General features: G+C 47.4%; 1 protein-coding gene across 2 annotated transcripts; it reads left to right on the top strand.

Annotated features, from left to right (window-relative positions):
• Window positions 1–26,399: 26,399 nt before the first annotated feature.
• On the top strand, window positions 26,400–61,441 carry Qsox1 (quiescin sulfhydryl oxidase 1). Of its 2 annotated transcripts, XM_042674465.1 has the most exons (13): window positions 26,400–26,738; window positions 35,946–36,046; window positions 43,422–43,467; window positions 44,006–44,108; window positions 46,764–46,854; window positions 48,316–48,461; window positions 50,239–50,373; window positions 52,432–52,561; window positions 56,986–57,108; window positions 57,931–58,078; window positions 59,055–59,234; window positions 59,692–59,999; window positions 60,680–61,441. In XM_042674465.1, the coding sequence occupies exons 1-13, from the start codon at window positions 26,453–26,455 to the stop codon at window positions 60,686–60,688; spliced, it is 1,806 nt and encodes a 601-aa protein (XP_042530399.1). In that variant the 5' UTR covers window positions 26,400–26,452; the 3' UTR covers window positions 60,689–61,441. The 2 variants fall into 2 exon arrangements, with proteins under 2 accessions (XP_042530399.1, XP_042530398.1); XM_042674464.1 differs by having other exon boundaries at window positions 59,692–61,441.
• Window positions 61,442–63,784: the final 2,343 nt, after the last annotated feature.

Raw genomic sequence — 63,784 nt, 5'->3', positions numbered from 1 at the left:
GGGGCTGGGAAGGTGGCTCAGTGGTAGAGTGCTTGCCTTGCATACCTGAGGCCCTGGGTTCGATTCCTCAGCACCACATAAGAAAAAAAGCTGGAAGTGGCGCTGTGGCTCAAGTGGTAGAGCGCTAGCCTTGAGCTGAAGAGCTGAGGGACAGCGCCCAGGCCCAGAGTTCAGGCCCCACGACTGGACCCCAAAAAAAAAAAAGAATGGGGAGAACAATTGTGGCGTTTGCTGCAGAGAAGCAAGGCAGGGGCTTACAACATCCCAGAGAAGCTCAGAACTGGAAGTGCTGTATGTCTAGAAAGAGCATAAGGCATGGGGATCTTTTTCTCTTTCTCACTGGGTAGAGCGGTATGCAGATAAGGTCAAGTAGGCAGATGCACGTGTACCAGGGGAAAGCAGTGCATGATTCAAGGTCACGCAAAACATACAACACTACTCCTGGCTTAAGTTGCACAATGTTTACTTACAGCTAGAGACTGCTAGATTCAGTGCCTCGCAGTGCCTCTGCCCCCCATGGCAGATCTACCCCACAACCACTGTGGACAAGATGCCCACTAGGGCTGTGGTGCCAGACCTCCTTGCCCCTCTTCCTTGGGGCATGCCCAGAGCAAGTCACAGCACTGAGCCTGGACTAAGAAGAGACCATTCCCTCATGGAGTTAAGCCCGGCCTAGGCCATAGGAGTCTTGGTCAGGAAGAGCACCTGGACCAGGTTCCATGCTCAAGTGACACAGGAAGCTGCAAGATTACCTTTGCTAACCACCCCCTTCCCTTCCCCTCCCTCTCTCCTGAAGGAGCACATAAATCCAGTAGGACCATATTTCCTTTCCAGTATGGAGGCAGTGCTGAGTCTGATAGACCCTAAACAAATACACTTTGCTCGCAGAGTCTCTGTCATTCTGAGATAGCATTTTACTGAAGTCACCAGAACCAGACCAAGAGGATCATGAAACCCCCGCTAGAGGATGACCCTCAAGTGGAAACCCCGCATGCCTGGAATTAGCCAGCTGACGTTTAAAAAAAAAAGTTTCAGGTGGAGTCCATCGTATACTCATCCTGCCTGCGCATGACTCTCACCCAGCTCCATTTCTTCCTTCCCGAACTGTTGATTCATATACATCCTGTTCTGCCAACAGATCGTTGAAGATTATTATCCTTTGCCATCTTGGCTAGTGCGTTTTAGTGAGTATTGTTGGTCTGGAGGAAATGCCAAGTCATTGGGAAAGGGCCAGGCTATTGCAAGGGAGTGGGATGAGGAAATTTCTTTGGGGGACAACAAAGCTGGCATTGTTGGAGTTCGCCTCCTCTTGTCAAGGAGATGGGTGTTGTTGCCAAGCACAACATAGGCTTCCCAGGAATGACAGATAGTAGATGAATGTTCCCAGCACCCTCCCTGTCCATGGACCTTCCAGGCCTGGGCTGCAGAGACTCTTCCTTGAAGATCCACTGCTCCTGGTGGTTGATCCAAACCTTTCTGCCCTGCTCACCTTATGCATGATCAAGGGAGTGGTAGTGTTCCAGTGTTCTGTCGGCCTTTCCCCTATATTGCCTCCAGATTTGAACTGGGAGGTCTTATTGGTTTGTAACTTCAGCCCAGACCACAAAACCCCTGCATTCTGATGGGAGAAATGAAGAGACTGTTCCGATGTGCTGAGATGGAGATTCCACAGCAGAGCCTAATTGGGTGCCCACTGGCTCCTCTGTTCCATCCAAAGTTCAAGACTATTTAACGCTCATTGTTTTCCTGTCCCTCCTTTCCGCAAGCCCCCACATACATTGCAGTATCATGTGTAATAAGATCAGACCATGGCTCCTGGATGATATCAGCCTTGTACTACTTTTGTAAAGACCTGGGATTATCTTACTATCTGTAAGTGGAGCTCAAGTATAAGTACTGCACAAGTGGAAGAGTGGTAGCCTTGCACAAAGAAGTTAAGGGATAGTGCCCAAGCCCTGAGTTTAAACCCTGGTACCAATACAAAAAGTTAAAAAAATAAACTCATTGTCTGGGAAGGTGGCTTAGCGGTAGAGTGCTTGCCTAGCATGCATGAAGCCCTGGGTTCAATTCCTCAGTACCACATACACAGAAAAAAAACAGAAGTGGCGCTGTGGCTCAAGTGGCAGAATGCTAGCCTTGAGCAAAAGAAGCTCAGGGACAGTGCCTGGGCCCTGAGTTCAAGCCCCAAGACTGGCAAAAAAAAAATGTTTTGGGAAGTCAGGCACCAGTGGCTCATGCCTGTAATCTTAGCTACTCAGGAGGCTGAGATCTGAGGGTCTCAGTTTGAAGCCAGCCTGGTCAGGAAAGTCTGTGAGACTCTTATCTCCAATTAAACACCAGAAAACCAGAAGTGACACTGTGACTAAGTGGTAGAGCACTAGTGAACTGAAGAGCTGAGGGACAGCACCGACAAAAAACAAAAATCTTTTGGGAAAGGAGAAAGAAAAATGATAGAGAGGGTGAAATTCTTCAGAATGTATTATAAACATGCATGGAAATGTAACAATAAAATACCCCACTATATAAAATGTAAGCTAACAGTAAACAAGTAAAAATTTTAAGACCTTGGCAGAGCTTGGGTTTTAGCTGAGTGGTAGAGGGCTTGCTTAACATGCACAAGGCCCAGGGATCCCAAGTAGTACAAAAAAGTAAATACTCTCTGGCAAACTTTCCCTCCTGTGTCCTTTGCCCATTTGGGAACCACATGCCTTCCTCCAGTGTTATAGGACACTAAGAATGCGATTATCCAGAATTATCAACTTCTGAAGGTAGTTTGACGGGTAAGAAGGAAGGGGAGGCAGCGGTACTGATTTCACAGCCAGCAATGCCTGCCCGCCTGTAAAGGTATCCTAAGCTGCTGGCTTTCTTTGCAAAATTCTGCGTTGGTAAATACAACAAGGTTTAACAGAAATAATTGCTGACCTGTTGCAGCATTGCACCAATGCTCTTCCATGTGTTCTTGAGCCCTCCTCTTTCTCTCCCCTTGACACTTTAGGCACAGCCATATGTCAAACAACCCCCAAATGGAGCAATTTCCCCGGCCCTAAGAGCACAAGAGGAGATGGCATTGTTCTTGAACTCGTTCATTAGCAGAAGGTGCTTTCATTTCCCAGGAGGACAGTTCATGCCCTTCCTTGCATGACTTATGGGGTGTGGAGAAAAAATAAATAAAACATAGGTGTTGCTAAGTAAAAGACATCATTAGGTAATATCCCTCCTGAGCCAGGTTCATTCCTTCCTTCCATAAATAGCACCTATTTCCCGGCACCCTTCTATGCTACAGTGGATCACAACACAAAATCATTCATCAAGGCCTCCTTTCTAAGAGCTTACATTCTAGCACGATGAAACAGTGGGTGAGCAAGCCACAGAGTAAATGGGAGAGTGTTAGATCAGTGGAGACCAAAAGAGAGGATGTAAAACAGACAGCAGAAAAGGCAGCCCTCGTACAAGAGGGTAGCAGAGGCCTTTAAGAGACTGTTACACTAGAGCTGAGCCCTGAGTGATGAGAAGAAGCCAGTCATGAGCAGATCTGAGGGGAAAATGTTCAAGGCAGAAAGAACAGCCGTGAAAAGGCTTAACCAGGAACAGGAAGAATAGAAAAAGGACTCATGTAGCTACAGGCTTAGTAACTGACGGCCAGAAGTGGAAGTCAAGATTGGTCCATGTCAGATGGGCCTCGTGGGTAAGGGGACAGTTTGAGATTTGAGGTACACCTTGGAGAGCTGAAAAGGGACATGCTCAAGCTGGGAACAGAACAAACCTAAAGGGGTCAAATGTCTAAGCAGAAGAATGAAGAACCTATTATAAGTTGGGTGTGGGGACTCATGCCTATAATCCTAGCTACTTTGGAGGCTAAGGTTGGGAGAGTTGTAATTTGAGGCTTGCTGGGCAGAAAAGTTTGTGAGACCCCTTCTTAACAGATAAGCTGGCCCCAGTGGCGTGTATCTGTCATCATGGCTTAGATGGGAAGCCTCAAATAGGCAGACCTTGGTATGATCAGGTAACTGTTCTCTCAGAGATGAATAGGCACTTTAGGCTAAGGAAACCAGAAAAGTAATAAAAATTGGAACAAACCAGAAAGTCACTTTACTAGTTTATAGTGGAGAATAGAATTTTCCAGAGACCCAAATGTCTCCACTCTCTATGCATGGCCAGCCACACCCCATTCACTTTCCCACTACAAGATGTTATAGCATGGATTATTAGTAAGCACAGACACTTCACCTAGACATGGTGAGCCCCCAGGTTCTCTGTCTTCCCTTCTGGGTCACTCAGCCTCTCCTGGACAACTGAGCCTCAGCAGTGGCAGCTAGGATTCTTTATTAAGCCAAGCACTTAATATCCACCACTGGATTCAGTCTTCACACCAAGCCCCATTTCCCAGATGAGGAAACTAAGGTCTAGAAGGTTATAGATCTTGTCTGAGAACTCAGAACTCTTGAGTGATACAATTTGGACACCTAGAGTCTAAGTCCCAGGGCCAGGCTCTTCCTAAGAAGACTTTTTTCCCTGTAGTTACTTTTTTTTTTAATTTTTATTTTCTTGTAAAGAGAGGTTGCAGTTGCATTAGTAAGGTAATGAGTACACGTCTTGTCGGGCACTGTTACTCTCCTTTGTTTTTCTCCTATTATCCCTTCCCTCCCTACCTTCCCCACTCCCTTTCTCTATAGTTATTAGTGGTTCTTGTCCCTTTTCTTGGATCTGGCCCTCAGAACCGGCTCCAGCTTCTCCTGTGTAACTCTGAGAAGCAACTTCGGCTCCCAGCTCACTAAATACAAGATAAGACCCTAAGAACACTCCACTGCAAGACGGAAATCTTTGTGTTACTCCTCATTTGTTCAGAATATAACCTAACCCCTTAGCACTGGCTGCTGGGCTCTCCACATCCCAGGCCAATGTTCTTATCACACGCCTGTGCTCAGGTGAGCGTCTTACTCATTTGGTGGTTATTCATATGACCATGTGGTGGCACCATTTCCCCCAGCCCATGGCCTAGTTCCTTTGGAATGATTAAGAGTGATGAAGAGCAACCTGACTACTTACTCTTGCTAGTCATGATCCTAAGGTTTTTACATGTATTCATTCACTTAACCCACAAATTACCATATGAAACAGATACTATTAGTAAATGAGATGATCAGGGTTTAGGAAGGGTAATTAACTTGCCCAGTATCACAGATGGTAAGTGGTGGTGCTGGATTTGATCCAGATAACCAGCTCAAGAACTTTGCATTGTGTCTATCCCAAGACACTACAGCTTACAAGCATTAGATCTCAGATCCTGAACTTGAATTCTTTATTTCTTCTGAAAACAGGTTGTTGGAAGTCTGACCTCCAGGTATTAAAGCAGAGAAGAGAAAGCCAGCTGAGTCTACAGGTGATAACTGGACTCACACTTCAGAGAGCCACTAGGCCTAGGTTAGAAATGCACAGGTTCAATTTTACCACAAGAGCTCTGACCCCACATCTGCCCAAACATAGCAACGGAAGGAATATCAACTTCCACATCAGGTTCTTTACAAAGTCCTGCTGCTTTCTCAATGCCACCGACTGTAACACCTTGCTCCAGATATCTTTCATAATAAGTTGAAAGACAACCTTCATTTCTTAATGTGAGAAATTTAACTCTTAAGGCATGGACTATATTTAGCCATTACAAAGAACCTAACCAGCTGGGCGCTGGTAGCTCATGTCTGTAATCCTAGCTCCTCAGGAGGCTAAGATCTGAGGATCGTGGTTCAAACCCAGCTCTAGCAGAAAAGTCTGTGAGACTCTTATCCCAACCACCAGAAAACCAGAAGTAGAGCTATGGCTCAAAGTGGTAGAGCACTAGCCTTGAGCACAAAAGCTCAGGGACAGCACTCAGATCCTGAATTCAAGCCCCATGACAGACAAAAAAGGAAGGAAGCAAGGAAGCAAGGAAGGAAGGAAGGAAAGAAGGGAGGGAAAGAGGGAAGGAAGGAAGGGAAAGAAAAAGAAAAAGAACCTAACTAGTCAGATTCATGCCTATAATCCTAGCTATTCAGGGGGCTGAGACTTGAGGATCATGGTTCAAAGCCAGCTCGAGAACAAAGTCTTATCTTCAATTAACCACTAAAAAGTCAGAAGTGAAGCTGTGGCTCAAGTGGTAGAGTGCTAGCCTTGAGCACAAAAGCTCAAAGACAGGAGGTTGGAAGCATGGCTCAGATGGTAGTCAGCCAATAGCAAAGGCAAGTATCAGATCTGAGTTTTAGTCCCAGTCTCAGGAAAAAAAAAAAAGTTCAGGGATAGGGCTCAGGTCCTAAATTCAAGCACCAGAACAGGACTGGCACCTAATAATAATAATAATAATAATAAGAAGAAGAAGAAGAAGAAGAAGAAGAAGAAGAAGAAACAGAATCTAACCCCAAATGCTATGCTCAGGACACAGAACTCCATCAGGGAGTCTCTGTCACTATTTTCATACCGATTCCTGCTAGCTCTGTGTTATGTCTACCTTAGGCAGGTTTCCTGAGAGACAGATGAGACATAGGGCATTGTCCCCAGGCAAATGTAGAGGGTATGATGACTGTATATGTATTAATTGATTTATTGGGTGTTTAGAATTTCCTCTTAATCCCTGAAGTTAGGACACAAAGCAAGGTAAGAAATAATTCACCCACCTCACACAGCTAAAAATGTCTTAAGCTTATCAGACAAAGTCTACCTTGACACGTAAACTTCCTTGACTGCTAGATTTGAATTGAGTTCTGGGTGTGAATGTAGAAACGTGGGCTACCTGCAGAGCCTGCCCTTTCTCTTCCCACCCTGTTCTTGGTAGATTTGCTTCTCTTAAGGAGTTCTGCATAGTCAGGCTCCATCCAAGCTTTTCATAAAAGCTGCCTATGTGGCCAAATGAGTGCCACTCCAGTGGTGCCGTTCAACCCACAGGAAGTCAGAGCCAGAGCAAAAATCCTGCAGGCAGACTCCAGGCTTTCTGATTTTGGAATTCCATAGCTCCCGGTTCCCATAGTTTAGAGTAGGGCACAGGCTGCCCTTTGGCTCTGAGGTTAGAGGTACCAGCAGAGAATGGCTGAAGCAGGGTCTTTCACAGCTCGGGGCCTGGGTAGGGACCCCTCCAGTGTGGATCTAAGAGGCTGTTGCTGCCACTTCCTTATTGTGAAACTTCGAGTATGTTAATTAATCTGTCTATACATTGCTCTCCTCATCTGTTAAATTGAGATAATTACAGTCGGGAATAACAGAAGAATAAGTGCACTTATTCAGTATGGGTAAAGTGCTTAGAACAGTACTTGGCAAATAGTAGGTGTTGCTAACAATTAAGTGTGACTATGATTTGGACTTACTCAGCCATCTTCAAAGTTGTTAACAGATTGAGTGCTGAAAAGAATCTTACTTCCTGACTGGCAAGAGGCAAGGGCTTTTCCTAGAGGCCTAGAAAATTCTGTCCTGACAGCTTGTGAGGGGAGCAGGAGTAGGAGGATAGAAGGCAGGTGAAATGTTCACTGTTGAACCACTCAAAGCACATTCGCTGGGCAGGTACTTTCTAAGGTCCTTGATAATGAGAGTCAGCAAGACACACAAGACAAGGTTCCTTACAGTCTTTTTTTTTTTTTTGGTCAGTCAAAGGGCCTGAACTCTGGGCCTGGGCGCTGCCCCTCAGCTCTTCAGCTCAAGGCTAGCGCTCTACCACTTGAGCCACTGCACCACTTCCGGATTTTCTTTTTGCTTATGTGGTGCTGAGGAATTGAACCCAGGGCTTCATGCATGCAAGGCAAGCGCTCTACCACTGAGCCATCTTCCCAGCCCCCCCACTTTTTTTTTTTTTTTTTTTGGTCAGTCAGAGGGCTTCAACTCTGGGCCTGGGCGCTGTCCCTCAGCTCTTCAGCTCAAGGCTAGCACTCTACCACTTGAGCGCCACTTCCGGTTTTCTGGTGGCAAATTGGAGATAAGAGTCTCACAAACTTTCCTACCCAGGCTGGCTTTGAACCACAATCCTCAGATCTCAGCCTCCTGAGTAGCTACCTGGCCCTTCCTGTCTTCTTTCATCTCATGTGTCTTTGTGAGGAAGAGGAGGTAAAGAAAATATTTAGAAAGAAAGTGAAGAAAAAAAAAGATCATTATTAATAGTGATAAGGGCATTGAAACAAATCTGAGGGTAAATTACAAGAAAATAACCAGTGTAGGGAGATGGGAGCAGATGAAGAGTTAATTTCAACAGCATGCTCACAGAGACCTCTCTGAGGAGGGACATTAAGACTGAGGTCCGAGGAAGAACTGACTTGGTGAAGAATCAAGAAAAGAGCTGGGTGCTGGTGGCTCAAACGTAGAATTCTAGCGACTCGGGAGGCTAAGATCTAAGGATCAAGGTTCCACATCAGCCCACAGACAAATCTGAGATTTTTGTCTCCACTTAGCCAGCAAAAGAGCAGGACATGGACGTATGGCTCAAATGATAGAGTGCCAGCTCTGAATAAAAAAATCTAAGTGAGAAAGCAAAGCTTTGAGTTCAAGCTCCAGTACTTACACACACACACACACACACACACACACACACACACACACATACACACACACACGAAAGAAAATTTAAAAATAGGCTAGAAAGGGATCAAAGCAAACACTTATCAAAACTCACTATTTTGCCTACATGGGGATCCTGTTAAAATTCTGATTCTGACTCCGTAGGTCCAAGGTGGGGTGGGGTGAGGGGCTGAGAGTCTACTGTCTTGGAGGCAGGCAGTACTGGTGTTGGAACTCAACACTTGCTGGGCAAGCACTCTACCACCTGAGCCATGTTCCAACCCTTTTCACTTTGTTTTTCTCAGGTCTGTTGATTCCTGGGTTGTTCTGGACAGCCATCCTTCTATTTAGACCTCCCACATAGCTAGGATGACAGGACTAAGCCCAGATATTGGTTAAGAGGAGACCTTGCTAACTTTTTTGCCTTGGCTGGCCTTGAACTGTGATCCTCTTGATTTTTTTGTCTCCTGAACAAGGATTTCAAAAATAAGCCATAGACACTGGCCTACATTCTACATTCCTAATTTCTATGTTCCAAAATTAGGATAATGTTACTGGTCCACAGACAACACTTTGAATAGTAAGAATTTAGACAAAAGTTTAAAAAGAAAACTTATACTGAGAAGACTTTGGAGGATATAAGGACAAGCCTTGATCTGCTTATATATTTAAAAACTTGTTCTGCAAGAGGGAGTAGAAGAAACACCAGTACTTGTAGGCATAGGCAAAAACTTTTGGACACAGCATATAGGAGAGAGACTTGACAATGGGGTTACATCAAAATAAAAAGATCCTGCACAGCAAAGGACATAATTACTAAACTAGAAAGACAGCCAACCGACTGGGAGAAGATTTGTACCAGCATAAGACAAAGGCCTAATATCCAAAAGATACAAGAAGCGCAAGAAATGAACCCCTCCCAAAGCTAACAAACTACTTACTAAATGGGTAAAGGAGATAAGAAGGTAAGAATGGCCAAGAAACACATGAGGAAATGCTCAGCACCCCTGTCCATAAAGAAAATATGAGTCAGAACAACTCTAAGATTCCATCTCATCCCAGTTGGATTGGCCAGTATTGTGAATTTGACCAACAAATGTTGGTGGGGATGTGGGGGGAAAGGAACCTTGCTGCACTGGTGCACTGGTGAGAATGTAAACCAGTACAGTCACCCTGGATAGCGATCTGGAGGTTCCTCAGAAAACTAAACATAGATCTTCCCTACCACTCAGCCATACCACTCCTGGACATCTACCTAGAACATCACGGGTCAGGATACCGTAAAGACACTTGCACATCCATGTTCACAATAGCCAAGTTATGGAAACAGCCCAAATGTCCTACAATAGATGCGGGGATCCAAAAATGTGATACCTATACATAATGTAATTTTACACAACCATTAGAAAGAATAAGATTATGCTATTTGCAGGGAAATGGATGGACCTAAATCATGTTAAGTGAGGTAAGCCAAGCTCAGAGAGACAATTGCACATGTTTTCTATCATATGCACAAGCTAGATCTAATATACACTGGAACATGGTAAATTATACAGGACTCTACAGACATTCACACAGAGACCGAAGGAGGATATTGGTAGGAGCGCAACACAAAGGCACAATACCTGCGTCCATCTGACCATATAAAGTCACATTTATCTAAATGAACACCAGGAAATGAAAATGAGTTTTTTTTCCTTTGTTGCTGTTTTTGCTTTCTTTCCTTTTTGTCTTGTTTATCTGTCTTTGGGAAAATAAGGGGGAGCACAGAAATGGAGGGACTAGGGGTGAACAAATGCAACAGTGGTACTCAATAGATACTATGTTGAAAATGAACTATACTACTTGGGTGGGGGAGGGCAGTAGGGATAAACTAGAAGAGAGTGAGGGAAGAGGTGACATTGTCCAGAAAGAAATGCACTCATTACCTGACTTATGTAATGTAACTCCTCTGCACATCACCTTTATAATAACAATTAAAAACTATTTTAAAAAACTTGCTCTGGCTGCAGTGTGAAATGTGTGGAGAGTGGAGTTAGGCAGAGGCCAGACACTAGTTTGGAGGCAAGGGCAGGCGCCAGTGGTTCAGGTGGGACGTGTCAGAGGCCTGCACCTGCTTGGCAATAGGGAGGGTGGAGAGAAGTGGGTAAACAGCCCCTCTCTGAGCCTGGCTAATCTAGGAAGTGAAAGGATGAGTTAAAACAGAGGTTCGGCCTGACTCCCAGGTCTGGGGCCTGAGCAACCAGCTGGTGTGCTGGGAAGTAGCCTAATTTAGGAGAGAAACAGCGTGTAAAGAAAACCCAGTTTCTGTTTGGACATGTTAAGACTGAGATGACAAGGATTTATTCCAGTGGAAATATTGAGTCATGTATATGGATCTTGAGCTCAGGAGTCTATTTAGGGCTAAAAATGTAAATTTAGGACCAATGGCCTGCAGTATTTTCAAAGCACAAAATTGGATGGGACTGTTTAAGGAAAAAGTGAGGAGATAAGGAAAAGGTTTGAGGAATGAGGTTGTGGCCTCCAACCTATAAAGGTCATGAAATGAAGAGCCAAAAAGAAGAGGAAGAGCTGCTAGGGAAGTAGGAGAATGACAACAGTGTTTTAGGCCTAATAATGGAGCCAAAAGATGTCTACCCCAGATGTACAGAGCTTGTCCATACTTTACCTTATGTGGCACAAGAAAAACTGAAGATGCAATTAAGATTAAGAACTTTAGGACAAAAGGTTTTGCTAGACTATCTCAGTGAGCCCAATAGAACTAGTGTTTTTTTTTAAAAAAATAGAAAAGACATAAGGGATCCAAGGAAGCACAAGAGATGTAACGTATGAGCAGGAATAGGCCCACCACAGCTGGCTTTCAAGATGAAGAGGTTTTTTTTGTTTTTTTGGGTCCAGTCGTGGGGCCTGAACTCGGCCTGGGCGCTGTCCCTCAGCTCTTCAGCTCAAGGTTAGCGCTCTACCACTTGAGCCACAGCACCACTTCCAGCTTTTTTCTTTTTGCTTATGTGGTGCTGAGGAATTGAACCCAGGGCCTCAGGCATGCAAGGCAAGCGCTCTACCACTGAGCCACCTTCCCAGCCCAAGATGAAGAGTTTTAATCTCAGGACAGACTTTGTACTAGGAATAAACTAGGAAAAGGGGAGTCAGAAGACAGGGAAATAGAACATTCCCTAGTAGTATGTTCAAAGCACATTACTGGCAGACATTTTTCTAGGCCTCAGTGAGAATGAGCGAGGCAGAATAGGCCAAGAGTGTGGGTAGCTTCTAGCATCTAGAATCTAGATGCCAGTAATGACGTTCAGCTAACAACCTAGACACAGGACCTCAGTCCTACAACCACAAGGACTGAATATCTTGACAATCTGAATGAGCAAGGAAATGGGGGTACTCCTAGAATCTCTGCCCTGCCAACAGCTTGGTTTTAGCCCACTGAGACCTATCAAACGTGATCCTTACAAAACTGCAAAAAGAAAAGTACAGTATTTTGAGCCACTAAATTCATGGGAATGTGTTACTACAGCAATAGGTAATGAACACATGTGGTTTAAGCTAATACTCCAATGACAACAGTGTTTCAAGAAGGAGTCACCAGCTGTGTACCAGGCTTTGAAAGGCTGAATATGATGACAAAGGGAGATGTAACCCTGGGATGGGATTTGGCCGATGGCTGCCAACACTGACCAGGAGTTTCAGTGGAGTGGTGAGCTGAGAATCCAGGTAGGGAGGTTGAGGAACCCAGAGGATGGGGAGGAAATACAAGCAGTGAGAAGACAACTCTGATGTGAAGCTTTGTTGTAAGGAGAAGGAAGGGGAGGGATGGTCCCTGGAGAAGGGGTCCTCTAAGAATTTGCTTTGTTTTAGTAGGAGACAGAGCATGCATGTTCTTCAGCAAACAAGTCTGCTGAAGGAGGTGATCTTGTGTGGAGTGGGTGAGAGGATCAGGAGCAAAGTCCTTGAATGGCAAGGGGACCCAGGAACCAAATCACACATGTACAGGCCAGTGTTGACAAGAGGAAAGAGCTGGAGGAAGACAAAGGAAGAATGAGTGTCTGAGGCGAGGCAGTTTGTAGGGTCATGATGGAGGGTTCTGGTTTGTTATCCAAATAACTGAAGTAAGGTCTAGTATAAGAATATGAAAGAAGGAAGCATGTTAGCTTTACAGCAGAGACAAAGGTATGAAATGCTTCATCTTGGCGCATAGGAAGCAGCTGGTGACAGAAAAGGAGAAGCGTGTGCCAGGCAGGAAATGGCCTTTGCTGACTCTGTTCTCCCCATGGCTGGGACGGTGAGTGATTTGATGGGTCCAGGGTGGGCTTTTGAGGATGTTATTGCAGAGACATGTAACCTAGAACGACTTTCTTAGCCTTCTGGAACCCAGTTTCATCATCATTTCAATCACGTTTGCCTCACCTGCTTGCAGCAAAGGAAATGACAGACACACCAAAGCGCTGCTTGGGGAGGAAATACAAGCAGTGAGAAAAGGCAACTCTGATGTGAAGTTTTGTTGTAAAGAGAAGGAAGGGGATGGGATGGTCCCCAGAGAAGGGTGGGAGTTCAGGCTCGGTCTGAGTAGGAGTCATAACTCTTTCCACCCTCCAACATCTCACCAAGGAAGGTGGAAATCCCCAGAAGGCTGGGGTGAGTTCAGGGGTGGGGCGTCTGTCTAGCAGACCACTCCCTCACAAAGCAAGTGCGGTCACTTCCACCTCCACCCAGTCCAAGATGCTTGAGAAACTCCTCGCTTTGTTACCTGGAGCCACGGTAACAAATCTCAATGAGGGCTGGTTCTTCATGGGAGTGTCCTCCATCATGACGTATGTAACCATCACCTGGGAGGAGACACAGGGCCCGGTCCTGTCCTGCCACTGTCTGGATGCCTGTACTCCAGGGTTGCGCTAGAAGTGGCTATAAATTTTCAGATTTTGGTTTCCTGAAAAGGCTCCCTGGTGATTTAGGCCTTGTGTGTGTGGTTAATTTGTGTAAGAATAACTTTATAAAAATTAGACAGGTCACACTGTGATCCAAGAGATCCTTGCTAAGCAGGGATCAGAGAATTCAGGGTTTTGTCCAGGGTGAGACACAGGTCACTGAAGACCTGAGCCTCAACCAAGTTGGACTCCAAGGTCATGCTTTTTCTTTCTCCTTCCTTCCTTCCTTCCTTCCTTCTTCCTTCCTTCCTTCCTTCTTTCTTCTTCTCTTTGTTTCTTTCGTTCTTTCTTTCTCTTTTTCTCTCCCCCCCTCTCTCTCCCACCCTCTTTCTTTTTCTTTCTTTCCCAATCCTGGGGCTTGAACTCAGGACCTAGGCACTGTCTCTTAGAGTCTTTTGTTGATTGTGGGTTTTGAACTCTAGGCCTGGGCACTGTCCCTGAGCTCTTCAGCTCAAGGGGAGCACTGTACCTCTTGAGCCACAGCACCACTTCTGGTTTTCTGGTAGTTAATTGGAGATAAGCATCTCACAGATTTTCCTGCCCGGGTTGGCTTTGAACCACGATCCTCAGATCTCAGCCTCCTGTGTAGCTAGGATTACAGGTGTGAGCCACTGGCACAAGGCTCTTGAGCTTCTTTTGCTCAAGGCTAGCACTCTACTACTTGAGCCACAGCACCATTTCCACCTTTTTCTGTGTATGTGGTACTGAGGAATTGAACCCAGGGCTTCATGTATGCTAGACAAGCACTCTACCACTAAGCCGCATTCCCAGTCCCAGCATGCCTTCTTCCTACCATATGACTCTGCCTCTCTGGATCCAACCAATCTGCCTACTTGCTGGGAAAGGGGAAATGATAGAAGCAATCAGCATTTACTGAGTTTTGGTTATCAGGGCTTAGAGGTTTTGCAAGAATGGAAGAAAGGTGTTTCCCTTCTAGTGTGGCTGAGAGCTTCTCAATCCAATAGGGCTGCTCTGTGATTAATCCCGGTCATTTAGAGGCCAACAGGAAGCCAAGGTCTAGCAAGAAGCCATGCTGAGCTCAACATTTGATCCTTGTCACTGAAGAAAGAAGGGACAAAGAAATAGCAGGAGAAGAAATCTCATTCTCCAATCCAAACACTTCTATCCTCTTCTCTTTCCCCTATTGCCAAGAAGTGATCTTATGTGTCTCTAAAAATGGGAAATGGGAGACAAAAGAAAATTATCAGAGAGATGAAAGTGGAATAGAACTTATTTAAGCTTCATAGAAGCATCCAAATGTTGGAGAATAATAGACAAAGAAACTGGGTGGGGAGAGGAGTGTAGTTGTGGAGATGGAAGGGAGGGGATGGTAGGGGAAAAACAAAGGAGGCAATGCTTGATAAGAAATGTACTCATTACCTTGCTCATGTAACCCCTCTGTACAGCATTTTCACAATATAAAACTTATTTTAAAAAAAGGAAACTGGGTAGAGAATATAAAGAGAACTAGGTAGACATGGCCTGTATACATCTTGCCCAAACACTTCACTTTCCTTATTCACCCACTTGTTGTATTTCTACACATGTAAGATGCAATATGGCAGCTCTATAGATTTTTTTCAGTCCTTAGTATTGTTAAGGTTTCTAAAAGGAGCTATGGATAAACAGAATATCGATCCACACTTTTCCTTGACATAAAGCTTTATGTTAGAATATTAAAATTCTAGAAATGGGAAGAAAGAGAATGCCCTGATTTTTTTTTTTTAATATTCACAATGGGATCCTTGGTTGGAGTTTTTTGTTATGTTTTTGCCGGTTGTGGGGCTTGAACTCTGGGCCTGGATACTGTCCCTCAGCTCTTCATCTCAAAGTAGTGCTGTACCACTTGAGCCACGGTGCCACTTCCAGTTTTCTGGTGGTTTATTGGAGATAAGAGTCTCATGGACTTTCCTGCCCGGGCTAGCTTTGAATCGTGATCTTCAGAGAGATCCTCAGATCTTCCTTAGTAGCTAGGATTACAGGTGTGACCACTGACACCTGGCTATGGAGTTTTTTAGTTCCATAAAAGAAGGTTGTGGCTCAGGACATAGCTTGGTGGGAAAGTGCTTGCTTTGTAAGTAAAAGAAAAGAAAACCACTTGTATATTTGTATATAGCTGTGGTCATATAAATTGGCATAGTACTTTTGGAAAGTACCATGAATATCATGAGCTATAAAATTTTTCATCTATTTTGACCCAATAAGATATAAATAGAGTTTATGCCCATAAATCATTAAAGGCAATCACAATATTCAATGTCTAGGAGTAACTGAGTAAATTGTTACCCATTCTTATAATGGAATATTATACAACCACTATAATTAGTGGTATGCTGGAGCCAGGCCATACAGGCTTGAGAGAGGCAACTGTATATGTTCTTTCCTAGGCCTCATTCAATGATGTCATGTCAGTAACATGAAATCAGCCAGGATTGAAGTATTTATGCCAGGGAAACTGGCAAACACTACTAATTAGTGCTCACTCCCAACCCCAGAGAGCAAGCTATTAAGTGCCTTCCAGTATACCATTGGTTTGCAGTGTTATGTAACCAGAATATGGATTTATATGTGTATTACTGTTATAACAATGTTAAAAACTGGTATACATAGCTTGGTACTATTGGTCCATGCCTATAATCCTAGCTACATTGAGGCTGAGGCCTTGAAGATCACAGTTTGAAGCCAGCCTGTGCAAAAATGTCTGAGAGATTCTATTTCTAATTAACCAGCAGAGAGATTGGCTAGACGTGTGCCTCAAGTAGTAGAGTGCAAGCTGAGCAAGCAAGGCAAGCCAGCTCAGGGCCCTGAGTTCAAATTCCAGTATAAGAAAAGAAAAAAGGAAAGAAAGGAAAAAGAAAAAAATCTGCTATAAAGATTAGATACAGAAAGGAATGCAGATAAATTGAAAGATGATTGTAATAGATTATCATTTAAGCTGTTTATTGCTATATTTATATAAAACAAATTTTTATATAAAATAATTTTTGTATGTCTAAAGCAGGACTTTTTTCCTCTTCCCTCATCTTCTCACTTAAACAACAATACGCTTTTAGGGGCATGGTAATCACATTAAAAACTTCTGATAGATGCTGAAGAGTAAAAAAAGCAGGCAGATTCTGGAGGGCAGGCAGTCAACGCTTGCAAGAGGGAAATAATATGTAATAAAAAAATATCGAGGCACCTCTGTAATCCTAGCTACTGAGGAAGCTGAGATGTGAGGATCATGGTTCAAAGCCAGCCTGGGCAGGAATGTCCATGAGACCCTTATCTCCAATTAACCACCAGAAAACCAGAAGTGGAGCTGTGGCTCAAAGTGGTAGAATACTAACCTTGAGTGGAAAAGCTCAGAGACAGTGCCCAGAGCCTGATTTCAAGTCCCATAACTGACCAAAAAACTCCTAGTTTATGGCAGTTTGAGGGTGGGCTGCATTTGGACATACTTTATTGTGTTAATGTACTAAACACTCCAGTTAAAAGACAGACCACAAAGATGGGAATGTAGCTCAATGGCAGTGCATGTGTGAGACCCTAGGTTCAATCCCCAATACCACAAAAAGAAAAATGTGTATTGTGAGAATTACTGAAAAAACAATACCCAACTAAACATGTTAAGAGATAGACTTTTGACAAGAAGACACAGATACAATGTCATAAGTTTAAGATTGAGAAGAATGCAGTGAGTATATTAATAACAGAGAAAGCAGAATCCAAAGGTAAAGAGTATTGCCAAATACAAAAAGATACTTTTAATATAAAAGGATCAATTGTCAGAAAGCTATACAATCATAAATATATGTTTTTAATAACAGAACCTCTAAATATATGAAACAAAAGCAAACAGAACTGAAAAACAAGTTCATAGTTACAGTAAAAGATTTTTAACATTTATCTTTCAGTAAATGATAGCACTAGATTAAAAAAAAATCAGTAAAAGTGTTGAACAACAGTATCATCCACTTTGACCTTAGAAGATATTTTCACAACTCAACCATCAATAACTTGGGGAATATACATTCTTGTAAAGTGTGTTAAAGTGTTCATTAGAGAGTCCATATACAAGACCACAAAACAAATCTAAAGAATTTGAGAGGAATTAAAATCAGACTAAAATATTATTTCTATATAATTAAATTCAAAATCAATCACCTTAAGGAAAATTCTAAACATTTACATTTCTTTCTTTTCTTTCTTCCTTTCTTTTCTTTCTTTCCTTCCTTCCTCCCTTCCTTCCTTCCCTCCCTCCCTCCCTCCCTCTCTCTCTCTCTTTCTTTCTTTCTTTCTTTCTGTCAGTTGTGGGGCATGAACTCTGGGCCTGGGCACTGTCCCTGAGCTCTTCAGCTCAAGACTAGTGCTTTACCACTTGAGCCAAAGTGCTACTTCCAGTTTTGCTCTCTGCTTATGTGGTGCTGAGGAATCGAACCCAGGGCTTCATGCATGCAAGGCAAGCACTGTACCACTGAGCCACCTTCTCAGCCCCTAAATGTTACATTTCTAAATAATTCGAAGGTCAGGGAAAATATCACAAGGAAAATTAGAAGAAAAAATGCTCAGCCACAGTAGGAAGATGCAAATTTGAGCAAGAATCTCGTTATTAAGTATAAGTGTAGAAGTGGCGCTGTGGCTTAAGTGGTAGAGCGCTAGCCTCAAGCTGAAGAGCTGTGGGACAGCGCCCAGGCCCTGAGTTCAAGCCCCATGACCAACCAAAAAAAAAAAAAAAGTATAAGTGCAGAGGTTTCTTGCCAGAAGAATATTGTGAAGGAAAAGACACAGTAATGACGGAGGAAGGGGACCCTAAACAGGTGGGTAGGGAAAAGCACCAAGGGAAGGGATTTAAACTGAGACCTTCATAATAAGGAGGCATATATGCACAAAATAAACGTATTATGGGTTGGATTGTAATCACTCCCAAGATGCTGAAGTCCTAAGCCCAACCTGAAAATGTGAGTTTAAGGCAGGCATTGGTAGTTTATATCTGTAATCCTAGCTGAAATCAGACAATAGAATCCAAAGCCATCTCAGGCAACTGGAGAGACTCTTATCTCCAAGTAACCACAAAAAGCTGTAAGTGGAGCTATGGATCAAGTGGTAGAGAACTGGCCTTGAATGGGAAGCTGAGGGACAGTGCCCAAGCTCTGAGTTCAAGCCCCAGTATCAGCACATGCACGTGCGCACACACGCGTGTGCACACACACACACACACACACACACACACAAAGTGTGCTTATGGAGATAAGACCTTTGCAGAGGTTATTAAGATAAGGTCATTAAGGTAGTTCCTAATTCCTCAGGACTAGAGAGGAATTTGGACACAGAGGGAGAAACACATGGAGGGAAGACTTATGTAAAGCACAGAAGAAAGCTACCTACAAGCCAAGAATCACCTAAGGCTGAGAGGGAGCCTGTGTTAAAAGGCCTGCAACAGTTTCTCCTTTAGAAACTCATCTGGAGACACTTGAACTAGGTTGTTGGCCTCAGATCCATAAGACATTAAGTTTCTATTGTATGGGGTTTATGTGTGTGCCAATGCTGGGGCTTGAACTCAGGGCCTTGAGCATTGTCCTTGAGCTCTTTCGTTTAAGGCTAGAACTCTACTAATTGAGCCACAGATTCACTTCTGGCTTTTTTTCTTTTTTTCTTTTTTGGTGGTGGTTGATTGAAGATAGTCTCATGGACTTTTCTGCCCATACTGGCTTTGAATCTTGATCCTCATATCTCTGCCTCCTGAGTAGTGCATGAGCCACCAGAGCCGAACTATGTGAGTTTTTTGTTGTTCTTGGTGGTGGTGAGCCTTGAACTCAGGGCCTGTGTGTTGTCTCTGAGCTCTTTTGCTCAAGGCTCTAACCATGTTGAGCCACAGGACCATTTCTGGTTTCCTAGTGGCTAACTGGAGATAAAAGTCGCACACACTTTCCTGCCTGGGCTGGCTTTGAACTGCAATCATCAGATCTCAGTCTTGTGAGTAAAGCTAGGCTTACAGGAGTGAGCCTCTGGTGCCTGGCAACTTTGTGGGTTTTGTTTTTGTACCAGTACGGAGCTTGAACTCAGAGCCTTGCACTCTTGCTTGGCTTTTTTACTCAAGACGAGAGCTCTACCACTTGAGCTATGCCTCCAGTTTCAGTAATTTTCTATTGTTTACACCACCTTGTTCCCCCTCTATTATGGCAGTCCTAACAAATGAACTCAGTAAGAAAACAAGGATAATAAGCATTTGAGACATCTCTCCTGTGACTTCTTTCAAGATGCTACAGGAAGGACATGAAGCAAAAAGAACATCATGAACAACAGGCTTCAGGCAGTTACTATCAGTGTTCCTCTTTAGTCATTACAGCCGGAGGACCCAGTCTGATGAACGTTTCTAGTTCTTAAAAAAATATTTACAGAATGGGGAATAGTGGTAACACACCTGTAATCCCAGCCCTCAGAAGCTGAGGCAGGAGGATTGCAAGTTAAAGGCCAGCTTGGACCACATAAAAAAGATCTTGTCTCAAAAATAAAAACAAAACAAAACAAAACAAAACCAAAACCAAAAACAGCCAGGCACTGGTGGCTCATGCCTGTAATCCTAGCTACTCAGGAGGCTGAGATCTGAGGATTGCCATTCAAAGCCAGTCTAGGCAGGAAAGTCTACGAGATTATTATCTCCAAGTAGCCACTAGAAAAGTGGTGCTGTGGCTCAAGTGGTAGAGCACTAGCCTTGAGCTAAAGAGCTCAGGGACAGTGCCCAGGCCCAGAGTTCAGGCCCCACGACTGACAGAAAAAGAAAAAAGGAAAGGAAGGAAGGAAGGAAGGGAGGGAGGGAGGGAGGGAGGGAGGGAGGGAGGGAGGAAGAAAGAAAGGGAGAAAGGAAAGAGAGAATCCTTGGCTAGGTGAATTCTGTCTAGAGCCTTCACTAGTCTAAGAACTGGTCATGGAAGCCACAGATGGAGCCACACCTAAATATGATCCAATCAGCACAGTACCCATGTACGAGAACTGCACACTTCAAAATACTGCTCTGAAGAAGCTAATGTTCAAGAGTTGAAGTCAGCTGTCAAGGACTGAAATTCATGTATAGTGACTCCAATAGACCAAGGTGCTGGTTTACTGTATCTTCTCATCTTCTCAGAATTCCAAAACGTATGCCTTCAGGGAAGAAAGAATGCGTCCCCATGTCAGCCTCAGCTGACTGCCCTCTTCCACCTGGCCCTGCTCCTCCTGTCCCCTCCCTACCTCATCCACTAGTGTGGCCTCTTACATGTGCTGATACCATTATACTTACCTTCTCCTCAGGCCACTTCTGAGAATACTCTTGTAATAGAAAAGGTTTACAAATTGTTCCTTTCACAGAGAACACTGCAGAAAATGGTCTAACTTAGAGTATCTACTCCAGCAGTCTAAAGCTCCCGCAATAACAACAGTAAACCTAACCACAAAGTTAGCCCTTCTGTGGGAAGGCCGGGTATTCTCCACCCATGCAGTCCTTTTGCCTTTTACTTTAGATATTTTTTTTTGTCAGAAGGCCTTAACCTTTAACATTGGCCAGAGAGCTGTATATACTCCATTCATTCATTCTTAATAATTAGCTTCTCTCTCCCTCTTGCTCACTCTCTGTATTGCTATTCATCAGGTGACCTGGGATGAGGGAAGCTCTATTTAAACATGGCACTTTGCCTCAAATATTCCTTCTTGATCATTCAGTGGCTATGCTGTTAAGTAAGATTGTCATTACCTTGCCTTGAGCAAGTCCTTCCAATTCTTCAGGCCTTGGTTTCCTCTAGAGGTGCAGAATAAGGTAAATGGATTGAGTGTGGACATGGAAAGAACTGCTGACTTAACTTCTGCTGGGTTATTCTTGTGGCTGGGTAGGTTTCTAGCCCCCAATCTGTATCCAGGAGACTCACAAAGGAGGTACAGGAATTTGTTTCCATTTGTGTGTGTGTGTGTGTGTGTGCGCGCGCACACATGCATGTGCACACGCAGTACTGGGCCTTGAACTCTGCTTCTTGCTCCCACTTGGCCTTTAGTGCTCAAGGCTGACACTCTTACCACTTGAGCCACAGAGCTCCACTTCCCCTGTTTCCTATTCTTGTTGCTAAAGCCTCTAAGAGCCCATGTTTAGGGACCCTGTGCTAGGAACTATATTTTACATTCTTCACCTTCTACGTACTTTCTCTTGTAGATACCAACTCTATGCACTATATAATCAAAGCAGCCTCACTCTCTGCCTTTGATTAGTTTAGCCAATGAGAGGGACTGGCAAGAGATCAGAGGACTGAGAGGAAAGAGCTGGAAGTTATACTTTCCCAGCACCTCCCAGATTCCCTGTGTTTCTGGCAGCATGGCGTTTTGTGGTTACAACTCCAGTAGGGTGGTCCCTCTTGCTGGATTCACTGGTTTCCATCACTGACTTCACCCTCTTATCTCCTCTGCTGTGAGTGCTAAGAGAACTGTCTTTTTCTTTTGCCATTGCTAGTACCTAAGTTTGCTCTGAACATGCCTCTGTATAGAGTTCTTCCATTAAACCCCTTCCTGAGCCCTTTGAATGTGCCTTCTCTGTTCTGTCATACCTGATACAAACTACTTGTTTTGCACCTTTCAGATGAGAATTCTAACTGTTCCTCAATATTAAAAGTGTTATAGTTTGGAGATGGCTTGAGCATATACCTCAAGACTTCAGGTGTTGAAACCTCTCCTCATTGTGAAGTATTAAGAGGGTGGAAACTTAGGTTGTTGTGGTAGTAATCACCTATAATTCCTATCATCTCAAGTACTCTAAAGGCTGGAACAGAAGGTTCAAAGTTCAAGGCAGCCAGAAAAAACATACTGAGACTCCTTTGGGAAAGAAAAAACAAAAAGAAGTGGAAGCAATCTGACTACTGTATTTTGAGGTGAGGCCCCTTGGGAGGTGATTATGATTAGATACGATCATCAGGGTGGAGTACCCATGATTGAATCCTGGTGCTAAGAACAGGGAAGCCCAGATGACAGACACACATGTGCCCCTTGTGTCCTGGCCTGTGATGCCCTGGACCACCTTAGGAGGACTATGCCAGCAAGAAGGCCATCAGGAAGGGCTGGAGTGTGGCTCAAGTGGTAGAGCACTGCCTAGCAAGTGTGAAGCCCTGACTTCAAACCACAGTTACCACCCTCTCCCCACCCCTCAAAAAAGAAGCCATCACTAGATGTGGCTTCTGGATCTTGAATTGTCAGACTACAAATCATAAATAAATCTCTCTTAGCTGGGCACTGGTGGCTCACACCTGTAATCCTAGCTACTCAGGAGGCTGAGATCTGAGGATCATGGTTCAAAACCAGCCTAGATAGGAAAGTCTGGGAGACTCTTATGTCCAATTAACCACCAGAAAACTGGAAGTAGCACTGTGGCTAAAGTGGTAGAGTGCTAATCTTGAGCTGAAGAGCTGAGGTTCAGTACCTAGGCCTAGACACCTCTCTTCTTTATAACTTAACCCAGTCTGTAGCACTGTGTTATTAGCAACAAAAATCAATTAATATAAAACAGATATAATCTGGAAGACTTGAAGGCACCTTTTGAAGAGACAAGACACCCTCCCTGGGCACTTGCCTCTAGCTTCTCACACCTTCTGATTTTTGGTGCAGGTGAGTAAGTGGAAAGTCATCTAATGCTCTGCTACCAGGTGACATATTTTACCAAATACTCCTCTGTTGCTCACCATAATTATCTGTATTTATGTAGAAGCTGCATTCCTCTTACCATCTATCTCATTAGACTTTCAAATTGCCTCTTTTATTTATGCATAACACATGAATGATTCACAAGTGGGAAAGTCACCAGGGCTCCTTGTACTTCAGTCTCCTCATCTGTAAAATGGGATAATATCAACCTCATAGGGTTAGGAAGACTAAATGTGTAACCTGCAGTGATGAGAATGGCAGGTACAGTGTTAGCAATTACTGGTAGTACTGTCTCATCTCAGTGGCCTGGTCCACTTTCCTATCATTTATGCATAAGAAGAGAGAAAAAGGGTCCTGGCAGAAAATTCTTAAGGGCCACTTCCTATTTCCAATACTTTCCTCAGCACTCTGTCTCTATCTGCACTGTGTTCCTCAGAGATTTCGATCTCTTTCAGCTTTTCATCCCAGGAGCTCCAGGAAAGACAATCAGCAAGATTGTAGCCTGTTTACAAATAGTGTCGCCGGGAGCCTGGAGTTCTCCAGAATCCCACAGCCCACAGAAAGTAGGTTCTGCCGCCTCAGCTTGGTTAAGCTTCCTTTCCAAACTCTTAGAAGAAAGGTTTCCAAGACTTTAAAAGGTTGAAAATTTCTGTTTTGACAAGGTATTAAAATCTCCGACTTTACAACTTTCAGTCCTTTCATCTTTCAGCCTCCCTGCCAAGACACGTTCTCTAGTCTATATCCTTTACCATTTATGATGCTCTGAAAGACATATGCAAAAAAGCAACTCAGTGCACTTATCTTGGGGGGAGTGTCTTTCTTTCCCAGACACTCCTCCTATTCAGTAAACAAAGTCTCCTAAAGGTAACTGCAACATTGTTTAACAACAGAAACATCTGAAGGCAAATCTGATCCAGCAGTTGCAATACTTCCAACCTCTGGAATACTTTCAACCCCTGGAATACAAAATTACTCAGGATCCTCCATTTTTATGACTCTGGACCAGTTCTTGTTCCTGTATCTGTTAAAGAGTGAGGAAAGTGGGTCATAGAAGCTGTTCAGGGGCTCAATCCTAAAGAAGAGTTCCAAGAATCTGGAATTGGTATAGTAACTAACATTCCAACAGTATAATATCTTTATACAGTTTAAGACTTTGGACAGAGCAAAAAAGTTAACACATGAAGACCTCTGCTCCTAATGCTCTGATCCAGATTAACACAAGGTTCCCTCTGGTCTCCATTTGAAGTTTTGGTTTCAAATGTTATCTTACTAAACTGCAACAGGAGTATCAACCTTGGGGGCTTGCCAATCCTCTTCTAGTCATGCCCGAAACTTTCCACAAAGCAAGAAACTCATGAGCCAAGGACAAGTGACCATTCAAAGCTGTCACCTGTTCTGTGATTATTCTGTGGATGCCTAGACCCTAAAGCTCAAGGTCATTATAGCAACTGGCAGGCAACATGGAAACATCTTGAATTGCCCTTTTCCCAAGGTCACTCTAAAAGGAGTGAGCAAAGAGTGGCTGTGTGTAGGAGATATGCATGAACTCAGAAGTGCAAACAAGGATGTTACAGGTGCAAAGAGGAGGAGGAAGGATAAAGACCAGAAACCAGTTACCCACAAGTCACTACATTCCATTGCCTATCTCAGAAATGTCCAAAGTTTCTCAACTTCAATTTGCCCTTCCAAGGTACGCATTGTCAAGTGAAAAAAGTAGGAAATATTACAGTAAGAGTTTCATTTGGAAGCCAGGTGCCAGTGGCTCACACCTATAATCCTAGCTACTTATCAGTCTGAGATCTGAGGATTGTGGTTCAAAGCCAGCCTGGGCAGGAAAGTCCAACTTAACATTAAAAGCAGAAAATGGAGCTGTGGCTCAAATGGTAAAGTGCTAGCATTGAGTGAAAAAAAGCTAAGGGTCATCATCCAGGCCCAGTTCAAGCCCCAGTACTGGCACTGACACACACATACACTTCAATTTGGTATGTAATTTATTTTTATTTTTTTTGTTGGCTGTGGGACTTGAACTCAGGGCTTGGGTGTTGTCCCTGAGCTCTTTTGCTCAAGTCTAGAGCTCTACCACTTTAAGCCACAGAGCCACTTCCAGTTTTCGGGTGGTTCATTGGAGCTAAGAATTTCAAGGACTTTTCTGCCCAGCCTGCTTCGAATGGCAATTCTCAGATCTCAGCCTCCTGAGTAATTAGGATTACAGGCGTGAGCCACTTGGAGCCCAGCGGGTTTGTAATTTTTAAACACCCCAGACACATAGGATCTCATGTGGTTTCCATTTGTACTACGGACACAGTCCCTACAAATATTAGGGATGGGCTTGTCCCTGACCATCCTCTCTAAAACAGCACCTCCTCCTGTCTTATTTCCTCATAGAATTGGACGGCACCCGACCTGCTTCTCCTCTACTTGTGTTCCATCTCTTTAGCCTCAAAAATAAGGTAAGTTGGCACCCTCACCGTCTCTTCTGTTTACGGCCTTAGTCTTCGTCGTGAGAGCGCGGTAAACGCGGAAACCTCGAATGAGCAAGTCTGGTGTGAGCGGACTGGCAGGTAGGGTGGGCTAGGCACCAACCTCAGACCGAACGTCTGACCAACACCTTCTCCCCTTAAACCAACTCACAAGACCCTGGAGCTACAAAAGCTGACAGTGGGAACCCACGAACGTCTTCACCCTGACGACCTGGTCAGGTTACTGGTGAGAGGCAGGGCGGGCCCGCGGCCGCCGTGGAGCGCGCTTCCGCTTCCGGTGCGCGGCCCCGAGGCCTCCCTCCGGCAATGGCGCCCTTTGGTGGTCCGGGCCTCCGAGGGGCAGGCGCCTCCATCCGATCCCATCCGATCCTCGCGGGCCGTGGCGGCCTCACAGACGTGCACACTGCACTACCGCGTGCTCCTCTTCCTTCCGGCCTCGCCACGTCGTTACTGTGGTGGGGTTCCTGGAACTTTCCAGAACAGGAGAAGGCTCAGTAGCATCCATCCCAACGGACTCCGCTTCAGTCGCATACAGAGGCCTCGAAAGGCCAAATGACCTTCCCCAGCGACCCCAGCCCGGGGCCTTCCGTTGGCGGAGGGCACTCTCTGGGACTGGGCTTGGCCGCTCGCTTCCTCCAGCCGGAGGCGGGAACCGTGTCAGGCATCCCGGAGGGAGTCAGCTGACCGCCCAGGGGGCGCTCGCTGCCCGGGCGACTCCCGCGCCAAGTTCGAGGTCGACTGGCTTCAAAGCCCTAGGCCTGTCGGCAGGGGGCGGGGCAGGAGGCGGGGACAGGGGCGTGGTCGCGAGGCCCCGCCCTCCGGGCGGAGGCCCCGGGTGCCGCAGCGCCGCCCGGCCCCGGCTGGTCACAAACTTGTCGGAGGTGGTGGATCCAGCCGCCCGGGATGGGGAGGTACGGCCGCCACTCGGGGCCGCGGCGGTCGCTGCTGCCGCCGCCGCCGCTGCTGTTGCTGCTGCCGTCGCTGCTGCTCCTGGCGCCCGACTCTGGCGCGGCCCAGCTCTCGGTGCTCTACTCGGCCTCCGACCCGTTGACGCTGCTGCAGGCGGACACCGTTCGCGGCACCGTGTTGGACTCCAGCAGCGCCTGGGCGGTGGAGTTCTTCGCTTCCTGGTGCGGCCACTGCATCGCCTTCGCCCCGATGTGGAAGGCGCTAGCCGAGGACGTCAAGGGTGAGCAGCCGAGGCCCTCCCCCGCGCCCACCCTCCTCTCCTAGGGGCCCCGCCGCCTGCCTGGGTTCCCGCCTTCCGGCCGGCTCTGCCCCTCGCACGCCCTCGCGTTCTCATCCTCCTGATTCCATTTCTGCCTTTGCCCCTTTCGGTTCCCGTCTGGGGCTCCTCTCCGCTCTTCCCGGCCCTCGAACCTCTGCTGGCGCCGGTCGTCTGTCAGGGGGTTGCCCCTATGCCTGAAAGGGGGTCTCCTTTGTTCCTCCTGCTCCTTGGACCCCTTAGGGCCTCCCCCGGGCCAGTCTTCTTCTTGGGGCGCAGGGACCCATGTCACCTGCCGAGTTCCCTAGCTTCCCTGGATCGATGCTGGGAGGAAAGGGAATTGACCGTCACCCTGCCGCCCCCACCGCCTTTCTCCGCCCCGTGGCTAGTTGACACAGCTGGTGTATAGATTTCCTTTCTCATGGTTGTCTTTGAGGTGAGTGCCACACAGGGCAATGTTCCTGTTTCTGGCCCTAGTCTCTTTTGATCTGCTAACTCCCAGTTCCTTGGCTTCCGGTCAGCATCCTTATCTCTTCCCCTTGTCCCTGGGCCTTCTCGGACCTTTAACTCTACGGACCCAGAAGCTTGACTAAAAGCAGCCCCTACCAGGTGGGTTTGGCCCTTTCTCCATGTGCCTTTTTCTCTGGCCTGAGTCCTAGCACCATGTTTTCTTGATTTGAAGATGCCAGTTGTAAGATGCGCCATTCATTTAATAACAGCCTGAGGGGGAGCAGGATAAGAAACCGACTAAATTTATAGAGATTTTTCAAGCGTACTGTATTGTAGAAATGTAACAATGGTTAAAAACCCAAGTCTTGGAATTGAGGAATTAGAGTCACTATTGTAATTAATATTTACTGAATACATATATCAAATACCTTACTAATTGATGAACATATGTTACCTCAGTTTCCTCTGTACAGTTTAAAGATCCGTGTTGTATCTCATGGACCTAGCCCAGGCAGCATTTGAGGGAGCAGGAATGTCTGGTGGTAGTGATTTGTTTCTGATTTTCTGCTTCTGAACTGAGCAACTTCTGGCTTTGGTGCTAGGGTACTGGCAGGACTCTTAAATGGTCCTGGAATGGTCATTGTATGAGAACTATTGACATCTTAGGGACTTAGGGCTTTCTAGAGAAAGAAGAATTATAACTGTTGTTATGGTATTGATATTTCTTGATAACCTCAACAATATGTAGGTATCAGTTTTCCAACTCAGCTTCCCTCCTCCCTTTAGTACCTTGCAAAGGTATCATTGAAGAAGCTAGATGGAATTGCATGTATGTATTTAGCTACATAGCCCTGGAAAATAGGTTTTTAAACAAAATGTATAAACCCTTTTCCTCCAGTTTATGAGGGACCACATGCCTCCCTGATCCTGTCACCCACAATCCACCTCTGAGCAGCCCTTCACACTATTTTAGTGATGTCAACACATGTGGCCTGGGCAGGAGGGAGGAAGAATGTGTTCCATGGAACTGGGACACAAAGGGGAGATAATCTCAGGGGACAGTGTGGGCCTGAACAGCGTAAAAGTGCCCTAATCAGTTTCCACTTTGAAGCTGTAGGAGGCCTTCAATGGCTATAAAGGGATATGATCTAAAACGTTCTTTCTTATTCCTTGAGAATGCTAAAGGAAAGATTACCTTCCAGCTGATTCATGTGTTTGGCTTCTTATAGCTCAGTTTTCCTATGAGTTGAACATCCAGAGACTAACCTAGTCTGTTCTTGTACTAGGGTTATCTCTTCCAAAAGGGGTCTTTCAAGCTGGGCCTGGTGGTGCACACCTGCAACCTCCCACACTTGGGAGGCTGAGGCCAGGAGGAGTGTAAATTTGAGGCCAGCCTCAGCCATTTAGCAAGATCTTGTCTCAAAAAAATGAAAAGAAATACAGCAGTGGCACTCAGTAGGTACTATGTTGAAAATGAACCATACAACTTGTAGGCAAGGATGAGAGGGAAAAATCAGGAGCGCGCTAAGGAAGGAGTGACATTGTCCAGAAAAAAATGTACTTATAACCTGACTTAAGAAATGGTAACCCTTCTGAATGTCACTTTTATATTAAATTAATTTAAAACAAACAAAGAATTGCTGAGAACTAGTAGCTCATGCCCATAATCCTAACTACACAGGAGGGTGAAATCTGAGGATCACAGTTCAAAGCCAGCCCAGGCAGACAAGTTTGTAAAACTCTATCTCCAATTAACCAGCAAAACGAAGTGAGAATGCAGCTTAAGTGATACAGTGCCAGCTATGAACAAAAAAGCCAAGAGAGTGCAAGGCCCTTCGATCAAGCCCTAATATTTGCACCAAAAAGTGTATGTGTGCGGGGGGGGGGGGGGGGGGAGTATTGGGAGGGGGGTTTGGGGGGGAGGGGCTAGGTCTAGTGGTTTACACCTGCAATCTGCTCAGGAGACTGAGATCCAGGAGGATCATGGTTCAAGGTCAGGCTGGGCAAAATGCTTATGCCTACGCCCCCCATCCCCTGTTCTTTTCGACCAGTAGCTAGGTAGATTGATACACACCTGTTATTCCAGCTACCTGGGTGACTGAGATCAGGATGATTGTGATTGCTTGACAAAAAGTTCACAAGACTCCTCAAAAGAGACTGGGTGTGTTGGTGCTGTTTATCATCCCAGTAGAATGCCTAAAACAGGATGGCAATTCAGATATGGGCCACAGGCAAAAAGTAAGACCCTATCTCAAAATAACTGGCAAATAAAGGCTGGAGGCATGGTTCAACAGTGGGTCACCTGCCTGGCAAGTACAAGTCTCTGAGGACAGTACTGAAAATAAAGGGGGAGGAGAAATGGCGCATACTTGTAATCCTGGATTCTTGAGAAATGAAGAGAGGAGGATCGTGATTTGACACAAATCCAGGTAAAATATTAGCCAACTAAGCTAGCTGTGGTGAGATACACCTATAATCCCTCTAAGGATTAGGGAGCTATGAATGAGGCCTAGCCACAGTAGGAGGATTTTAACTTGAGGCTATAACCAGGCAAAAGTGCAAGACCCCATGTGAAAAATAACTAAAGCATAAAAAGGGCTTGGGGTGTATCTCAAGTGGTAGAGTGCTTGCTTGGCCAACAGGGCCCGAAGTTCAAACCCCAATACCTCCAGCAAAAGACAAAAAAAAAAAAAAAAATGGAATGTCAGTCTTTCCCTGAAAAGAAAAAGTCTTCCAAAGACCTAAGAAGCATCTGTGCTCCGAGATTCCTTGAAAAAGTAACTGTGGGCTGGCAGAGAGCAGTTCTCACACTGCCCTGTGCTGATAGACGTATCTTAGGGCAGGAACAGAGTGTTTGGATGGTGTGGGAGGGGGCAGGCCCTTTGCCATCCTGCCCAGCTGGCTTCAGGCATTTAGTGTGTCTGGTCAGTGACCAGTGTGGAAGGTCTTTTGGCGCAGTCACTGCCTGCGGTAAAACACGTGTTTCTGAGGACCTTGCCCCTTTCTGTTCCTCAGAAGCTCTTGCTGGTTCTTTGTATGTTTGAGAAATTCTGTCCAATTGAGAACTTCATTAGTATTCACCAGCTAATCATTCAGTAAATATTTATTGAGTCATGAAGCATTGTTTACATAGCAGTTGGGGCAGTGAACCACACAGAGCAAGAAAATTGGCAACAGTATAAAGCTGTGTTTGAAAAGCATCACGGGAGTGGTTTAGCCATTTTTTTGTTGTAGGAATTCAAGGGACCGAGGGATAATTTGATCACCAATGACCTTTCTTCAAGCAGTTACTTATTATACACTGGCCTTATGTTATGGCTACGTAGATAATCTTTTCCGAGAAAATATCTGAGACATGAATATCTTCCTGTAATTCTATGAGGTAAAATGATGTTCATTTTGCCTCATGATTCTGGAGGCTTGAGTTCAAGATAGGGCAGTCCCACTGGTGTGAGCCTTGGGCAAGCACAGTGTATATCTTGTATGTGTGAGTATGTGGTTTTTTTAATAAATCATTTTTATTATCTTTAAGTAGGTGTACAAAGGAGTTGCCATTCAACAAAGCAGTTTATGAATACACACTTGCTAGGCAATCACTCTATCACTGGAGCCATGTCTCCAGTCCTTAACTTTTAGTTTTGTTTTTCAGCTAAGTGCTCATTTTTTTTTTTTTTTTTTTTTTTTTTTGCCTAGGTTGGCTTCCAACTTTTATCCTCTTCCCTCTCTAATGGCTGGGCTTTCAGATGTGAACTACCTCATGTGTCTTGTTTGAAATACAAATAACTTTTTACTCAGACTGACCTTGAATCACAATCTTTCAGAGTGGCTAGGATTACAGGTGTGAACTATCTCACCCAGTGTGAACTAGCTCACCCAGTGTGAACTATCTCACCCAGTGTGAACTATCTCACCCAGTCCCTAGTGGAGGCAGCTTGACCCCAGTTCTTTCAGACTCTCCAGAGTTTGGGCTGGAATAGAGGTGGGTGGAGGAAGAAGGGTACTCCAGATAGAAAAATAGCATTTCAGAGCCATAGGGATGAGATTTATTTGTAATGTTTGAGCTCAGTGGAGCCATAGTAGACATTGTTGGTTTTCCCTGTCTTATGTTTTTCCTGCCTTTTTGAGGCACAGATAACATCTCTTACATGGGTTCTTGTGATACCTAGCACTGAGCCCAGTATATGGTGGGAGTCTAAATACTCAGGTCAACTGATGGCTTGAGCCTTGGGATTCCAAATGACAGTGTGAGCAACAGAATCTTCTACTGGGGCTGTGGTTCCTCTTGACTCAGACCTGATGTCAGCCAGGTGTGAGGGGTAGGCATGGCATTTTGTCCATGCCGTGACCTCACTGCCCAGAAGCCTTGGACAGGGGATAGAATATGGTGGTGAAGGCATAGCACTGTGTAGCAGGGCATGATATAAGCTAGCTCTGTGCCTAGAGCATATATTCCTGAAGACTTGGGTGGGGGAGTCAGAAATGAGACTAGGTCAGATCTAATCACTGGAGCACTGATCTTACTGGCTCTTGGTAGCTTGGGTACATCTGAGTCTCTGCCTCTGGGCCTTATTGAAGGTCCAGGTTTCTTTAACATCCAGCAGAAACATGGTCATTTTCCTTGCCAAGAATTGTTTGCCATCTAGAACCTGAATGGTTATCAGAACTGCAAAGGGCAGTAGAAACACTGGTCCTGGCCCTCATTTGAAGCTGAAGCCAAGATGGGAGTCATGTAGAGCTCCAGACGCTATAGCTTTGGGAAAGTCTTCCATGTCTGGATCTAGTTCCCTTCCTGAACTTTGGAGTTGCAGAGGGATTCTACCTCTGAATCCAGAAGAAGCTTCGTGGGTCACAGCAGAATTTCCAGTGCAGCTATCCTCCGTCCATTACTATCTTACAACTCTCTCTTTCTCCATTTCCTATTTGATTTCCTACTAGAAAAATTACTCTGTACATGTCCACAACTGCTCCCAGAAACTTCCTCCCCACTTACACCCCCCTCCCCCTCCCTCCCCCACTTCTCTGTTTTGGTCCAAGTCTGGGATTCAAACTCAACACTTTTGCTCATTGGCTAGTGCCTTACCAACTGAACCATGCCTCCAACCCCTGAAACTTTCTTCTCAATAGTGAATAGGGCTGTGGTATTAAAGTTGCTTTACCAGCTGAATGTTCATAGCTTACACCTGTAATCCTAGCCACTCGGAATGTTGAGACTGGAGGATTGCAGTTTAAAGCCAGCCTGGGGCAGGAAAGGCTATGAGATTTATCTCCAATTAAATTAAGTGGTAGAGTACTATCCTTGAGTGAAAAGGCTAAGGGACAGTGCCCAGGTCCTGAATTCAAGTACCAATACTGGCACAAAAATAAAATAAAATAAAGTCACTACAGCAGAAAATCTCTCTTACCCAGACAGCAGGCACTTACTTAAATGCAGCTCTGCTTGAGCAGTGGGCACTCAGATAAGGCAAATTTAATTTTCAGATCTTAACTGGTTTTTATTTGTAATTTTAGAACTGGATAACATTTCATTCTAGAAAGTAGAATGCCTATTTCCAATGAGCTGAGCAGAAAAGTGTGGCTTTCCAGACAGGAAAGGCTGAAGATGGCAGAAATAACAAAAAGTTTCTTTCCTTGTAAACAATAAAGCACTGAGGCCTTATCATGTTGGCTAGAACTGGCCTGTTTGGAGATTGGCTGTTACTTCTCTCCTCTGATTTCTTGGAAGGTCAGGTCATTTTAGTTGCAATGTCGTGGCATGTGACTGCAGCATGAGAGACTGCATTTTTGGCTTAGTCTCTTGGGCCTAGTGCAAGAGCTCAGTCCAAACCAATGGCTTCTTACAAAATACATTTAATTGAATACTAATTGAATCAATTGCCCTAGCTTCCTTAAGGTACTAACAAGGATAGTCCCAAGAAACATTACTTGCTCGGGACCTTCCCAGTTCTGACCAGTCTCCACTCCAGGTAAGACACTGGTTCCATTTCAAAGAGCCCAGGGAATCAAAATAGGAGGAAGAAGAAAAGGCAGGGCATCATCACCTTTCCTGGAATCCTTTGCTGCTGACCCACCTCCCTCCTTTGTCCCCATTGGGACCAACAGAGTAGCTGTTTGTTTTGGCCTGAATCCTCTTGAGATTAGCTTGAAGGTTCAACTCCTGGGTTCAGACCCACCAACTTGGCTCATATCCTGGGTTCAGACCCTAATTTCACTCAAATCTTAAGTTTAGACCCCAGGTTCACCATTAATTAGCTTTCCTTCTTTTGAGTATGTTATCTAATCCATCCTATAGTTGAAGAAAGCAGGTTCAGAGATAAATGCCCTCTTACTTCCTTATAGGGTTGTTGAGAGCACTCAGCTAGATAAAATGAGCACACAACAAACTCAGTCCACATACTTGATAGCATCATTCTCTTGGAGCTGAGCCTAGGCTGCTGACTGCTGTGAATTACAGAGAAGGATTCCTTACTAGTAGACACACATTTCTTCCACACTCTAATGAGAATGGCTATAATGGGAGCAAAGTGCACAAATGGCAAAGGTAGTTTCCTGGCCCTGGTGAGGTGGGCAGGGGAGAAAGTGTGTTTTCTTTTTTTCTTTTTTCTTTTGCAAGTCCTGGGGCTTGAACTCAGGATCTGGGCACTCTCCCTGAGTTGCTTTTGCTCAAGGCTAGCACTCTACCACTTGAGCCATGGTGCCACTTCCAGCTTTTCTATTTATGTGGTACTATGGTATCGAACCCAGGGCTTTGTGCATACTAAGCAAGCACTCTACTACTAAGCCACATTCCCAGCCAGAGAAAGTGGACAAGCTACGAGGCTTCTCAGTCCATGTCCTCATTTGCAGGGGGACAGGTGGGGGTGTGGTGTGATGATCCAGTATGTGGTCTGGGACGCTAGTTTCCTGACCTCTCCTTCTCAGGTCCTGCCTGAGGGGCAGTGCATACCAGCTGGCCTGAGGGATGGTGGCCTGCCCTTCTTGGATAAGAAAGGAGTAGCTGCGGCCTTTGGGTCTTTGGCCATCTGCCAAGTCACCCTGGGAGACTTCTGCACACCCTCCCTGGTGAAAGAGAGGCCAGTTTGCCTCCTTTCTTCTGTCTTTGTATTTAGTTGACACACGGATACAAGTGGACCCCCAAGGACCAGGGAACTAGAACCCTAGGTGCAGACCAGAAGGAGCCAGGTGTAGAATGTGCCAGCTGGCTCTAGGAGGTGACCTAAGTTCTTACCCTCCTTGGTCTTCCCTTTGACAGGGTGCAACAGAAAGGGCCTGGGTGCCCTTGCCTATGGTCAGGGCAAAACCTGCAGCAAAACCTTACTCACCCTGCTGCAAACTCCCTTTCTCAGGTCCAACTTGCTTGGACTACTCCTTGCTTTTATTTGGTGCTGGTCCTAGCCCTTGAAATCAGGCCTAGGCACCATCCCTGAGCCTTATCTGTTCAAGTGCTCCTAGTGCTGTACCACTTGAACCATAACTCCACTTCTGGATTTTATTTGGCGGGGGTGGGGACTGATGGAAGACTTGAAGCCTGGATCTCTGTGCTGAGACTCTATCAGGTTGCGTCTTAAGGCATAGCCAGTGGCTCCAGGGTGGGATGGGGCAAACCTGGTCCCTACATTACTCAGTGTGTCCTCTTCCTATCATTGTCGAGATTGACTGCCAGGTCTCCCACCACTGCCTCCTCTCCAGAGAGCCTGGTCTCTTTAAATTTCTCTCCCTAGTCTACTGTCCCCTCTTCCTCTTTCCTTCCCTCTAGCCTCCAGCCATGCATTCTGGGTCCGATGGCCTGAGTGTCAAGCTTCTACTCAATTTCCACTTTTTCAGCAAAGCCCAGGCCTTGGTCCACAGGACTGATCTCTCTAGTGTCCAAGCTTTTGGAGGTCTGTGTCACATAGCTTTAGACTAGCCACTGCCTTCTCACAGTTAGTGTGGCCTCATGTGTGTATCTTGGAAGCTGGAGCAGCCTCATGTGGGTGGAACTAATGTGGGTGCTTCCGGGGCCCCTGACCTAGAATCAGAGCTCAGAAGGACTGCCTGAATAGGAGCTGGTTTTCCGCTTCACTCATCCTGGCCTGTGCATTATTGTCCCTGCCAGTTAGTTTCCCAGAGAGGCTTGGCAGTCTGGTGAAGAAGTGTGGTTAATCTGCCAGACCGGCCTACATTCCTTCTTACATTCTTTCCTTCCCTTATTCCAGCTGCTTCTTTTCTCTTTTACAATTGCTGCCTATATTATTGAGGACCCAATCCCCTGTGTACATACCATCTAAGCTGGATGACTACAGTACCTCTGTCCTCAGCAACCATCATTCAGTCACCAGGGGTCTACTGGGACTCCAAGCCCCTTGACGCATACTCTCTACCTTTCTGGAAGTCTTCACCTCTACAAGGACTTGAGAGACAGAGGCGATCCTGGGATCTTTTCTAGGAGGCCAGATTCCTCTCACATCTCTTAGCCCCTCCAGCCCCACTCTCACCCCATAGAGTACTTGGGGGAACAGACATTATTATAAGCCAGTCCTATTTTTCTAGGTAAGTCTATCCTTAGCACAGGCTCTGGCTAAATGTAACTAAAGGGAGTATCTTAGAGCTCCTTTCCCGAGCAAGGTGAGACCTTTCTTATGGAGCTCCGTTGTTGGGTGCGGTGAGGCTGGGTGGCAGTGGAGAATTGCATGGTGGGGGCAGCTAGCTCCTCTCATTTACCCACTGTTCTCTTTGTCCTTTCAGGCTGGAGGCCAGTACTGAATCTTGCTGTTCTAGACTGTGCTGAGGAGGTCAACAACGCTGTCTGCAGAGACTTCAACATCCGTGGCTTCCCGACTGTGAGGGTGTGTGTGGCGGGGGAAAGGGGCTGGGGCTGGTTCTGGCCAAGCACAGTGCCCCCTACTCTGTGTTTCTCTGGCATCTGCCTGGGCTGCTGAGTTCTGTGGAGCCTGCTACGCTTCCAGGCTTGAGTTGTTTAAATCACAGCCCTTAGGACTATCCCTTTGCTTGATGTTCTAGAAATGAAGGCAAAAAAGAAAGAGGCTCATTTGGTATAGAAAAAAAATTCTTCCTTTTTAAAGGAAAGAGCCTAAGGTGGCTGTGTTGGGGTGGACGGATTTCAGATGCTCTAGGTTGGACTGTGAAGTGACCATCCCAGCTCCCAAGATTCACTTCTCTCATTCCTGGCCTCCCATGCTTGGAGACACTGCAAGCCTCATCGTCACCAGGCAGATGCTCAGAAATGACCTGCAGGCATAGCCTCAACCTATAGTCCAAATGCCCAGTGCCTCAGGAGTCAGGGATTCCTGGCATGGGCTCCATCACATCTAGACATGAGGGTTCTGTCAACTTAGCTCTGGCTAGAGTCTCTGATACCTTCTCTTCCAGTCTGCCCACTGTGGGGCACCAACAGCTCAGTTAATTAACGAACGAACAGCTTCCAAGGCTTTCAGGCAGGAGGCCCTCGCATGACTAGAACAGTAAGAAATGCTCCATTTATGGCAAGGGCCTTCCCAGGGCTCAGGCCTGCCAGAAAGGCATCTGGAAAAGCAGTTTCCTATATAGCAACGAGGGAGTAATCAAGAAATCCCTTTGAAAGCTGAAATGCCAAGTATTGTCTTTGGAACAAGACACCTCCAGGCTCAGGGACCTCAAGTTTTATGCAGACCCATGCCTGATTACCTCCAACAAATACATCTGGAAAGCAAGGACCCAGGTTGTCCAAGAGTTGCCAGCTCTGACTCCTGCTGGACTTGGGGATTCCACAGCTCAGTTAAGACTGTTACCACTTCCGGGTAGAAGGCCAGACTGGTCTGCAGTGAGCCAGCAGCTACTGCTACATCATTCAGAAGTGGCAGCAGAAAGACTGCTTATCAGTAAGCTCTTTAAAATAGAAACTCTTTCTGTCCAAGGACATTGGCCTGTACTGGGCAAGACATGTCACTGAAAGTCTCAAACGGAGCACCCTGTTCCTTGGGCTAAGCCAGGGCAGGCAATGCCGAGCAGAAAGTTGTGAGAACAAGATGATAGCTGTTCACCAGCAGGTCATTTTCTCCCATCGAAGTCTGGACACAGGGCACCTGCCGCTGCCCAGCCCGTTGGAGGGCTTAGCATTGGTATGGAGGCTAATACCAGGACATCCTGTTGGGATTCTGTAGGGCCCCACACCTGTGGCTTTCTATTCTGTCTGGGAGAAGCTCAGCCTCTGGGTGTGAAGGAAATGGCCCAGGCAGTCACAGGCCAGTGTCTCCTCAGCACCTACTCAGGTCACGCAGCGCACGCAGTCAGGATGCCTCCAGTGATTAATCACCTCCCTACCCACCCAGCTGCTGTGGGAGGGCCCTTAACTGCTCCTCTTGGCTTTCCCCTGCCTCCAGACAGGCAGCACCTGGCTGGGCCAGTCTGGTTGTCAGCTGTCCATTTCTTAAGCTGTCCAGTGTTGTGACCTCCCTGAGCAAAGCCTCTCCAAGGAACCAGCAGAAAGAAAGGCACTCAGTGACCTGTCGTAGGCCGTGCTCAAGCAGTTCAAGTTGTGGATCTCTGGTTGTGCTCCTAAGACATATGCAGTGGCTTTTGAATGGCTTATACCTATAATCTATAGCAAGAAATAGACATTTTACATTGTGATCTCAGAGCTGGTCTGTATCTATTACTAAACCAAAATATAAAACATTCATTCTTACTGGATGTAGTGTACTCTTCTATTTTCTATTCTGGTTTTTTTTTTCTATGATTTGCTAAACTTCTTTGACAAGTGACTACTAGGTTGCTTCTGAGTACTAAAAAGTACTCAAACAGACTTCAGAGATTCTAACCCATTGAAAGTCTAGTATCGATAGTATACCTATGGGCACCTTGGTCCTGATCCCTAGAAAGCATAGTAGATCTTAGAGACCTGCCAGCTGCCAGCAGGCCAGGCAGATGGCTCTGTTGCATGGGCTCCTGCCCCTGCCGACCAGAGCCTGTCTTTGCTCACCATACCCATACAGGCCAGGAGAGCCCTAAGAGGAGGACTCAGGGGGGAAGACAGTGTTGCCCAGTTCAATGCTGACAGGCCCACACAAGTCTGGCCACCACCATGGACATGTGCCACTTCCCTTTTCTTCTGCCTTCTGCCCCTTGTCACCATGAGCAAAGAGTGAGCTTCCTCAAGCCCAGCCTGTTTAGCAAACATTGGCCCTGAAGGGCAGAGCAGCTGGATCAGGTCACCATCAGACCAGGACATAGTGCTGGAGTTTGACCGAAATAAAACAAAGGCTCCAGGAGGGTAGGGCTTGCTTGCAATAGGTTTTGTCTGAACCTCTGACAAAGGGCTTCTCCCCAGGCTGTGGCAGTGCCCCTCAATGCAAGGGGAAAGGAGCCCTTTACAGGCCTAACTGCACTGAGGATTACATGGAGCCATGGTGTTGGAGAGAGCAAATCTTCCTGTGCAGATTCTGAGGAAACCATTGATGCAGATTCAGATCCTGGCTCTGTTGCTCACTGTCTCTGTAATTTGGTTTCTTTTTTTTTTTGGGGTCCAGTCGCAGGGCCTGAACTCTGGGCCTGGGCACTGTCCCTCAGCTCTTCAGCTCAAGGCTAGCGCTCTACCACTTGAGCCACAGCGCCACTTCCGGCTTTTTTCTTTTTGCTTATGTGGTGCTGAGGAATCGAACCCAGGGCCTCGAGCATGCAAGGCAAGCGCTCTACCACTGAGCCACCTTCCCAGCCCCTGTCTCTGTGATTTGGGAAGGTACTTAGCCCCCCTCTCACCAGCCCTGGGTCTCGGTTTTCCTGCTCTGTGACAATGGGATGCTATCTACCTAACAGGATTGTTGCAGAATGTTAAATGAAGTCATATCTGTGAAGGTGCTGGGGCACTGGTATTAGTTGAGGTCTGGAAAATGACAGTTTTCTTCCTTCTTGTTGCCCCCCCGGGGCTAGTGGCAGTTCCTCCATGTAGGTACATCTGAGGCCACCCATCCAGCGGCAACAACTGAGGGAATATCTTCAGGTCAGCAGGAATACTTGACTCAGGATGTAGAGCTGACCTGCTGGTTGGGCAGCCGGGAGTGATCTGTGTACAGTATGAATGCTGGAGGAGTTGAGCTTTGACTCAGGTAGGATGGAAACTCAAGTGTGTCAAAGGGCAGATGGAGTTTGAGTAGGACAGAGGAGCATGATAGAGAGACAAAGCCCTATGTGGACAGAGCTGTGGCCTGTTGAGCGGACCAGTCCTATTGGGCATTTCAGGGCAGGGGAAGGAGGAAGCTTAGGAATGGCAGGGCCTTGGAAGGCAGGTACAGAGCCATTGCAAGACAGTGAGATGTCAGGAAAGTGGACAGGACTCAGAAAGATGCCTCCCTCCTGTCTGGAAAAAGGACAGGATGCCCTCTCCACTGTCACCTGCTATCTTCCAGCCATCTTTGGCTATTCACAGCAAGGAAGTAGTTGAGGTTGTCGATCTTTGTGAGCACACCTTGAAGTATTTGGAGGCTGTATTGTTTGCCTCAAGACTTGTCCGAGGAGCTAGAACCCTGGACCATCACTGTGTACTAATGGAAAGTATATTTTCTGTTCTGTCCAGCCATTTTGGCTCACAGGGCATCAGTTGTTCCATGGTTCGCTTATGAGCCACCTCAGCCCCCATTTGCTTGCTCTTGGCCCCTCAAGAGTGCCAAGGTTGGGGAAGGAAGAAGCACCTGTTCTGTGTCTGTCTTGTGTCCTATCTTGTACCAGGGGATGAAAGGGATCAGATGCTGACTCTTCCTGGGGAAAAGAAGACTCACTTCTGAAGGCTCAGTGGCCTGTTTTCAAGGAGTGTCAGTGCTGCCCTTGGCACACGCCTCCAACAATCCATCAAGAATACATTTTACTAAGAGGACAAAAATGTGCCCTGACTAGATCTCCTCCTGAGCTCCCATGATGATCAAAGGGCAGAGTCTCTGCTGGGTTGAGCAGACATCTGTGGAGTGTCTCCATGTGTTACGCTCTGTGCCAGGCCCAGTATGGCTTATATTGGGTAAATAAGCTATAGTCTGGCTTTCAAGTCTAGCAGGTGGCTGAGTGGCTGGGTGGAAAGTTCAGGGTGAAGTCCATTGTAGCTATAGACTATGGAGCAGAGGGAAGTGAGTTTGGGTTCATATCTTTGATTTAAAAAACCTCGAGTAGCCGGATGCTTGTGGCTCATACCTGTAAACCTAGCTACTCAGGAGGCTGAGATCTGAGGATCATGGTTCAAATCCAACCCCAGCAGGAAAGTCTGTGAGACTCTTATCTCCAAACCACTCAGAAAACCGGAAGTGGTGCTGTGGCACAAAGTGGTAGAGCACTAGCCTTGACCTGAAGAGCTGAGGGACAGTGCCCAGGCCCAGAGTTCAAGCCCCACAACCAACCACACACACACAAACACACACACACACACACACACACACACACACACACACACACAACCCTCAAGTACAGGGAGTTTGGATCTTTTTCATGGGCAGTGGTGAGCTATGGAAGCGTTTGAGGAAGAGCAACAGAACTGAGTCTTAGTGGCATCTTAGCCTTGGTGGCAAGAAGGAAGATGGCTGGAGAACAAAAGATCCAAAGTATTTAAATTTCTTACTCATGAAGAATGAATGAGTAGGGATGGATAAGTTATCACCTCTTGGTCCTGGCCTGGACCAGGCAAAAGGTAGGAAAGGAGGCAGCTGTTAAAGGAAAGTTGCAAAGGTCAAAGTCATAGAACTTGTCAGCAGACTAGATAAGGGTTGTGGGAGAGGGAGATGCCAGTCTGGGTGTCAGGACTGAACACTGGGCGAGCTAACACACAGGTGCAGGAATGACTTGGAGGAGGGGTGACTCAGCCTGGGTGTGTGGGGAGGGGTGCCCTGACACCTGTGTGGAGGGCACAGGAGGAGCCAGAAGTCTAGAGTGGGGACCTGAGAATGCAAATCAGCTGGATGATATAGCCGAGTTTCGCAAGGGAGAAACAATATGCTTAGCTCCATTTATTCGCTCATTCATTCATTCAAAAATGGCTAGATGCCAGTGTCTGTGCGAAAGGCACGCAGTTTGAGGCTTCATGGTGGCAGAGTTGTTCTGTCTGAGAGGCAAGTTGAAGTCTGTTTTCCGAGTACTTAAACAGGACCACAATCACCAAGTTATATTTTGTACTTTTATCATCATTTTTAAAGCTATTAGAATAGCATGATTTAACTAGATCAAGATTTGCTCAATAACTGTAAAGAACACATATAAATATGGGCAGTATATGTCAGTGAATTAATAAAAGGTTATTTCCATGGTTTAAAAAGGGAATGAAGGGGCTGGGAAGGTGGCTCAGTGGTAGAGCGCTTGCTTTGCATGCATGAGGCCCTGGGTTCGATTCCTCAGCACCACATAAGCAAAAAAGAAAAAAGCTGGAAGTGGTGCTGTGGCTCAAGTGGTAGAGCGCTAGCCTTGAGCTGAAGAGCTGAGGGACAGCGCCTAGGCCCAGAGTTCAGACCCCATGACCGGACCAAAAAAAAAAGAGGGGGGGTGGTGGAATGAAGCCAGGTGCTGGTGGCTCACGCCTGAAATCCTAGCTACTCAGGAGCTGAGATCTGAGGACTGCAGTTCAAAGCCAACCCAGGCAAGAAAGCCATGAGATTCTTATCTCCAAGTTAACTACTAAAAAACTAGAAATGGAGCTACTGGGGCAGCAAGGTCAGAGGGCACAAGAGAAGGTTGCACATGGTGTGGCGGGGTGGGTGGGTGGGGTGGGGGTCTCTGTCTGTTCCTTCGGTGGATAACCAGATCTCTGGTGGATTTTAGCTTTCTGCCTTTCCATGGCTAAAACAAAAAAAAAAGTCCTAACTGCCAGGCCACAGAGGCTCACGCCTGTAATCCTAGCTGCTCACGAGGCTGTGGCTCAAGTGGTAGCGTGTTAGCTGAGCAAAAGGAGCACAGGGACAGTGCCCAGGCCCAGAGTTCAAGCCTCGGGACGGTGGGGTGGGGGTGGGGGGGAAGAGTCCTAACATCAGCATTTCCTAGTGTTTCAAAGGTAGGAAGGAGAAAAGAGAATGGATCAGGATGGTGATGGTAATGGTGATGGTGATGGTGACGATGATGATGATGTACCTAACACTAATTCCCTGCTATATGTACTGAGTAATGGGCTCTAATTACTTTATATGTATTGGCCATGCAACAACTAAAGGTGGATGGCATCATCTTCATTTTAAAGATGAGAATGCTAAGATTTGGAGAAGTTGACAAAATGTCCAAGGCCACATAGCAAAAGCATAGCAGAGACAGTTCTACCAGAGCCTAAGACCTGCACTCGGCGGCCAGCTTGGGATAAGGCTATTTGAATTGTGCTATTGGAGGCAGAGGCTTAAAGTAGCTAAAAACAAAAAGGCCCTGAGGTTAGAGACCTTCGGGAAGAAGGCTGCAGGCTCTTCTCCAAGGTAGTTCAGTGTCTTTCAGAACAACCAACCCTTCCCTCCTAAGGAAGGAGTGCACAAGCCGGAGTCCTGGCAGCTTTCTTACTACTAGGACAGAGGCTCAGGTTGTATGGAAGGAGCTGTTGTTTGTTCTCTCTGTCTTCTCACCCCAAGTTGATGACAGACGAGGCCTGAGGTGTGTGCACAGGAAAAGAAGATGAAGTGATGATGAGTCAAACTGGACAGTCGGTCACAGGCTTGTTTCTGCAGGGCTCAGACCCACCCCTCAACAGTACCTGTTCTCGTGCCCCCTCCCTAGGCCGAGTGTTTGCAGTGCCAGGCTAGGAGGCCTTGGAGATGGAGATGCTAGCCGTCCACCCCCAAGATAAAGGGCAAAGGCAGATTGACACGAAGGAAAGCTGTTCCATGGGGATGTATAAGTGACTTCAGTTCATTTTTTCAAATGTATCTGAAAGCCAGCAGCAGTTGTGCACTGAAGTTATGAACTAGGCACTAGAGCTTTATGGAAAGAACCCACTCTAGTAGAGTTATAAACCTCTGCTGGCAGGTTCTGTAGGTGCTTCCGTTTTGTAGAGGAAGCAATTGGATGCCAGAATGAGGAAGGGAGTCAGTGTCCACACCCAAAAGACTACTTCCCTGACTTCCCTTTTACAGAATGAGAAACGGAGGCTCCATAAAAGCAAGGAAGTAATTTGCACAAAGTCATCCCAGCTGATCAGCTAGACTTTAAATGCAGGTCCATCTGATACCACCATTGTGCTCTTAACCAGCATGCATTGCTGACTCTGCCTGTGTTTGCTTCCAGTTCTTTAAGGCCTTTTCCAAGAGTGGCTCAGGAGCAGTGTTGCCAGGTGGGTGTCCTGGCTGTGGCTGTCCTGTTGGTATTGTCATCATCTTCCTTTCCCTGCCTCCTCCTTTAGCGTCCAGGGTTTCTACTGGAATGAAGAAAACCCTCTTTACAAGGGTGAGGGATCTCTCTCCAAGGGAAGCATGACATGTTTTTCCCCCATTCAGTCTGGGAGATCCCTTAGGAAAGCCAGGTTCAAGAAGCCTTTCATTGTGTCCCATCTGGGACTTGGGGTGGGGGACAGGGGAATTGTGTTCCCAGAATAGCCTTCATGTCAAAAAGGAGTTGATGGCAGAGGACAGACCAGATGGCCCCCAGAGAGAGCCTTCGGTGGCTTGGTTTTGAGGGCCTCCTTCCTGCCATCAGGAGGTTGGATCTCCTGGTTTTGCTTTCAATCATAAGGGGAGCCCCGCCCCAACGGCATGTGCTCACTCGTTCTAAGAATTGACTTGGGGCCCCTTGATTCTGGGAGTGAAGTTGACAAGGGTGCTGGAGTCAGCCTTTCTCTCCTGATAGCCCCTCACTGCCTGTTTCATTTACAGTGGCTGGTGCTACCGTGCAGATCCTACGGGAGAGACTCATTGATGCCTTGGAGTCCCACAGCGACACATGGCCCCAGGACTGTCCACCACTGGAGCCTGCCAAGTATTTTGGGGCTGGGGAAGGCTAAGTGCAGCAAACACCAGGGTCCAAAAATGGTGGGAAAAAGAGGATGGGAGCCACTTTGATTCTTTCTGCTGCCTTTGCCTGTGGGCAGACACCTCCATTTGCTGGAACCCAGAGATACTTCAGAGTAGCTGGTGGCAGGAGCTGTGGAGCCCTGTTGTCCATTCTTCCAGGTGTGAAGTAAAGTAGGTGAGGCTCTCCGGGTCATTCATACCTGTTTCAGCTTCTCTCCACCGGTCCTTAGGAGCATTTGGAGTACAGCAGGATTTCACATGATCTTAGTCAGGAAAGGCTGCTGATGGCATGAGAATAGGGCGAATGAAGATCAAATGCCATTGAGAGGAAAAGGGCAGTGGGGGAGAGGGGGTGAGGGGGAAGGAAGGGATGTGTACAGAAATGTAAAGCCCTGCTTCTAAACCAAAGGTGGTCATTTTTCTGAGCAGCAGCTGGGGAATGGGGTGACCCTCAGCTCCCTGTGTTAAAGGGTCAGGTGCAAGTGGCTGGTGGGAAAGTTTTATGACTGTTTGTTTTGTTTTGGCTAGGAAAATGAGGGCAATGAGAGAGATTATAAAGACTAGACCCCCTTCCACACACACTTGTGAATGAGAACTCTCATGGGATAAGACTCACTTCAGGGAATTCCTGCCAAGAAGGAATAAATCCATGAACCAACAGGGCCTGGAGAGGAAGCCCAGCTTGCAACACAGCAGAGCTCCCCAGAGCTAGGAAGGCTAAGTGAGGCAGAGGAGGTTGAAGGCTTTGGAAGTTTGTGTGTCAGCATACTTCAAAAGCGATAGCCCTGCTGATTGATCAGATTCACATGACTTCCTTATTATTTAGCCAATTCCCTCTCTTCCCAGAGGGCCTTGCAGAGACCCTGGAGTCAGTATATAGTTCTGATATAATTTGGAGTTCCAAAACCAGACCTCATCTGTATTAGTTTCTTTTATCATTGTGATACCTGAGAAACAATTTAAAATAAGAAAGGATTAATTTTGGCTCATGGTTTTAGTACAAGGTTAACTGAATCCATTGCTTTGGGCATGAGGAAAGGCAGGATATCATCGGGGAAGGAACATAGGATAGACAGAGATAGAGAGACAGACAGACAGACAGGCAGGCAGGCAGGCAGACAGGCAGACAGACAGAGACACCTGGGACAAAATATAGTTCCCAAGGATATGCCTCCAGTGTCCTACTTCCTCAAATAGAGATATCAGATATCAGTCTATCAGTAGATTAATCCATTGGTTGGGCCAGAAGCCTCACGACCCAATCACCTCTCAGTAATTGGATCCACCAGCTGGAGACCAGGCTTTGGACATGAAAGCCTCTTTTGGGAGTATACTACATATACAAACCATCAACACAGTCTCCCCAGGAAAATCCCCATGCCAACCTGTGCTCTGGTTCTTCCTTGTTCCTTTGTCTCCATCTCTCACACATATGAATGCCCCTCATGGGGTTTATTTCCAGCCCTGAGGATCTCAAAAGCAACAAATTGGTCAAATCTGCCAACCCCTCTCAAAGTGATCCTTTTAAAACTGCTTGAGAAGGAGGCAGAGGTGTGTGATGAAAGGTAAGCTATTGCTCCCTAAGGGCTGAGGACTTGCTCTTTGCTGGTGTAGGGCAGGTCTGAAGAAGTAGTCTGAGAGAGACACACTGCATACCTCCCCCACTCCTACCCCCAGAGAGAGGCTGGTTTATCCATGATACCTTTCATCCACCCAGTGAAGCTCAGCCTGACCCCCGCCTCTCTGGCATGTTCATTCATGCACATGAATTCATGCACATCAACATTTTCTATTTGGAGGTGCTCACTGCCATGTCTTTGGGTCTAATCAGCAGAAATGAGACATCACGTAGGCGATTAAAAAAAAAAAAAAAAGATCCGGTCTCCTTTGACCTCTGGGTCTTCTTTCCTGCCAGCCTCCTAAGATGTGTGAGATGTGTAGTTTTAACTGGAATAAGGAAAGAAATTATTCTGTATTATTTCCTATTGAAACCTTGACCTTTTAAAACAATTTGTACTTTAATTTTCTGGCTAGGAGAGTGGATATGAATTTTTAGTTATTTCTACCTAAGAAAACAGGGCCTCATTTTCTTCATCTTAAACCAAGGAGGTTAAATTCTAGTTTCTAAAGTCTCCTGTACCTGGTCCTCACTGGTTCTTTGTTTTCCTTTTGTGCCTATTCTGAGATGAAATTGCAGCTCTCCCAGTTGGTGGTAACTTGCTGCAGATTAGGACTTGACTTTGATGGGTTCTCATCATCAGTTTCTTAGGAAAACAGTAAAGCCATCTTCAGTAAGGAACATGGAGAGAGCTAGTACAAAGCAGCATCCCTACCACATCTCCTCCCCAGCCTGTTTCCTGCCCAGTCCTGACTCCTAAAAAAGTCACAAAGAAAAACAGTGCAAACAAACAAAAAAAACCCAAGGTGGGTCAAATGAAGAACCAGGGTTAGGTAGCATCCTCAGAGAATGAGGGTTTGGTTTTTCTCCTCTAGAGAGAGGACTGGTAGAGGGAGACCACAGAGACACATGACAACATGCCTGTACTTGCAGTACCAAGTGCTGAGTACTTTGCCTCATTCCACTAGCTGTGGAAAGTAACCTCAGACATGTCTCTTACAGGCTGGAGGAGATCATTGGATTCTTTCCAAGGAGTAACGAAGAGTACCTCGCTCTGATCTTTGAAAAGGAAGGCTCCTACCTGGGTAGAGAGGTGAGCTACTTCCACTTCCTCCCTACCCTGGGATGGCCACTGGAAGAGACCAGGTTCAATAGCAGGCTTTTTGAGTTTGTTTGTTTGTTTGTTGGCTCAGGTTAGCATCTTGTCCCTGTACATTACTTAGCTTGGCACTGCCTGACCCCTTCTGGGGACATGTGAAATATGGAGTTGGACTTTTAAAATCTTTCTCCCTGAAGCTGAAAGTAATACCAGCTTATTGTTGAGTTAGTCCTAGGCACATGGCTGCTAATCCCTATAGGGGTCATCAGATAATGTCTAGGATCATGCAGCTAGTAAAGTGGAAAAGAACTCTGACCCAGGACTGACTGGGTTCAAAGCCCATGTGTGTCCACACTACTCTACTGCACAGAATTGGAGTAAGAACGTAAGGGATGACCCAGTCCCTCATGGCCAGCGATGCACATTGAACTTCCATTCTATTATTCCATATGTCTTTGGTCAAGTGGTCCGACTTTTCTGAGTCTCATTTCCCTGGCTATAGAGTAGTAACAGTTACGTTTCTTTATAGTATTGCTGGCAGATTGTCCAGTAGGACAATCTACAGTAGAAGGTCTGGATTTGCTGCTGGCACATAGAAGGTGCTTCATAAAGATCCACCTCATTGTTTAATAGAGAGAGAGCACCCACTGTGGTGGGTGCAGAGTGGGAGGTGGCCTAAGTCAGTGCAGAGAAGAGACACCTCAGTGGGTGAAGCTAAAACCACTCTGGACATAGCATTTTCCTACTGACACACAAGTAGCCCCCACAGCTTGGGTGAGGCCTGTCACCTGGAGGTGACTGGTAAATGCTGATTGGGAAAATGATCTGCTCTGCCTCAAGCTCCTCAGCTACAAAATGGTTTTATTATTTTTAATAAATACTTATCTACCTACATGTGCTGGTTATTATTACATCTATTATTATAAAATTAATTAATCCTCATAACTATCCTCCGAGACTAGTATGATTGTTTTGGCTTTCCTTTTCTTTTTCTACTCATCTTGGGGCTTGAACTCAGGGCCTGGACTCTCTCTCTGAACTTTTTTGCTCAAGGCTAGTGCTCTTCCACTTGAGTCACAGCTTCCCTCCTGGCTTTTTTGTGCTTAATTGGAAATAAGCATCTCATGAACTTTCCTGTTTGGGCTGGCTTCAAACCTTGATCTCAGATCTTAAGACTCCAGAGTAGCTAGGATTACAGGTGTGAGCCACCAGTACCCAGCCTTTTTTTTTTTTTTCAAGCAAAGAAATTGAGTCAAGAGAGCTTTCATCCTGTGGCTCTTGGGTGGTTGTGGACCCTGTTGCCTGTGGGTTGGTGGCACTAGAGTCTTGTTTTTCATGACAGTCTTCACAGACCACAGCTGCCACCATGGTGCCTGCCCAGCCCTGTTCTAGGACCCAACCCCTGGCTCCCTCTGCCCAGTGGCTTAGCCTCCAAACATCCTGCTGTCTCTGCAGGTAATTCTGGACCTGTCTCAGTATCATGGCCTGGCTGTGCGCAGGGTCTTGGACACAGAGGACTACGTAGTGGCCAAGTTTGGTGTCTCTGACTTCCCATCATGCTACCTGATGTCTCGGAATGGCTCTGTCGCTCGAGTCCCTGTGTGAGTGCGCTGTCTCCCTGCTTTCTTTTCTCTCCCTGTGCACATCCTGCCTAGAAAGGCCATAGTCCTGGCAGGTAGGTTCACCCTAGAGATTCTTCTGAGGACAGGTGGAGCACCCCTACAGGAGAAGCAGAGTTCTGTCTCTCTGTAGGACAGCTCAGTGGTCCTGCATTAGCTCTGACCATTGCTACACCATCCACACCCAGACCTACCCCCCCCTCCTCTGTTCATAGACAGACTCATTGGCAGGCTGTAGGCCTGGCAAGGACTCAGATATGCCTGACCCTCCCTCCCTTTGGTTTTCTAATTGCAGAAAAGTTCATTAAGAGCCAGACAATAGCCTGTTCCAAAATGCCAAGAGAAAACAATCAGGCCAGCCTCAGCCCCTCTGTCAGCCTCCTGCTGCTGAATGGCCTGTTAAATGGCGCCAGATGGTGCCTCGGTGCCCTCCCTGGGCAGATGATTGATATCAGCCTGGCCCTGCATGCAGTTGAGGGCCAGGGATATCAAGGCTCGTCTGAAGTGCCCAATGAGCTGCTCCTCCGGGCCACATGAGATTGAAACTGGACAGAGTGGCCACTCGCCCTTGCCCTGGCAAGATCACCAGGTGGCCCTGGGACAGACCTGTCAGAGTCAGGAAGCATGATGGCCCCAGGGGGAGGAGGAGGGCTAACTTTCAGGCTGGCCCTGAAAGTGCCAGTCCTGGTGGGAAGAAAAGGCATTGTTTTCTCACTTGGAATTGGTGGAGGGGAAAATTGTTTGTGACGATGCCACTCCTGAGCCATCTGCTCATCAGTAAACACTGGGCCAGCACTGCAGAGGGGAAAGCAATGTTTACTGATGCCAGTCCCCCTGGGGCATCCTGTCACTGCTGCTGGGTTTGGCCTCTCTGTCTCCAGGTGGCTGGAACCTGGTGAGTAAGAAGGAGTTTGTGTTCAGGGGACATTTCTTGCCTGCCCTTGAGCACTCCTGTATCAGAATAGAGAAAAGAGAAGTCAGAGGATTGTGATCATCCTGGTGTTTCTTTGCTATTTATGCTTTTTTTCCTCCCAGTACTGAGGTTTGAACTCATGGCTTCGTGCTTGCTAATGTAGTATTCTACCACTTGAGTCATATCCCCACACTTTTCTTTTCCTTTAGTTATTTTTCAAATAGGGTCTTGTGTTGATACATGGACTGTGATCCTCCTGTTTACACTTCCCACATAGCTGCAATGGCAGGTATGTACCATCATGCCCAGCTTCATTGGTTGAGATGGAATCCCTTGAACTTTTTGACCAGGCTGGTCTTGAACCTTGATCTGCCTGATCTCTGCCTCCTAACTAGTTTGGATTACCACTGTGAATCACTTGTACTTACCATGATATCTACTTTTCTTAAAAGTCACACACCAAACTCCCTTGACTTCCTTGGGAAGTAATATCATCTGTGATACACTGAAGCAAGCTTGTAGGTGGGAAACTGTCATGAGTTCAGCCACCTTTTGAATCTTTGGGTCTGTAAGGAAAGTGTTCAGATCTACCCGTTCTTGTCCATGAGCAGATTAGTGTGTGTGTGTGTGTGTGTGTGTGTGTGGAGGGGTGAGTGTGTATAGGTAGGTACTAGAGATTGAACTTAAGGCCTTTTGCATTCTAGGCAAGGGCTGTACCAGTTGAGCTATACCCTCAGACCGGATGTTTCTTGATAAGCCTTTCTGTTAGAGGGGCCACCCTTTTCAACATTGGTCAGCTTTTTGTCCTTTGTACCTACTGACTCCCTGTGCTCTCTTTCCTCACAGGCTGGTAGAATCCAGGTCTTTCTATACCTCCTATCTGCAGAGGCTCACTGGGATCACCAGGGAGGCATCCCCCACCACAGCTCAGCCAGCCGTTACGGACAATGTAGCACCCACAGTGTGGAAATTGGCAGATCGGTAAGGCCACACCAGTTTTCCATGTCCCGCCCCACTCCCATCCCTCCTCTGGTCACAGACCACACCTTCACTTCCACACTTGCTCATTCCTATTCTTGTCACAGGTGTATCTGTGTACTGAGTCTAGACATTTCCGCTCCTAAGACCAAGGATAACCTTGGACAGCTGTCCGTGTTTACAGGGTCTTGCTATGTGGGAGCACAGAGATTAATGGGTGGCCTTTCTGGTGTCTGTGCTGGACCCCAGTGTGGAATGTGGGACCCCTGAATAAGTAGCATGTCACATTACCCACCATGATGGAAGGAATGCTGTCCAGTGCCCACACCTCCTAAACTTCACCCTACTCAAGAACAAATAGAAGCCGGGTGTGGTGGTTCACACCTATAGTCCATAATCCCAGCACTCAGGAGGCAGAGGCCAAGGCAGAAGGACTTTAGTTTGAGGCCAGCCTTGGCTACATAGTATGAGACCCTGTCTCAAAACAAAAATAAAACCAAAAACTGGAAGAAAAAAGAACAAATACATTCAGCTCAGAGCAATGATAAGGAGGTTGTTCATAAATCATGGGAGAAAGAAACTGAGATGGGAATGATCATTATGTTCATTCCAGTTTATTATAATTACCTCCAGGGCTGGGAAGGTGGCTCAGTGGTAGAGCACTTGCCTTGCATGCAGGAGGCCCTGGGTTTGATTCCTCAGCACCACATTAGCAAAAATGAAAAAAGCCGGAAGTGGTGCTATGGCTTAAGTGGTAGCACTCTAGCCTTGAGCTGAAGAGCTGAGGGACAGCGCCTAGGCCCAGAGTTCAGGCCCCACGACTGGACCCAAAAAAAAAAAAATTACCTCCAATCCTCGTGAGACTACTATTTTTTTTTGTGGGGAGGCACTTAAGCCATGCCCCTCGCCCCTTTGTATATTGGTTATTTTTATTTGGGGGAGCAGTACTAAGGATTAAACTTAAGGCAGGCACTTTCCCACTTGAGCCACTCTTCCACCCTGGCTTTTTGCTATTATTTTAGAAATGGAATCTCCCAGACTTTTCTGCCTGGGCTGGCTTCAAGCTTCAATTCACCAATGTCAGCCTCCTGAGTATCTAAAATTATAGGTATAAGCCACTGCACTTGGCTAAAAGGCTCATTCTTGAGGCAGAACACCAAAGTGCAGGGGTAAACTGAGGCCCACAGACACCAGAGTAGGGAACAGAAGGAGATTTTGCCTGAGGGCAGAGCAACTTTGGGGGCTGGCCTTGCTGAAGGTAGATAGGACAGAATGATGAGGAGATTTCACAAAGAAAACTGAGGCCCTGGGAGGTAAGCTGATTTGCCTAAGCTCCTGTGGTACTGACTAGAGCTCAGTTCTAGGGAGCAGGGGAAGAGAAGCAGCCAACATTCAAGGCTGTTTCCATCAGAGCCCTGAGCCCCTAGGGGAGCTCAAAGGGCAGGAGTTGATGACGCCAAAGGGGGCCCCACCTGAGGCATGAAAGAAATAGAAAGTTTTTGCCCTGTACATCTGCCATCTCAGTCCCCAGCCTTAGTAGATGGCTAAACCCATGACCTTTCATCTCACACAGGACCAGCATTTCCAGTATTCCTTGTGTGTGTATATGTATGTGTGTGTGTGTACATACACATGCTTGTTCTTAGCAGTCTTTAATAACAACAGAATGAAACTTAACCTAACACTAGTGACCTGATGAGTGAGGAGCGAGTCACAGGATTGATAGGCTGTGGGCCTGGACAGGACAAACCCCCTACTTCCTCCAGGAGCTGCTGGTGGGTGTGCTAAATAAAGCTCTGCTTTATTTAGTCCTCTCAGCAAAGCTGTCTGTGAGCACTGGATTATTCCTATTGTACATACAAGGAATTGGGGCCCACAGAAGTTAAGTCATGCATCCAAGGTGACTCGCCAAACTACTAGCAGAGCCAAATGCTAACATACAGTACTCTGCACGTGAGAAGTGCCCTTCCTCTTCTCTCCCTTAAGCCCTGAGTGCCTCTACCCAGCCCTAACCCTGCGGTCAGTGTCCTTTTTTCCTCTTGTTTCTCTCTCGGTCATCAGCTCCAAGATCTACATGATGGACCTGGAGTCTGCACTACACTATATCCTGCGAGTAGAAGTGGGCAAGTTCTCCATCCTGGAAGGGCAGCGCCTGATAGCCCTGAAAAATTTTGTGGCAATTTTGGCCAAGGTGAGTATTAAGACCATAGCGTTGTCATTGCAATTTCACACCGGATGGGTGTGCTTCCTGGAAGCCTCATACTATACCAGCTCCACTTACCTGGAACACGGCCTCTGGCTGGACAGTTAGATCCACAGTTGTTCCCATCTGCCATGGACTGATTCCCTCCTCCTGCAGCCCTGGGGTGTGCCAGTCCATACTGCTAAGCATAAACCCCCTGTGCAGGAGGGTGGGTTAGACACAGGGCCAGAACCCCTGACATCTGGACATCTTCCCAGCTGTTTCCTGGCCATCACTCTGCTCTCCTGACTGAGTTCACCCATCCCAGACTATGGCTTCTCACTCCCTGTCATGGTCATTGGAGAAGCAGGACCCTGGAGACCACAGTGAAGAGGACACTCTTCTGAAACTTCTGTCTCCCCTCCCAATCTGATCCTGATCCCTGGCCCAACCCTGCCTGCCTTACTTCTTGGTCTTTCCTGAGAAAGGCTGCTCTTTGGAATGGAGCTCCTACTTTTCTTTGTTTTGTTTTGTTTTTGGGTCCGGTCGTGGGGCCTGAACTCTGGGCCTGGGCGCTGTCCCTCAGCTCTTCAGCTCAAGGCTAGCGCTCTACCATTTGAGCCACAGCGCCACTTCCGGCTTTTTTCTTTTTGCTTATGTGGTGCTGAGGAATTGAACTCAGGGTCTCATGCATGCAAGGCAAGTGCTCTACCACTGAGCCACCTTCCCAGCCCTGGAGCTCCTACTTTTAAGGAGCTGGCATTTGTCAGGAGTTGATTCTTTTACTACTCTACAAGGTGGCAAGTAGAGTCTCATTTAAGGGGCCCAGATGGCTGTCAAGGGGCACACATTACTTGCCTTAGGTCTTCTAGAGGAATTGGACCACAGAGCCTGTGCTTTTTTTTTTTTTTCCTTTGTTGTGAATCTTGGGGCCTGAACTTGGCCCATGTACTATCCTTGAGCTTTATTCCACTCAAGGCTAGTATTCTACCATTTTGAGCCACAGTGCCACTTCCAATTTTCTGGTGGTTAATTGGATATAAGCATCTCATGGATTTTCCTGCCTGGGCTGGCTTCACATTGTGATCCTCAGATCTCAGCCTCCTGAGTAGCTAAGAATACATTTGTGAGCCACCAGCGCTCCGCAGAGCCTGTGCTTTTTTATTTTTTATCTTTGCCACAGCCCTTCTCTGAGTGGGGATCTGGCTACCTCTCCCTTGCCACACCCCTCCTGTACCAGAGCCACTGGCCACCCCCGGCAGGCAGAGGCTGCTGCTCAGTGCTACGGGGCCAGCTGCAGGTGGGGCTGCAGTGGTCCCCTGGGGCTGCCTGTACAGTCAGCTCCCCTCTGTGTGCCCTTCCCGCAAGGCTGGTCTCCAGGAACTTTCTGCATCTGTCCTGTGTCTCGACTCTACCCAGTCCTACCCTTCCTGGCCCTCTCAGTTTTGACTGTGTCTAAATACACCCTGGGAGAGAAGTTGCAATCTTCTACTCCTCTTGGAAGTGTTGACAGATAAGCTGTTGACGGGATGAAGACCTCCTTTGCTCGGAGGCCTGGGAGTGCATGTTCCAGGTGATGAGGCCTTGGAAACCCAAGGGAAAATAAGTCCAGAGCAAGTCCTTTTTATCTCCCTGCCAGCATGCTTTTCCAGCAGGGCTCAGGAGATGAGGACACATGCTGTACTGGGTGAGCGGCCGCCCCGCACAGTGGTTTCTGTGTGCTACTTGTAGCTCTCAGCTGTATGCAAGCTTGGATTTGGGGTGAGGTTGTTTTTGCTCCCCCTCATGGGGCTATGTGTATCCCATATGAGGGACGAAACCCAGAAAGTGCCTGTGTTGGGGAGGGGTCTAAGCAGCACCCTCTGTGTTGTGCTCAGTGCCACCTGCAGCAAGGGCTGCAACAAGGTGGCCTCCACCAGGGCCGAGCCCGTTAAAAGGACAGGGGGAGGCCAGCCAGGGACAACCCTCAGCGGAATAAATGGGATAGCGGAATAGTCAGGACGCTGGGGCTCCTCTGGCTGCCCTTTGCCAGCCCATCTCCCAGTATTCTGACCCTACCCTTGCTGGGGTAGTTTCTTCCCAGAGGGTGATAATGGAAGCAGCTCTCCATGAGAAAATGACAGCCCAAGTTTGGATTCTCACCCACCTCACCCTCGCTCTTTACCACTAGAGGGCTCCTTGTGGGCTGGGCCTGCTCACTCTGCCAGTCCAGCCTCATGTGAGCAGCTGGAAAGACTGACCACTAGGTGGCGTGTAGTCACCAGAGTTTCCCTGACTTCCAGCCATCCAGAGCCCTAGAATATATTGTTCCTTCTGACAGGATGGCCTTAGAAGGCCTAAGGTGCCAGCTCAGGACCACAGGAGAAAGTCAGTGAGAAATGCTGACTTTAAGCTGTAAATCTGTATGTGAGCTAACAGGGAAGGAGGACACTGAAGCTCAATTCTAGAAAGCACTTGGCACTCTGGGGGAATGGGTCCAGGCTCTGAGGTTTGATAAAAAATATTTAATGAGCCTGGCACCAGAGGCTCATGTCTGTAATCCTAGCTACTCAGGAGGCTGAGATCTGAGGATCACAGTTCGAAGCCAGCCCTGGCAGAAAGACTCCCTGTGAGATTCTTATCTCCAGTTAACCACTCAAAAAACAGAAGTGGAGGTGTGGCTCAAATGGTAGAACGCTAGCCTTCAGTACAGAGAGGCTCGGGGATAGCACCCAGGCTCTGAGTATAAGCCCACAACTGACAAAAAAAGAAAAAAGAAAAAAAAGGCTTTTTCAGAGGACTGGATCTGGTAGCCTGTTTTCCCTATTCAGTCATTTTTATATCTCCAGGATCCTTCTTCTCTCAAACATTTGTGTGTGTGTGTACGTGCACACACACACACACACACACGTGTGTGCACACATGCACATATGTGTGTGAGCATCCCCCTTTATTTCTGGCTTTGTTTTCTGGCTAATTGGAAAGAATCATCTTATGGACTTTTTTTCTCTTTTGTTTTGGTCTTAAACTCAGGGCCTTGGCACTCTCCCTGAGCTTTTTTTCTTAAGGTTAGCAATCTACTGTATAGGCCACAGCTCCACTTCCAGCTTTTTGGTGCTTAATTGGAGATAAGAGTCTCGTGGACCTTGCTGCCTGGGCTGGCTTTAAACCTTGTTTCTCAGATCTCTTCTCCTGAGTAGCTAGGATTACAGGTCTGACTCACCAGTCCTTAACTCAATGTTTTTTGTTTTTGTTTTTAAACTGTGCCAGCTTTGCAGCTTGAACTCAGGGCCTTTTTTTTTTTTCTTCAAATGCTCTACTTCTTGAGCCACAGCTCCACTTCTGACTGTTTGGTGCTAATTGGAAATAAGAGTCTTATAGACATTACTACCTGGGCTGGCTTTGAGCTTCGATCCTCAGATCTCAGCCTCCTGAATAGCTAAGGTTATAGGAGTGAGCAATGGTACCCAACTTTTCAAAACGGTTTTTTTCTCCTTTCTCTGTAATTTTCTCAGGGTCACTATCCTCCTCCATCTGCCTCTTCATGGTTGTAACTTCCCTGCTCTGTTGCTACGCCCTCTTCCTCCCCACCCCCACTCCTACCCATGTGCATTTGCGCATGCACACATGTGCACATGCACATATATCCTCCTCCCTGGAGTCCTTGTGGTTTTAAAGTGCTGATACTAATCAGATTTGAGTTGACTTATTGTCAAAGTAGCTTTTCATGTTCCTCTGAGACTGTTAGGGTTACCATCAAGATTTGGATGTTGGCTGTAAGCCCCTTAGCCGGCCTGTCCCTCCTGGTAGACCATGAATACAAATGCAAGGCCTTTTCCAGCTAGCCCAGCTGCTCCCATCAGAAGACTACATGAAGAACAGCCCTGGGGGATGGCCCAGGAGGCAGGCCTTCCTCTAAGTGGTGGCTTGTGATGGTCCAGGTTAGCACGAGAGCTTAGTCTTAAGGGAAGAAACCTTTGGGGCACTACCTCCACTTAGTCTCCTCCTTCCCCTACCCTTTCCCCTTGGCTTACCAGATTCCAAGAGCAAAGGCCGTGAGAAGTTCACAGCTGTGCCTTAGGCAGAATATTTTCTTTTTTCTTTCTTTTTTTTTAGGGGGGGGTCCAGTCGTGGGGCCTGAACTCTGGGTCTGGGCGCTGTCCCTCAGCTCTTCAGCTCAAAGCTAGCGCTCTACCACTGGAGCCACAGAGCCACTTCCAGCTTTTTTCTTTTTGCTTATGTGGTGCTGAGGAATCGAACCCAGGGCCTCAGGCATGCAAGGCAAGCGCTCTTCCACTGTGCCACCTTCCCAGCCCCAGGCAGAATATTTTCCTAGTGGTTTTGGAACATTCTAGAGAACTTTCCTTGGACCACCCTTGCTCCTGTTCTCTGTAGGATGCTGAGAGGGCAGAATTGCTTTTCATTCTTCAACTTCCTCTTGTTCCTTCCCATAGTACTTTCCTGGCCAGCCTCTGGTCCAGAACTTTCTGCACTCTGTAAGTGACTGGCTTATGAAGCAGCAGAGAAGGAAAATTCCCTACAATTTCTTTAAAATTGCTCTGGACAGCAGGAGAGAGGTGAGTCTGGGAGACAGATGAAGATCTCACCATCTTAACATTTAAGGGAATGGAGGGGGTTAACGCTGTAATCTCCAGCCTCCTTCAAGTTGCATTTGGGAAGCAGAGAGCTCATTCCATTAATAGTTCCTAAACTGCTACTAAGCTGTGTGTGCATATCACTTTTTTAAATTTTGTGTGAGTCATGGGGCTTGAACTCAGGGCATGGGCACTGTCCCTGAGCTTTTGCTTTCAATGCTGGTACTCTACCACTTTGAGCCAGAGCCCCATTTCCAGTTTTCTGGTGGTTAATTGGAGATAAGACATAGTCTCTCGGACTTCCTGCCCCATCTGGCTTCAAACTATGATCTTCAGAACTCAGCCTTCTGAGTAGCTAGGATTACAGGCATGAGCCATTTGTGCCCAGCAAGCGTACCACTTTTATCCTTATAAATGAACAGCAGCTAGATACTATCCTCATTTAGTAGATGAAGAAACTGAGGGTAGGAGAGGTTAAATAACAAATCTGTGAGCATATAGTCTTGTTTGTAGAAGTGGGTACTCTGACAAATTTCTTTAAGTGTATAGACTTGTTCTTACACATCTACTCATCTGTTCAAAGCTTGAAGGTCTTTAGAGACCAGCCCCTCATTTCACAGGAGGTGAGGTTAGAATGAGGCGTCCTGATGACCCCTTGGTGGACGATGCTTTGAGAAGTTAGGCTGAGCCCTAAGGTTGCAGGACTGTGAGTTGACTGTGGCATCTCCGGGCAACTTATCATCACCTCCTTTCCCACAACTGTTTCCCTTCTGTTGTGCACTTACTCTCCCGTGTGTCCTTTAGGACTCTGTTCTTCCTGAGAAGGTGAGCTGGGTTGGCTGCCAGGGCAGCCAACCACATCTCCGAGGCTTTCCTTGCTCCCTGTGGGTCCTCTTCCACACCCTGACTGTGCAGGCAAGTCAGCAGAGTGCAGACCACTCACGTGAACCAGGTAAGTCCTGCTGGTTTCACCGACCACGATCATGACCATGCAACATGCAACATGGGCAGGATGGCTCCCTGCTGCATACATTTAGGGATGAGCGAGACAGCACAGGCTGGAGGCTCAGATGACAGACATTAGCTCTCTCACTGTTCTGGAACCTTGAAACCCAAAATGGAAGTGTGGCGGGGTTGGTCCCTGAGTGAAGGACCACATTTACTTACTCTGGCTCTTCACCAAGTCTTCCTGCTTGCCTCTGTCCAAACTTTCTCCTTGATGAGGAAACCAGTCACGGTGAACTGGAACCCACCCTATAAATGTTACTTTTAAGGCCCTGTCCCAAAGATAGCCATCTTCTGAGGTACTGAGAGTTAGGACTTGAGCATGGGCATTTTGAAGGGACACGAATCAGCCCATAAAATAGGCCAAGGCCACCAGATGCAGAGAACAAGAGCACTGTGGCTGAGTCCTGGCAGGGAGGGAGGTGAAGCTAGAGAGAAGGCAGGTAGAGGAGGCGGAGGCACACTAGCCCGAGGGCCTTGCTGAGGGATGGGTATCCAGCTCACATTTGTGTTATGAGAAACGCCTGTTTCACAGGGGAGGAAAGCAAGTGATTATTTAGGAAGGCTGCTGGGTAGAGGGTGGTCTTGGTGGGGTAAGGAGAGGCAGGGGAGCCAATCAGGAAGCTGGAGAAATAGTTCGGAAGTGATAGAAGTGAGCCTGTGGAGGAAGTGGTCAGGAGGACCGGGGTTTAGGAAGTTGGGAGGAAAAAAGGTCACCTCTAAGATGTCCCCTGAGAGGGAGCCGTTGGCCTGGGGACACGAGGCCCTCGTCACGGGGTGATGAGGAGGATGTGTGGCATTTGTGCAGGAGTGGCCGCAGCAGAGCTGGAAAGGGCAGGCTGTCCTGTGGAGGGGATGAAGGTAGAGCCCGTGGGCCCGGGCAGCCTGTAGGGTCTCTGTGACAGTGTCTCCTCCCCTTGTAGCCAACGGCCAGGAGGTCCTCCAAGCCATCCGGAACTACGTGCGCTACTTCTTCGGCTGCCGAGAGTGCGCTGGCCACTTTGAGCAAATGGCTGCCGCCTCTATGCACAAGGTGGGAAGTCCAAATGATGCGGTTCTCTGGCTCTGGACGAGCCACAACAAGGTCAATGCTCGCCTCGCAGGTAAAGGAATGCGCCCGGCATAGTTCCAGAACTTGCCCAGTGCCCCAGTCTACCTGGCCCCCTCTCCTCCCCATGGCCGGCCCTGTCCTGCCTACCCCACAGGTAGAGGGGTCTGCCTGTGGAATTGCAACAGCTGGGAACTCTTGTCCCTTTAGTCAACACAAGTAAAATCTCAGAAAAAATGTGAGCGGGGAGAAAAGGGCAAACACCGTAGACCCGCCAGCCTGCAGTGCAGTTCGTTCCATGTCTTCCTACTCCTGCCATGTCAGATTCAGGATGCAAAGTCAGCTTTCCCCTGCGCAAGTTCCTGCAGCCAGTGGGCTGGGGTGGGGTGGAGTGCAGGCCTGCCGAGCCAGGCTCTGGGCGAGTTTTCTATGTATCTCTTGGAGGAGTGAGGTCTGAGTTCCTTCACATGCCTGTAGAGTCCCAGCCAGGCTGTGTGTGCTTCCCTCTCCAGGTGCCCCCAGTGAAGACCCCCAGTTTCCCAAGATACAGTGGCCACCGCGTGAACTCTGCTCTACCTGCCACAATGAGCTCAATGGGGCGCCGGTGTGGGACGTGGACGCCACCCTCGGCTTCCTCAAGGACCACTTCTCCTCGAGAAACATTGTCCTGGACTCCCCTACAGCTGGGCTGGCCCATCAGAGGGGTGTGCAGAGCTTTACCGATACCCCGAAGCTGGTGATGGGCGCGTGGAAACTGCCGACCAGAATTTCAGCTCTGGGCCTTCAGCAGGCTGGTACCGCAGGGTCCCCCAGACCTGAGGCAAGTGGTCCCCAGGATCTGTACCCAAGCCTTGGAATGACTAGACCTGTGCCAGGGCAGGGGAAGGCTGAGCATGTGAGAGAGCTTCAGAGGGACATACCCGAGCAGCTCCAGGGCCAGCGACACTTGAGCAAGCGAGACACAGGGGCCCTATTGCTTGCTGAGTCCTGGGCTGAGGTGAGCCACCTCCAAGGCCCGCTAGGGGGCCGTGGCTCCAAGCAGCTGGCTAACAGACCTGGGGGGGAGCCAGCGGTGCGGGGCCAAGGCCATTGGCTACGAGTGCTGGGAGGGGGCTTCTCCCACCTGGATGTCAGCCTTTGTGTGGGACTCTATTCCCTGTCCTTCATGGGCCTGTTGGCTGTGTACACCTATTTCCGGGCCAGGATGAGGGCCCTAAAAGGCCATGCAGGTCACCCTGTGGCTTGAACTGTCCAACTTGGAAGAGGGTGGGGAAGGGAGCTGCTGTCCGTGGGGCTCTTCCAGCCCCTTGCCTCGCCTCCACCCTTTCCCCCTTGTCCAGCCTAGCAGAGTGAGAAGACCAGGAAAGCCAGTTGCTCTAGTGAATCCTTGATTGTGCCAGGAAGGAGAGTCCCATAGACAAAAGACCAGTATTTGGACAGTTGAGGGGAACAGGGGAGAATTGGGCCCTGGTCTCTCAGCACCAAATTCCTGTTTTTCAGCTTATCTGAAGTCCTGCCCCATTCTTGCCGAAGCCTCCGTCTGGCCTGATTAGTCTTGGCTCTAAATTGGAGCACGCAAGCTCAGAATTCCCAAGGCTTCTTACCCAGAGAAGGATCCCAGGCTGGGTGGGCTTCCGTGACCCTCCTCTCTACATCCCAGGGCTCCGCCTGTCCCTGGCTCCTTTTGGTCATGAGGTGGTCTTTGAAGAGGAAGAGTCACTTCTGGCCTGCCTAACCTCCCTCTCAGACCTGTGTGGGGTTTGGCTTTAGGGAGGAGGGGGGGTTCTAGAATCTTCTGGAAATCATTTTCATCTCCTGGATGAGGTTAAGGTGAAAGTTTCTGCTGCACTAGTGTCTTGGGTGGGTGTGGACTTGCCCGGATGGCAGTCGCCGGGCTGTGGGTTTGGCTTGCTTGGCGGGTGAAGGGGCGGAATGTGGGAAGTATGCTGGGCTGGGCCGTGCCATGGCTGTGGGCTCAACCGGGAGGGGTACAGTAAGAAGGATGTGCTTTGCCTTCTCCCCACGGGGCTCCTTCCTCTGAGCTGGGTCTTCTGGCTTTTGTTTTGCTCTCCTAAATCAGTGCTAGGACGTGGAAGGTGCTGGGTGGATGGCAGTCAGGGGTGTCCTCTCGCTCGCTCGAGGTTCCATTTCCGGGCTGGGAGAGGCCCTGGGTCTAAGGGGCAGACAACGCTGTATATGTGCTTGGTTCCACCCTGTCCCCACTAGGGAGGGATGTGGAATAAATTATTTTTGTTAAGGCAAGCACCTGTGTGTTCTTTAACTCGTTCCTTGGAAACCTAGTGTCAAGGTTTGGACATGGCATGCAGCATCCAGCCTCCCCTAGGTGGGGACTTCCGGTCCCCTCCCCACTGCCCCACAGGGCTCTGCCCCAGCCTTCAGTTTCTATATGCAATGGCCACTGGCTTTGTGATATGTGGCCTTGCCACCCAGCTCTCCCCATCTCCCCAGGACTCCTGCCTGAGCCTGTCTGGAGAAGCCATCTGCACCTTCAGGCCTCCGTTCTTCCAGGATGAAGGGCTTGCTGGCCCTCACAGGCCTGGCTACTGCTCAGCAGGAAGTCACCCGGATTAGAGTGCTTGCCCCTAATCCAGCCTGCTGGGGTTTACAGGGATAAGAGCAGCTGATAATGAACCTCATTAAGGGGGGCAGGAGCCTCAATCCGATTTGGGGTTTTCTCTGACATCTTCACTCAAGTCAGATGGCCTCAGCACTGGGTGGAGCCGGTTGAATGCTAAGGACACCCCTTGTATTTGACAGCTGGGGTGGGGGGATGGGGAAAGCAGCCAACCCCCCCCCAATCAATCCTTGCTGGTGCTGGTATCATTTGACCTCTTTAGCTTCTGGGACAGTTTCCTTCTCTGTGCTTCAATCTAAGCCACCCGCCTGCTCCCTCCATCCTCCTGGGCAGCATGTGCTTGCTGGGTGGACCCTGGCTGGAGTCTGAGAGGCTGCTGGGCCAGCACATCCAGCAAGCAGGGCTGAGGGTCCTGGGCCAATGCTCAAGGCCCCCCAGCCAAGACCACTGAGGTATCTGCTCCCCACCACCTGGTTTCTTCAAGTGCAGATGATTCATGTCAGCAACTCCTATAGGCTTCAGTGACCATCTTTTCTAGTACAAGACCTGGGTGTTTAGGATTGGAGCAGAGCTAGAACTGCTGTCTTGGGCTGCTCTGGTTCAATAGGGTCTACCCACAGGGCCAAGATGGAGCAAGGTCTTATTCGGGGACCTTCTTAGTGTAGGCCATCCCCCCCTCACAGCAGGCCTCATTTTGCCCTGTCCCAGGCCCTCTGATTGATAGGCAGGGTGGGCCTCCTCTGCAGGACTGCTGCCTTTCACCTTGATTTCCCCAGGGCTCTGGCCCTCAGCTTTGATAAGCCAGCCTGCCCACAGCTGGTCCCCTCCCCCACCAGGCTGCCAGGCTGGGAGTCGGGGCTTGCTGCGCCTTGCAGTCCTTCCTATGTTGTTTCTCTGGCCCTTGAAAGGCTCTTGTGTCAAAAGAGAGTCCGAAGAGGAGGCTATACTTATTTTTTCTTTTTTCTGGAGCTGGAAAGAAAGTCCTGTTTGTGTGTGGCATGTTACCTCCTAAGGATTCAGGAGGTGACAGCCAAGCTGGACTATGAAAAATGACTAGGCATCAGCAAGGAAAATAAGGAGAGAGATGCATCACAGGCAGAGGAGAAAGCATGCACTCAGTCCAATGAAGCAAACTAGTGAACATGAGAATTCCTAAGTAAAGAAATGGGTTAGTGTGCAAGATAACCTTGAGGCTACCTTGGGTTAGAAGCTAAAGGAAACACAGGAGACATGTTCCCTGCTGTCTGGAAATGAGTTTGACCAGTAGAGACAGACCAAACAAGCCAACAACCAAAAACTGAGATCAAAGGTACAGATGGAGGTGAGTGTATCTTGAGGATAGACACCAGCAAAGAGAGGCTCCAAAGGCTTATCCAGACCCAGGATTCAAAGCCACAAAGTATGGGGTGGAGAGCCCATTCCCTATTCCCTAGCCCAGGAGGTCAGACAGCCTTGGCATATGGTGGGAGAGCCCAGGGGCAGCCCACCCAAGAAGGCCCAGAGGAAGCTCTTAAGTCTGGGTTGGGCTGGATTAAGGAGTTAAGTCTAGCCTTGAAGATTGTGAACTTGGAATCTGATGTCTAGATCTGAATCCAACTTCCAATACTTCCCAGCTATGTGACTTTGAGCAAGGTAATCTGATTCTTGAAGTCCCCTTGTCTTTGTGTACGAGTAGAGATAAGCTACCTAATTCACTAGACTATGGTGCCATGCTGGCAACCAGTAAGTGCTTAATGATGGTAGCACACTGTTCATGCCAGCTTCCTGTCTTACCTCACATGGGACTCCACTGTGCCCGGGTGGAGTCCCATCCACACAAGGGATTCTGGCAGTGCGTCTTCAGGTGACAGCCTGGGTTACCTCAGAAGGTGCTACTGTCCAGGACTCAGTTGAGGCACTGAGTGGAAATAATCCCTCCCTCCCCTCATTAGTCACAATAGAGGAGTTCTTCATAAATGGCCCCTTAAAAAGCCTTAGGTTTAGCCGGGCGCTGGTGGCTCACGCCTGTA

The sequence above is a fragment of the Dipodomys spectabilis genome, unplaced genomic scaffold (assembly GCF_019054845.1).
Source record: "Dipodomys spectabilis isolate Male_0828 unplaced genomic scaffold, ASM1905484v1 ptg000019l, whole genome shotgun sequence".
Taxonomy (NCBI): domain Eukaryota; kingdom Metazoa; phylum Chordata; class Mammalia; order Rodentia; family Heteromyidae; genus Dipodomys; species Dipodomys spectabilis.
The sequence above is the reverse complement of the archived record's forward strand: the minus strand, read 5'-3'. Positions and strand labels throughout refer to the sequence as shown.

Coding starts and splice junctions, on each gene's coding strand:
- Qsox1 (XM_042674464.1), top strand. CDS start 26,453: ATGGGGAGGTACGGCCGCCACTCGGGGCCGCGGCGGTCGCTGCTGCCG. Junction 58,079..59,054: donor AGACCACTCACGTGAACCAG/GTAAGTCCTGCT, acceptor CTCCCCTTGTAG/CCAACGGCCAGGAGGTCCTC. Junction 59,235..59,691: donor GGTCAATGCTCGCCTCGCAG/GTAAAGGAATGC, acceptor TTCCCTCTCCAG/GTGCCCCCAGTGAAGACCCC.